The sequence below is a fragment of the Caretta caretta genome, chromosome 2 (assembly GCF_965140235.1).
Source record: "Caretta caretta isolate rCarCar2 chromosome 2, rCarCar1.hap1, whole genome shotgun sequence".
Taxonomy (NCBI): Eukaryota; Metazoa; Chordata; order Testudines; family Cheloniidae; genus Caretta; species Caretta caretta.
Genome location: NC_134207.1, coordinates 170,875,671 through 170,947,759, shown reverse-complemented (window position 1 = coordinate 170,947,759; position 72,089 = coordinate 170,875,671). Strand labels below are relative to the sequence as shown.

Here is a 72,089-nt window from a genome sequence, read left to right as displayed (position 1 = left end):
ATCATTTTGTGTATGAATTTCCACACAGCTCAAGAGGTGTTCAGGTGTAGGGCCCCGTTACCTAGGTAAGAACACATTGCTTTGGATGTGATATTTGGATCTGGCTGTTGGTTTGAACATTTCTTTAGATTGGACATGATAGTCTACAAGAGCAGCAGGTAAGTGCTGTCCCATACAGTTGAATTGCTGTGTAGCTAAGTTTGAAGCATTGGAGATCTCAGAACTTTCATTGTGTTTGATAATAGATGCAGCATATTCATTTATCTCTGGAACCCTCTCTTTGAAGCCTTGGACACTGAGTGCATATGTTTGGTGGCTTATTTCATCTTTCAATAATATTATTTCTCATAGAAAAATGACAAGAATTCAGTGGATTTTCGAAGGCAAAAATGGTTGCTTTGGCACTTAATACCTGTTGATTTTCAATGGAGTTTAAGAGCCTAAATACCATTTGCGCTTTTTGAAAAATCTACCCCTACGGCACATTTTAGCATACATTGCCAGCCTTTGCTCAGGAGAATTCACTGATCTTAATACTGCAGGCATTTACCATATGAGAATTATGTAATAAGTGCTACACACAGCTGTTGGTGTACCTGTTTCAAAACTCCAAAGAGAATTCTGAGAAACCTTTGGATTAAATTTCAATTTTAAAATTAAACATTGTTTCCCTTTTGTAACCTGCTTGAGGAAACATTTAAAATACTTTGTGGAACAGGTACATTATCCAAAAGTAAATTCTCAGTAGAATACAGTATAAGCAATATTCTTAGTAGGTAATAAAGTAAATAAGTAGTAAATAAGTAATAAACCAAAAAAATATAGTTTTACTAGATTTATGGTAAATCTGCACTAACAAGATGTTGGAGACATGCATGAAAAGTATGACCAATGTACTTTATATAGTATAACAATGATTTATTTCAAATACATATCCTAGGGTAAGGCAAACAGCAGGGGATTTATCTCTATCAAAGCCAAAGTTTCTTTGACTAGGCAATTAAGATGAAGTTGAGAGAAAAAAATCTCATAGCTATCACACTTAAGGAGCAATCCCATTCTTGCTTCAATTTGAACACAAATTAAAAAAAAACTTAAATATTTAGGTTGCAATTGCAAACACCTTTGGTAGGAAATTAAAATTTAAGGTTCACATGGTAGAACATATTTCACCCTCTGTTAACACTGGTGTAAATTTGAACTAGCTTCTTTGACCTCAATGATGGAACAAGGTAATAGGAGGCTGAATTTGTGCTCTTGCACATTTAACAATGTGGCCACATGAACCCAATGACCATAATGTTGAGTTTACTGCTTTGGTCGATAAGCTGGGAACTGATGGTGTGAAAGAATGAAGAATACGTACCCATGTGAGATGCCTTACTATTTCCCTATATTAAGAATAGGAGTCAATATCTCAGATGCCCTTGTGGGGTAACTATTTGTTAATACTGATTCAGTGGAGTTGTACCAATAGTAAGCAGCAAATAATGTGGCTCACTGAATTCTGTTACTTTGATACCAAGTAATTGTTTTATGCTATACAGTAATAAGGCACCATTCCTTGAAGGAACTGAAGTACATGCTTCCCTTTAAGCATATGAGTAATCCCATCCCTGTTCAACAAACCACTTAAGTACATGCTTTTGAAGTTAACAGGACTTGAATTTGCTTAAACTTAAGCACTTGCTGCACTGGGGCCTAGTTGTCTTGACCAACATCCAGTCTTGACCAACATCCACTCTGAGTAACCTGTTTGTCAACCCTCTCACACAGAGTCAGCTGTTTGTCAACCAATCTATCAAATGAATCAGCAGGGAATAAAAGATGCTCTTGTTTTAGTGATGAATAACATCACTAACAGTTGGCTGAGAGACCTAGTGCAAATTAAGCAACATTACTATGCAAGTTGCATAGCTTCTGCCAGAAACCGGTATTATACATGCATTACCGATTCTGTTTTTTCCCAATCCTAACCTCAGGAACATATGCTAGCAAGTAGAGCCTCATACCAGCAAAAAGCTGTAATTTTCAGAATGTAGACAGTGACTACTCAAAGATGTACCATTCAGCTTCTTCAGTACATCAGTAACATTTTAATATGCTAAAAACAACTGCCAGGAGGACAAGCAACTGCTCTTGTCTCCATGTGTGTTTGTAGTGGGATTAAAAGGAAGTGCATTTTCCCATCCTCTCCTTGGCTTTGGCCTTATCTTCATAATGTATTGGATTTCAGTGGGTTTTGGATTAGCTTCTAGCTGTTGGCTTGTGGCCTTACCAGAAAAAGGAAGCTCCTTACTGGTGAGCTTCTTGGACTCCGAGCCTAGTACCAGTAGGTGGAGCAGCAGCACCTGACAGGAGAGAGTCTTCCCTCTGTGCCTCCTTTTCAGCAACATCTGCCCCTTCATAGGGGGTGAAAAATGGCTCAGAATTCACAATGAAAAAAGATATGTTGTTATAGATGGAACTCTCGTAATGTATTGGTGTGTTCTGGTAATAGCTGAAATGTCTCATTTAAAAATACCACTTGTAGTAGACAAGTGGAATCATTGTGGTTTAGTTTTCATATACTAATTCTTGACACTGCTCTTGGGAATTTTCTTAGTGTATCCTTATTTTTTCATACGAGGCCTTTGATTAACCTACTGATGCCTTGAACTGCAGCATAGAATAGAATTTAGGAATGAAAATCTCTTCCTGGTGCCACTGAATATACAAAAAATTGACAATGAATTAAGGAACTTTTGTTCATAAACTAAACACCATGTGTAGTTATTTAACACTAAAGATCCATTCAGAATATGTTGCTTCAGAGATGGGTACTATATCAGTAATTTACTAGATGGTACCACAATGAGACAACTTTCTGGATCTACCTGGAATTTTCACTATACATGAGAAAATCTCCATTCTCACAGTACATATGCATTCTTTTATCATTTTAAGGTATGACTTGTGTACTAGCCTACACCACTTACAAAGTTTAGGCAGTTCAACTGTCTTTCCTTCAACAGAAGAGGTGAATCATAAGTCAGGGAACTGAATTGACTGCATATTTCATACACTAACATAGAAGAGCTATTAAATGGTCACATAAAGCATCTCAAAATGAATTTAGAGATTTCTCTGTCTCACAGTGGTTTACAATAGTAAAAGGAGCAGAGTTTCTCTCATGGGCCATATTGTGCCATCAATTTTTAAGCCGAACTCTTCACTGATTTCAGCAGAGAATTCTGCTTTAAAACTGATGACATGATTTGACCTCAAAACCGATGGCATAATTTACGTCACTGTCTTAAGAAGAGGGATAATCCATCCCCAGTCTGCCAGTTAATTTTGATAGTGTGGAAAGTTTTTTAAAAATGTAAAGCTTATTATTATTATTTATTATTAATCTGAAATGAGATTTTAAAGTGTTTTTAGATTTAGTTTAGAAGTAAATTGTTTTGGTGCAGAAAATTAACCTCAACCTTGAAATTAAAAAAATCTCTGCTGTACATTGGAATAATCTTATAATGAAATTACTTTAAATAACAGACGTATCAGAGCATAAGCTTTCATGGGTGAATACCCACTTTGTCGGATGCATTCACCCATGAAAGCTTATGCTCCAATACGTGTGTTAGTCTATAAGGTGCCACAGGACTCTTTGCCGCTTTTACAGATCCAGAATAACACGGCTACCCCTCTGATACTTTTAAATAAGTTAATGTCTGTAGAGCTCTTTGGAAATATAAAGCCCTTTGTGAACTATTATTATTTCAGGGTATGCCTTTTCTATAGGCCCATTCCTGAAGTTTTGGCACAGCCAATCCTAACTGTGGCAAAGCTCCCATTGAAGTCAATGAGAGCTTTTTATGTAAAGCCTTCAAGCTTGCATTAGGACCAAATCTAAGACTAGAACAGGGCCCTCAATTCCCATTGCATTCAAACTTCACAATTTACCTTACAAACATATGTAGTTTAGCTTTACTTATCTGAACCTCAGTTACTATATCAGAAACCTCCTATGATCTAAAAGATGGTTGCTTTCCCTGAATATGTCTGGGCACATGACCTTCTTTCAGATAACAGGGAGAGTGTCCTATAAATGCTGCAACACCAGAGGCGCTAGAATTGAAAGATGAAGTTCTGCTTGATGTGAGCTGAGGAGTACTGCAGACGTATCCTTCATAACCTCAGCACTCCAAAGCACCTATAAACAGAAGAACCACTCCCAAGTGCTTAGGAGCAGCACGCACGGAGTGTGTAGAAGCATCCCTCCAGCCCCAATGATTCTCTTATCCAGCAGCCCTCCATATTAATCTGACAGGCCTTTGGAAAACTGGTCATGTGGTTCATGAATGCAGATTTTAAAGAATGCTTTCCCTGATCACCATAAACCCCGATTATCAGAAGGTTTTGCATTTCCCCAGAGCCTTTGGGTAATGAAATTGCACTGCCTAAAGTAATCATTTCACCCACTGAAATGCAGAAACCCTTGGGATGGCACATGATAGTTGTTTAACAGGGTATGGCAATACTGCACAACAGTTAACAATATGAAGAGAAGTGTCCCACTGTTAATGGAATGATATTTTTCTACAGTGCTTGTTGGCTTGGCAATAAATTTAGCTCACTCATTAGATTCTTGACCTACTTTTGAACATCTTTCTTGTAGTTGTGTTTAGAAGTAATACACTGTATGCAAACCAACCCTTAAAAAGGTATAAGAATAAGAATATGAGTTCTCAGAATAAGAACATGAGTTCTTCTTTATCGTCTGAACCACTTCAGAATGGTACCAATATTGATAGGTTTTCAGAATTTATCTAGAAATAAGTCACAAGGCCAAATTCATCACTGGTGTAACACCACTGAAGGGTTGAATATGCGACCCACTACACAGATAAGAGAATGGGCCATCTTCTTGGTCTATGACTTTATTGCAGATTTGCACCTCCGTTAATGATATTAAGATGCTCCTCACTGAGAGGGAGGACCTTGTGATTAAGGTACTGAGTGAGACTCGGAAAATATGAGTGCAATTCCTGGCTCTTCCACAGACTTCCTGGTTGATATTGGGTGAGTTACTTACAGTTGGATTCTCAGAATGACTCAATGACATGGGCGCACAAGTCTCATTCAAAGCTCCTTCATCACTTTGGTGCTTTTGAAAATTTCATTCAGTCTGTCTTGTGCTTTGTTCCCCAATTGTACAATAGGGATAATAATCCCTTTCTCCCATTCTTTGTCTTGTTTATTTAGGTTAGAAGGTGTCTAGTGTAGAGAGATCTCTCTTACTATGTGTTTGTAAGCACAATGGGGCCCTGAGCTTGACAGGGTCTTTTAAATGCAACCATAAAACAAATAATACAAATTAGCCCAGTGCACTTGTAACTCACTAGAAAGAGACAGGCTGAAGTAGTATATTCAGTACCTGTACATGGGTATATACAGTTAATCTAATCTAATTATAATGATACTGTGTCTACGTGATCAGTTAGTGCATTTGCGAGGATTGATTACATTTATTGAAAGGTTCTGCAAAAGAACTCTGAAGTAATATGATGTTGTTTTGAATGTTAGGATAAAAAAAAATCTCAATCAATTGCTTTAGCTTTGAGACCAGCTTTTAGCAAAAGCCAATAAGCCAATTAGAAAGGCTTATATAAATCAATGGAAAACAAAACAAAACCTGTGTGATAACCCTCAAGAAACTAGCTAATTCTTAGGTATTCTCCCCCTTAAGGGCTAGCCATTTATCTGGGCTTCTGGAGAGGCCAATAGGGTCTCTCTGTATAAAAATCAGGCCCGGAGTGTTATTGACATTGTTATTGGAACGCTAATATACCTGCCGCTGCAGTAAATATGACTGGTTAGTATCAAGAAATTGGTCTGGTTTCTGAAAGATCAATGAGGAGTAGTTTATCTTTTGTCACTGGGGAATTTATGATTATGCCTTAATCTTATTAGAGCTCTTGAGAAAATCAAATAAAGTCTTATTATAGCAGTGCAGTTGCACGAAGATAGTGTAGCTTAAGGTTTTGTTGGCACGTCCACAATAAATCCTTTATTCCAAGGGGATATAGCTCTGCTGTAAAAACTGGCTCTGAGCTAAATCTTGGCAAAGATAATGTATCAGCTAGATTATTTCTAAATAACATTTCAAACAGAATGTTTTAGTGTGTGAATTATAGGATTAAACAAAACATATTTTTACCAGTTTGATACCTATTTATGCTCCTATTAATCAAAAGTGCTTTTGTCTTGTTTAAGTAAAATTCTGTTTCTCAAGCACATAACTCCACTGGGAGCTCAAAAGCAATAAAGCAGGTACTTTTACAGGATAGTCAAGCTCAAGACAGTCTTGAACACCTATACCTTGAGAATAAAATCCTGCCCCACTGGAGTGTAAGGGAGCTCTGTCATTGACTTCAATGAGGCTTGGAATTCACCCTGAATGTGTGTGAGGCTATTTAATGATTATTTTTAACTCTATCTGTGCTGTGGCTTTTACTGATGACTCCCATTAATTACTGGGGATAAAGCAATGGCCCACTTGCATGCAAGTGATGCAATTGTTCAGAGAGAGCCTGATAGGATTCCGTTTAAATTTAGTGGCAAATCTCCCATTGACTTCAATAGGAAGAGGACCAGCGGCATAGTATTTTAAAAAACAATACTAGCTAGTGAATAGATATGATCTTAAGCCAGGAAGTTTTCCAAAGTTTGGGAATGCTTGAAGTTAGGAGTTTGGTTTGGACCCATTTCTCATTATCGAGTGATCTTGTGGAATAATAGTGCAGCATCAGGCTATCTCCTGCCACCTAGCTATTGTTTGGAGTAAAGAAGACTGGGGAAAGTAGAAGGGATTCTAAGTTATTGTATGAAAAGGGGGGGAAAAACATGCAGAGGGAAAAAGATGGACATGCCCAAATATTTTCCAATAGCTGTTGGCAACAACTCCAAAATTATTTCAGTGTTCCAGAAAGAAAAAGGATTGTGAAGAAGAGAAGACAATGAAGAATTATATTCTGTAGAATGGAAGACAATCTGGGAATTATATTAAAAATGCCTTCCTGGAGATAACACTAAATTTAAGACTCTGTAGTCAATATCCTCGATGACTTTCAGTGTCATGAAGATGCAGTATTTCCATTGGATGCTGGCAGTCAGGAAAAAAAACATAGTCCCAATTAGCTAAAACAACACACATGATTCAAGATGATACTCCTTGGAAACTCACAAATTCAGTTCATTAACTCCAGCAGTTTCAGAATAACAGGAGAAGCTTGGAGAGATTTTTTTCAAAGGAACAAATGGCAATTAGGTGTCTGGCTCCCACTGACTTTCAGTGGGAGCTGGATGCATGATTGCCATTTTTGCTTTTCAATATCTCCCCCTTGGTTAGGGGGAGAACAAGAAACAACAATTCAGATACTTTTCTGAACTTTCTGAAATACGTGTGTTTCTGTAACTGGTCTGAAGATCTCCTGGGGACAGGCTTTTTGGTACTTGTCCTTTCGGGTTTGGAACTATCTCAAGAACAGCCCTTTTTGAGTAGTTTCACCAATTCCACTTCTAGAACCAGGAAACACAGTGAATTATGGGAGAGAAGGGGAAAAAGAGAATTGAACTATGTTTTAGCTTTCTAAAAGGCTTGTTCAAGGAGTGGTTGGAGATATGTGTTTGGTGCAGATTATTTTTTTCCGAAGAAGTTATCTAGACCTGCTAGTATGGTGCTTTATTATTCAGCACCTATGGACCCTGGTCATGGACCAGGATCTCTTTGTGGTAGGTTTTGTGCAAACAGAATGAAAAGACCTGCCCCCAAGGATCCTACAATCTAAGAGCATGTGCTGTTGTTCAGCACTGTGAACAAACCAAACCATGAAACTACAGACCTAAGATGTAGTTCAGCACCATTTATATAAACTTTTCAGGGACATCCAAAAATCTTTAGATAAAAGGTATGTTTAGATTGGCTACTGGCTAGCTCCTGGAGGATGTTGCCCACCCGTAAAAGGCCCATGCTCCAATTAGTAGACTCTGTTTAGAACTAGTCTGCCTACATCTTTACTGTGGTAAGGGCTGGAACATGGAATGCAGCTTCCTCTGTCATGCCACATGGCTTGGATGGTCTCTTCGCTGCACTCCCAAGGTTGGAAGCTGGAGTTCAGTCTTCCCCTCAGTGCTGACCTGACATGGCTAAACTGACTGGTGGTTCTTCACTGCTATACAGATTTGAGGAAACTAAAGTGCAATGAAAAGTCCAAATTATACCAGAAGTCAGTTTTGTGTAAAAGACTTTAATTACATGGCTGTTGCTGTGTGTAAAATACCAGAAACCAACATGAAGAGAATATGTATTTAAAAGTGTAAGAGTGTATGTGCATGCACACACAGAGTCTGTAACAGTCTGGTAATTACTGTGGTATTAGAGATCTTATCGAACCAAGTTTAGATGATGTTTTAAATGCATGGTTGGTTTTCATGACAGAACCAGATGGGCACTGCTCCTAGCTTGGCTGCTTGTGTGGAACATGCTAGGGGCCCCATCTGTGTACCTTTCTATTCAGGGAAGTACAAAACCTGCTCCCTCACTGCACCCTTTGGTTGTACATCACTTTAGAGGTGGCAGAAGGATGCAGAGCCATGGCTGCACCTCCACTTTGCAGTGGCATGTGGAGAACAGACTCCATCATCCTAAAAGCACAATCCCTCCTGAAGTAACCACTGTCCTCAGTATAGGCCAGCATCTAAATGCCATGGTTTGGCCCATAGTCAGTTGTAAAACAGACCTGCAGCATAAAGAAAGCTCTCTAGCAAGCAGGAAGGAAATGCTTTGTTTTGATGGGTTTTTTTTCCCCCTTAAGGGTCCTTTATATCAGAAGTAAATGGCAGTGAAATATGCTCTCATTTTAATAATATTCTGTCTACCAGTTTGCTCAGGGAATGTAGTTCTGCAATATGCTGATTGAATCATGTATACTCATTGATTGTACAATTGTTTCCAAAAATCGTTTTCTGTATTAGCAAGAGCTTTTGATCACCTCATACATGCTCACCTTTGACAGGTACGCTGGGCTGGCCTTACCATGAGGCAAATTGAGGTTGCCGGCTCAGGTGCCAGACTGTGGGGGGGTGCCACTAGGACCCAGAGTGTCTGCTGTGGTGCATATGTATTCTCTCTGCTCTAGACACACAGAGATGGTGGAGTGCTGTGCTGGAGGAAGGAGGGCACAAGAGACATAACAGGCAGGCAGGAGAAAAGGTGAGAGGGAATAATAGAAAACAGCAGGAGCTGCAGGGAGAGAGAGGAGAAGGAGCCTCTTATGTACCTCTCTAGCACCCCCAGGAACCTGGACTGATTTAACACCAGCTTCTCAGGGAACTTCCTGTTTCCTGCTGCTTCCCTGAACCCACTTGAGGATAACGGTCAGTCCACTGAAGTAGTAGGAGCCAGTTAGGCCCTTAAGATTCTGATATCTTCCCTCACTCAGGCCCTGCTACCAGCCTGCTTATTTGTCCCCTTCAATTGAGTGTTGAGAGCCACTATAGCTGGCGCAGAATAGCAGTCATGAGTGAAAGATGAAAACGCCCCTCTGGGGCAGCATTCAGAAAAAGAAAGAAAGCAAAGGAAGCTTTTCTATCTAAGCAGGAAGGAGCTCTTCTGAGATACATAGACACAAGTGTTCTCAGTGAGCCTTCCGGCCCTAGTGAGGATGTGCATGGTGGGGAGATGCCTGATCTTCCAGTTAGTCAGAGTGCAGGTGACCTGGCAGCTACTGCAGCATCCATATTTCCATCTCAAATGGATGTAACCAGGCACATTCCTGAAGAATAGTGTAGATCAGAGAAGAGTGTGGTGGAGGCGCAAGAAACAGCTGCTGCTGAGTTTAGTTCCTTAAGTCTAGATGATCCAGGACTGTGGACCCACTTGAGCAGTAGCCTGAGTGACTTCCTTGTACTGCATGGGCCACAGCAAGTGAAAAACTTCATATTCCCCAAAGACAATGAAAATAGAAGTTTCCATCCAACACATTACTGGTGTGAAATCCCCAATGGTGAAAAAGTAGAGAGGCCATGGCTTATGTACTCAAAAACTCAGAATGCTGCATACTGTTTTTGTTGCAAACTCTTCCCGTCTAATGTTCCAGCCACATTGGGTTCTACAGCAACAAAGGACTGGGAAAATCTGCTAGAAATCTGGCATGCCATGAGAAGGCAGCAAATCACCAGAGAGTGTTCCATAGATGGAAAGAGCTTGAGATGAGACTAAGGTTAAAGGCCACCATAGATGATCCACATCAAGAGAAGATTACATCAGTGTCTCTTTACTGGCAAAATGTTCCGAAAAGGCTCATTGCCATTGTGAGAACGCTTGCTACCCAAAACCTAGCACTGCATGGCATTTCAGATCAGCTGTACATGCCAAACAATGGAAACTTCCTTAAAACTGTGGAGCTGATGGCTGAGTTTGATTCTGTATTCCCAGGAGCATCTAAGAAGAGTCACCACCCAAGAAATGTACACACACCACTACTTTGGAAAAACCATTCAAAATGAGATCATACTGTTACTGGCAACAAAAGTCACAGAAGATTGTGGCAGATCTGAAGTCAGCAAGATATTATTCTGTTATTCTGGACTGCACACCTGACATCAGTCGTACAGAACAAATGACTTTACTGGTGCATTTTGTAACAACAACAGAACCTAGTAAAAATGTCCCTACAACGGTGACTGTCAGAGAGCATTTTCTAGAATTCATTGACATTGATGATACTACAGGAGCTGGTATGACAAATGTGCTTCTTAAAAAGCTGGAAGATACGGGAATTGCAATAGATGACATGAGAGGTCAGGGCTATGATAATGGTGCCAACATGAGAGGAAAATACACAGGAGTGCAGACATGGATCTGAGAGTTTAAACCCTCGAGTTTTTTTTTTTTTTGTCCCACGCAGTTTTCATTCATTGAACGTGGTGGTCAGTGATGCAGCATCAGCTTCTAGTGAGGCTGCTGAATTTTTTAATGTAATTCAAACCATCTATGTATTTTTCTCTGCATCAACTCATTGATGGCAAATTTTGAAGCAACATCTGGGAACATCCTCTCTGACACTGAAACTACTGAGTGCAACATGATGGGAAAGTCAAGTGGAGGTGATAAAGCCTATCAAACCCCAAACTGGGAAGATAGATGTTGCCACTGTGGAGGATACTGCTATGACAGGAACTGTTCATGGGAGAACAGTGGCAGAGGGAAATGGAAACACCAGAAACATACATAACTTCAAATTTCTGTGTGGCTTAGTGTTGTGACATGACAAACTGTTTGAAATAAATGGTGTAAGCAAGAGACTCCAAGGTGTTGACCTTGATATATCTGGAGCAATGGAACAACTGGACAAAGCAATCATCCCTACAGTCTTACTGGTCAGATGAAGGATTTCAAAACATTCTGAAGAGTGCACAGAAGTTGGCAAAGGAGCTTCACACTGAAACTATTTTCCCACCCATTCAAGAATAGGAGTCACCGAAGAAGATGACATTTTAATTACAAGGCACAGGATAATCCCATAAGAGACCCCAAACAACAATTCAAAGTTGAATTCTTTAACCAGGTGTTAGATTGTGCAATACGGTCAGTTGAAGAACGTTTCATGCAGCTCAAGGAACACAGGTATATTTGGGATGTTGTATGATATTCCAAAACTCCTCACTATACCTGAAGAAGACCTACACCAGCAATGCAGGGCACTAGAGACAGTGTTGACCAATGATGACATGCGCGATATTGATGTGAGTGATTTAGGTGATGAACTGAAAGACCTTTCAAGATGCATTTCAGCAGGATCAACTCCAAAGGCTGTTCTTATTTGTGCACATATATTCCAGATGACCATCGTCTTTCCAAATGCTTTTGTTGCTCTGCGCATACTTCTTCTAACCATTCCTGTAACAGTTGCCAGTGGAGAACACAGCTTCTCCAAGCTGCAGTTAATAAAAACACATCTACGCTCCACAATGACTCAGGAGAGGCTGGTCGGCCTTGCAACCATCTCAGTGGAGCATGAGCTGGCCCAGACTGTGGACCTTCAGCAGGAAGCAGTTCAAATCTTTGCAAGCAAGAAGACACGGAAAGCAACACTTTGATTATTCAAACAGATAAAAATGCCAGTGTTTACTATGCAGACAAGAAAAGTTGCATTTGCTGTTCAGGCATTTGAAAGTTGTTACTTAAAATTTTTCAACAGGGCATTTTAAGTTGTTAGTTCTCCTTTATTTGGGTACGTAGCAGAGCAGTACTGTGAGAGGAGTAGAACAGGAAGAAGGCAGAATTGAGACCTTTCAAAGTTTTGGCCCAAGTGATGGGGCATGGGGACGTCATTTGAGCTCCCTGCCTCAGGTGCCAAAATGTTGTGGGCCAGCCCTTTAGGTACATCATTTGAGGAGACAAGAACTACTAATCAAATCTTATTTATTTTTTTAAATCGTAAAATAAAGGATGAAAACCCTAAGGAACAGTATGAAAGTTATTCAATAAAAGTGAGATTGATATATGTAGTCAAATTCGTCATTTTCACACATTAAAATTAAAATAAGGAATTTTATCTTTATTTTTAGACTAAATCAAAAATGTCATCACGAGATGGACTATGGTTGCTGTTAGCAGAATAATTTTAAAACCTGTGTAATTTTTGGGGGGGTTGGGGGGGAGATGAAAGGTTTATACTGTTTCATAAAAAAATACCTTATCCACCCAGTATTCCTTTAAAATGAAGGTGCAGAGTAACATTTTCAAAATTAAATTAAAAAAATTCTCTTGAACTAGAGCATTACCCAGAAATAGCACACAGGTTCCCACAGTAGCTGTGAATGGAACTCAGAAGTTTATCACTGATTACATAATGTTGCACTAGTTTGGCAAGGAAAGCCCCTGTTATTTCATAGAGAGAAAATCTGAAGAGTCTCAGAAAGCAATTGCTGTATCACATCCCCCTCCAGCATCTGTACTGCTCTTATCCTTAACAGGTTCACATGGTGTTTCAGTTTTGTATCACTGTTACAACAGTTGTGATGCATTTTTATTAAACCTTGTCTACTGTCATGCAAAGCAAAACAAAACAAAGTAATATGTATATAACAATAATATAATTTCATTAATGGAACAATTTCCATTAAAGGAGCACAAAATGCTCTCCAATATTAATTACTAATTAACAGCTCCCCTGTGTGTATCACAGTCCTCGTTTTACAGCAGGGAAATGGGGCATCAAGAGGCTAAGGGGCTTTCTTAAGGTGATATAGGAAGTTTGTGCCAGAACAAGAGAGAGAACTCATCTCTCCTGACTCCTAGTCTTGAGCCTTTACCATAAGATTCCCTTTCCTGTCTAATACACTAGGTAGAACCTCCCTTTGTGCATTGTTGACTGCCGCTATATTGTCTCAAGTTTTAAAAGCAATATACAATTAATTAAAAATGTATTCCATGAACTGCTCAGTGAGAGTGGGTAGGGTCTTGAATTACCGTGCTGTTTTACCAAATGAGGGTCAGTGGGGAAAACAAGGATGCCAGTCAAATATTAACTTGTTCATAGATTCATATATTTTAAGTCCAGAAGGGTTTCATTAAGATCTAGTCTGACCTCCAGCATAGCGCAGGCCCGAGCATTCTCTCGATCAATGACAGGGATACAAATCTGACACCTCAGCAGTGTAGGTTTCTGCATATGTTATTGAATGCTCATTCTTCTTCAAGCGCTTGTTCATGCCCATTCCCCATTAGGTGTGCACGCACCACGTGCACGAGCATCAGAAACTTTTCCCCTTAGCGCCTCCCGTTGGGGGGCCCCCTGAGTGGTGCCACAGTGCAGTGCATTTATACTCCTGCCACCTTACCCCCTCCAGTTCCTTCTTACCATTCGTGGGGGCGTTGGAACAACCTTTCTCTCTCTTGTATGAGAGCAGTCCCTTAGCCTTTCTCATAGATAGCTGTTATCAGTTAGCATACCTTTGGTGTGGACACTTAAGCAATTAGGTCAGTGGTCCCCAACCTTTCTGTGGGAATAGCATATTCCTATTCCCAGAAGACTGTGGTGGGTGCCGGACACTCTGCCGCCAAAATGCCGCTGAGAAGTGACAGTGGCAAGAAGCGTCACCGCCGAAATGCCGCCAAGAAACGGCAACGATTCTCAGCAGCATTTCGGCGGGCGGTTCTCCGGCAGCTGCGCTCAGCAGCGGCATTTTGGCAGCACAGTGTCCTGCGGGTGCACACAACTGCCCTGGCATTGAGGACCCCTGGATTAGGTGCTTGAAGGTTTCCAGCACCCGCCCTGGGCCGCAGGGATGCCTCAGGCCCACGGGTTTAAGGCTTGTGCCACGTGCCGCAAGCCTATGCCAGTTAGTGACCCTCACGGCTCATGTCTACGTTAACTGGGGGAAGAGCATCAAACTGAGGGGTATAAGATTTGCAAGGCATTCAAGCCAAGAACAAAGAAAGAAAGAAAGACTTTCATTTGAAGCACTTGATGATGGAAGCTGCATTGCAGCCACTGGGCCCAGAGTGCCCGACGTCTGCTCTGGCTTCCTCAATGCGTAGTGCCCTGGAGCCGTCAAGGGTGCCGTCGAGGGGTAAGCCGGCAGTGGTGTGCCGTTCAAGGACACCCTCCTGGCATCACTCCCGGAGTTGGTCCCAGTCGAGCTCTGCGTCTGTAGACTTAGCGGATCTTAAACATAAAAAAGAAGCTTACAAGAAGTGGAAGGTTGGACATATGACCAGGGAAGAGTATAAAAATATTGCTAGGGCATGTAGGAATGTTATCAGGAGGGCCAAATCGCACCTGGAGCTGCAGCTAGCCAGAGATGTCAAGAGTAACAAGAAGGGTTTCTTCAGGTATGTTGGCAACAAGAAGAAAGCCAAGGAATGTGTGGGCCCCTTACTGAATGAGGGAGGCAAACTAGTGACAGAGGATGTGGAAAAAGCTAATGTACTCAATGCTTTTTTTGCCTCTGTTTTCACTAACAAGGTCAGCTCCCAGACTGCTACGCTGGGCATCACAAAATGGGGAAGAGATGGCCAGCCCTCTGTGGAGATAGAGGTGGTTAGGGACTTTTTAGAAAAGCTGGACGTGCACAAGTCCATGGGGCCGGACGAGTTGCATCCGAGAGTGCTGAAGGAACTGGCGGCTGTGATTGCAGAGCCATTGGCCATTATCTTTGAAAACTCGTGGCGAACCGGGGAAGTCCCGGATGACTGGAAAAAGGCTAATGTAGTGCCAATCTTTAAAAAAGGGAAGAAGGAGGATCCTGGGAACTACAGGCCAGTCAGCCTCACTTCAGTCCCTGGAAAAATCATGGAGCAGGTCCTCAAAGAATCAATCCTGAAGCACTTACATGAGAGGAAAGTGATCAGGAACAGCCAGCATGGATTCACCAAGGGAAGGTCATGCCTGACTAATCTAATCGCCTTCTATGATGAGATTACTGTTTCTGTGGATGAAGGGAAAGCAGTGGATGTATTGTTTCTTGACTTTAGCAAAGCTTTTGACACGGTCTCCCACAGTATTCTTGTCAGCAAGTTAAGGAAGTATGGGCTGGATGAATGCACTACAAGGTGGGTAGAAAGCTGGCTAGATTGTCGGGCTCAACGGGTAGTGATCAATGGCTCCATGTCTAGTTGGCAGCCGGTATCAAGTGGTGTGCCCCAAGGGTCGGTCCTGGGGCCGGTTTTGTTCAATATCTTCATAAATGATCTGGAGGATGGTGTGGATTGCACTCTCAGCAAATTTGCGGATGATACTAAACTGGGAGGAGTGGTAGATACGCTGGAGGGGAGGGATAGGATACAGAAGGACCTAGACAAATTGGAGGATTGGGCCAAAAGAAATCTGATGAGGTTCAATAAGGATAAGTGCAGGGTCCTGCACTTAGGACGGAAGAACCCAATGCACAGCTACAGACTAGGGACCGAATGTCTAGGCAGCAGTTCTGCGGAAAAGGACCTAGGGGTGACAGTGGACGAGAAGCTGGATATGAGTCAGCAGTGTGCCCTTGTTGCCAAGAAGGCCAATGGCATTTTGGGATGTATAAGTAGGGGCATAGCGAGCAGATCGAGGGACGTGATCGTTCCCCTCTATTCGACATTGGTGAGGCCTCATCTGGAGTACTGTGTCCAGTTTTGGGCCCCACACTTCAAGAAGGATGTGGATAAATTGGAGAGAGTCCAGCGAAGGGCAACAAAAATGATTAGGGGTCTGGAACATATGAGTTATGAGGAGAGGCTGAGGGAGCTGGGATTGTTTAGCCTGCAGAAGAGAAGAATGAGGGGGGATTTGATAGCTGTTTTCAACTACCTGAAAGGGGGTTCCAAAGAGGATGGCTCTAGACTGTTCTCAATGGTATCAGATGACAGAACGAGGAGTAATGGTCTCAAGTTACAGTGGGGGAGGTTTAGATTGGATATTAGGAAAAACTTTTTCACTAAGAGGGTAGTGAAACACTGGAATGCGTTACCTAGGGAGGTGGTAGAATCTCCTTCCTTAGAGGTTTTTAAGGTCAGGCTTGACAAAGCCCTGGCTGGGATGATTTAACTGGGAATTGGTCCTGCTTTGAGCAGGGGGTTGGACTAGATGACCTTCTGGGGTCCCTTCCAACCCTTATATTCTATGATTCTATGATTCTATGACTCCCAGTTACTTGCAGCTCAGAAGGAAGTTGCAGTACCGGGAGTGGGTCGACGTGAGGAATTAACGGAAGAGGCACGATGCTCTCTGGCACCGATTAGAAACCGGCACTGGGAGGAGTCAAGACGGCCCTCGCTGGAGGACTCCTGCAGATACTGATCCCGGTACTGGGAACGCCGGTGCCAGTCCCAGTCCTGATCCAGATCCCGGTCCCAGGGATATCGGTACCGGTCCCTCTCCCATTCGGTTAGGAGCCGCCCATCAACCTCCCACCAGCACAGATTGTTGGCACTGCCGTGGCCTTCGTGGTTGGCATCACTGCAGTCCGGCGCCGACTTCGGCCGTTACAGTTACTCTCACTGTGCTCCAGACAGCAGGGACCCTCAGACGTGTTGGCACCCACAATGGGGGCCGCCAGGTCATTGGCCTTTCTGGACTCCTTGGGCCTATCAGCAGCACCAAGGGGCCCTGTCCAAGCTACTTGGTGCTGCGGTCCCAGTCCCCACACCAACGCCCGACGGTGCCGGAAGCTACAGTATCCAGGCCTCCAGGATAAACCGGAGAGACCAGCACTGAGTTCGGTGCTGTCCCAAGGTCTGCTGCCCTGGCCCGAGCTGGAGGCCCCTCTCATGGGAGAAGGGGAGCAGGAGGACCAGCCAGAGGGGGTTGAGCAGCTGCTAACCTCATCATCCCCAGATGAGGCGGTGGTGGGTACAGCGGTGTCCGGCCCTCCAGCCATAAACCACAGAGCCCACCAGAAGCTACTGCATAGGGTCGCCAAGAACTTGGGGTTGCAGGCCGAGGAGACGGTTGAGCAGGAGGACGCCATGGTGGACATTTTGAGCCCTGAAGGTCCATATAGAATAGCACTCCCGCTCATTAAGACCATCCAATCGAATTATAAGACTGCATGGCAGACCCTGGCCTCCAGCGCTCCAACAGCCAAAGGTGTGGAGTGCAAATACTTTGCCCCATCAAAGGGCTACGAATTCTTGTTCTGCCCCCCAAGTCCATGCTCCCTGGTGATCTCGGTACTGAACGAAAGGGAACGCCATGGACAACAGGTCCAGGCCCCTAAGGCCAAGGAGGCAAAATGCCTGGACGTTTTTGGCAGAAAGGTGTACTCATCAGGGGCCTTCAGTTGAGGATTGTGAACCAGCAGGCCATCCTCAACAGGCATAATTTTAACTCCTGGGCAGTGGTGGGGAAGTTTAAGGACAACCTCCTGCAAGGTTCCCAACAGGAGTTTATGGCCCTGGTGGACGAGGGCAAGGCAATAGCTAAGACCTCTCTCTAGGCCTCCCTGGATTCAGCAGACGCGGCAGCCAGAACAGTTGTGTCAGGCGTGGTCATGAAGCACTCGGCGTGGCTCCAGGAGTCAGGCCTGCTGCTTGAGGTCCAGAGTACGCTTCAGGACCTCCCCTTTGAAGGGTCCGGGTTCTTTTCGGACCAGACAGACACGAGGCTGCATAGCCTCAAGGACTCAAGGGCTACACTTAAGTCGCTGGGTATGCACACCCCAGTGATGCAGAGGAAGCCCTTTATGCTGCAGCCTCCCCCTCAGCAACAGTACCAGCCTTGTCATAGGCATGAGCCTGACCGTAGGCGAGGCGGGGATAACAGACGACGGCGCAATAATAACAATAATGCGCCGGGTCATAACCAAGGTCAGCACAAATCCCAGCCAGGCACTAACCCAGGCTTTTGAAGGTGTGCTTGAGGACAGCATACCAGACCAGTCACCGGATCCGTCCTTTTGTTTCCTGAACCGCCTATCCCGTTTGTCCCATGCATGGTCCAGCATTACGTCGGGCCGTTGGGTCTTATGCACGGTATGGAACGCGTACTCTCTGCAATTCTCTTCCCTTCCTCCCTCCCACCCCTCTTCCCCATCTCTCTTCAGGGATCCTTTTCTCGAGCATCTCCTAGAGAAGGAGGTTCACATGCTGCTAGAGGTGGGGGCGGTAGAGGCGGTGCCGCACGGCCTAAAGGGGAAAGGTTTCTACTCCTGGTACTTCCTCATCCCCAAGGCCAAAGGGGGCCTTCGTCCCATTTGAGACCTGCGTGGGCTCAACGAGTTCCTGGTCAAGGCCTGGTTCCGCATGGTCTCTCTGGGTACCATCATCCCTTCCCTGGATCCGGGGGGCTGGTACGCTGCCCTCGACATGAAGGACGCGTACTTTCACATCTCCATCGAACCAGCACATCGGCGGTTCCTGTGGTTCACTGTGGGCCAAGAACATTACCAGTTTGTGGTTCTCCCATTCGGTCTAGCCGTGGTCCCACGGGTGTTCATGAAATGCATGGTGGCGGTGGCAGCCTTCTTACAGAGGCAGAGGATCCAGGTTTACCCGTACCTCGACGGCTGGCTCCTGGCGGGTCGATCTGAAGCGGAAGTGCAGGGCCACATGGAGGTGGCCCTGAGATTGTTCCACGAGCTGGGGCTCCTGGTCAACATCCCCAAGTCCACTCTCGTGCCCACGCAGAGAGTGGAATTCATAGGGGCGGTCCTGGACGCAGTGCAGGCCAGGACAAGCCTTCCAGTATCCCAATTCCAGGCTATCCAGCAAGCGGTGACCTCCCTGTGCCAGTTTCCAATGACAACGGCCAGGTGCTGCCTGCAGCTGCTGGGCCACATGGCAGCATGCATGCAAGTGGTCAGGCATGCCAGACTGAGACTCAGGACTCTGCAGGTGTGGCTCACTCGGGTGTACCACCCAGGCAGGGACCCCCTGGATTTGGTAGTGACAGCCCCAAGGGATGTGCTGGACTCCCTGCTGTGGTGGCAGTCCCAGCCTGTGGTTTGCGAAGACATCCCCTTTGCCACCCCACAACCAGACCTGATGCTGGTGACGGACGTGTCAGACCGCGGATGGACGGGGGGGCTCACCTGGGGGACCTCAGGGCTTGTGGTCTGGAGCAGAGTGGTCACTTCATATCAATGTGAAGGAATTCAGGGCAGTTCGTCTAGCCTGCCTGACCTTTCACGCCACTCTGAGTGGTCACAGTGTGACAGTTCTGACAGACAACACTACTGCCATGTTTTATATAAACAGGCAGGGCGGGGCCCGTTCCTCGCTGCTCTATCATGAAGCTCTCCTCCTCTGGGACTTTTGTGTAGCCCATGGCATTCACCTCAAGGCGTCATATCTCCTGGGGATGCGAAACGAGCTGGTGGACTACCTCAGCAGGTCATATCGCATGCACGAGTGGACGCTCAGAGCGGACGTCATGCTTTCGCTCTTCTGTAGGTGGGGGGTGTCCCCGGGTAGACCTATTTGCCACCAGGGTCAATGCCCAGTGCCCGTGGTTCTGCTCATTCCAGGGCCACAGCCTGGGCTCAGTCGCAGATGCATTTGCGATCCCGTGGGGAGGGGGCTTGTGTATGCTTTTCCCCCACTCCGCTTGGTACACAAGGTCCTGCTCAAGGTACGCAGGGACAGGGCGGTGGCGGTCCTTCACCGGGACCTCATTATGCAGGACGGCTTCTCCACCCTGACCTGCAATCACTACACCTGATGGTGTGGAAGCACTGTGGCTAAATACCTTGGAGAGCCATTGCTCCTTTCTTGTGCAGCTGATCCTGCTTGGTAGTAGGAAGCCCTCTACCAGGGCTACCTATGTGGCCAAGTGGAAAAGGTTCTCGTGTTGGTGTGAGCCCCGACAGGTGCAGCCGTGCCAGGCCCCAGTGCAAGCCATCATAGAGTACCTCGTGCACCTCAAGCAGCAGGGGCTGGCCCCATCCTCACTCAGAGTACACCTGGTGGTCATCTCCGCCTTCCATCCGGGGTTTTCGGGGGGCTTGGTGTTTTCCCAACCAGTGGTGGGACAGTTCCTTAAAGGATTGGAGAGGATGTTTCCACACTCACGTCCCCCCATTCCCTCCTTGGAACCTTATCTTGGTCCTCTCTAAGCTCATGGGACCCCCTTTTGAGCCCCTCGCTACCTGCTCCCTCGTCCACCTTTCCTGGAAGGTGGCATTTCTGGCGGCCGTTACTTTGGCCAGAAGGGTGTCTGAGCTGAGGGCTCTCACCTCTGAGCCACCGTATACAAAGATAAGGTGCAGCTCCAACCACACCCCAAGTTCCTCTCTAAGGTGCTCTCGCAATTCCATTTGGGCCAGGACATTTGTCTGCTGGTGTTTTTTCCAAAACCACATACGGACCCGAGTCACCGCAGCCTACACACCCTGGATGTCCATAGAGCATTAGCGTTCTATTTGGAGCACACCAAGCCCTTTCGTAAATACATGCAGCTGTTCGTGGCCGTAGCCAAGAGGATGAAAGGCCTCCCGGTGTTGGTGCAACGGATCTCGTCTTGGATTACAAGCTGCATCCGGGTGTGCTATGAGCGTGCAGGTGTTCCGGCCCCGGCGCTCACGGCCCACTCACCAGGGCGCAAGCGACTTCCATGTCTTTCCTGGCACAGGTCCCAATCCAGGAGATCTGCAGAGCAGCCACCTGGTCCTCAGTGCACACCTTCATGACCCACTACGCGGTCAACCAGCAGGCCAGAGAGGATGCGGCAGTTGGCAGAGTGGTCCTCCAATCAGTTGTTCCGTGACTCGTACCCTCCTCCAGAGGTAAGCTTGTGATTCACCTAATGTGGAATGGACGTGAACAAGCACTCAAAGAAGAAAAACGGTTACTTACCTTTTCGTAACAGTTGTTCTTTGAGATGTGGTGTTCACGTCCGTTCCACCACCCACCCTCCTACCCCTCTGTCGGAGTCGCTGGCAAGAAGGAACCGGAGGGGGTCAGGCGGCAGGGGTATATATGCATAGCTCAGTGGCGCCACTCAGAAGGCCCCCCGCCGGCCCGACAGAGCCGCTAAGGGAAAAAGTTTCCGACACTCGTGCATGCGCCGTGCGCACACCTAATGTAGAATGGATGTGAACAACAGTTACAAGAAGGTAAGTAACTGTTTTTTATGTATTCATTTAGCTTTATAGGGGGGAAAATACCACCAGACACTGAGAATGCATAGTTCTCATCTCAGAGAAAAGATCATACTAGGTCTTTGAGTGGAACATTTGCTGGTGGGGAATATGGGAAGAAAAAACACATGCTACACCAAGCAGCATGATAGCACACAAATTTATCCTCCTTTCTATCCATCCATTTTACGTTTAACAACTTCCTGTGTCATTTATTCCCTTTTTCTTGTCATTGGAGTTTTAAATAATATGTTAAAATTGGATACTGCCAATTGACTCTGGATCAATTTAATTAAGGCTTCATATTGAATACAACAGAGGATATTTAAATGATTTGGAGACATAGCTCAGTTCTCATGATTTATGCTTTTCTTTATACCAGTTATCCAAGATGAATTGCCAAAGAAAATGGAATACAGGTTTCATGTCAGATATGATGATGAAAATATATTTTTTTTACTCTTGCAGTGTAGAACAATGGATTAGTTGGGGAATAATGTGACCTATCATGGAGTCATGCTGACATGTTTGAGCTCCATCATATGGGTGCCTGTTTTACTAGCTATCCACTTTTATTTCCCACTGAACTTCAAATTAATTGCAAGATAGTTAATAAAAGGTGGCTAAATGTCTTTTAAAACAAAGGAGGGAGAATAGGTTATCAGGTGATTCCTGCACTGATCCCAATTGAGTGGCTTCTACATTGTCCGTTTACCAACCGAAAGGCCCCAGAAAGGATTTTGAAAGAGGAGATCCCTTTTATAACATCTGATAGAGGTTGTTTTTTTCAACTGATTTTATTTTTACAGTCATCCTGGATTACCGCTATTTTCTCTAATTCATAGAGATAAGAGTTACCATAAAGAAGATTGCACCCATGTGACTTTTTCCTCCAACTCCCCTGTTCCCTGTTGAATTGTGACACACAATTTCCACTATATGAACTGAATTGAACATTAAGAGCTGTTCTTGGTTAAATTGAGTTGCCTGATTCGTAAAAGCCATTCTTTCAGTTTCTCATATGGATTAATACTGTTTGTTTTGGCTTAGTGTGAACTGCTGTACTGCTTCTACTATAAAAAAGACAGACTGAGTTGAGCTTTATCAGATAATTGAAGTTTTTAGTAAGGACTAATTTTCAGAGGTGTGCCCCAAATCCACATGTTCTAATGTTTTGGTCAAAGGCATTTTCACAGGATTAGTCTCAACAAAAGAATAAAATTTTGGAGGTGTAAAATGTTGAGCCTTTACAGGATGTACTGGATAGATGCTAGAATCACTCTCGGCTGATGACATTTTACTTTTCTTTGGAATCAGTGGAAATGTCCCTCGCTCATAAAATACTTAGTTTAAATTCTTTAGATTGTCCAGTCTCAGGGGTTTTAGGTTGGAAAAGAGTTTGGGAGTGTTTATTCATTCATTTATTCCTGTTCGGCATTTGAAATTTATTCACTTGTGTCTGCTTACTCCCATGGTTCAGAGGCTTATTAAAGCACTTAGGAAGCTCTTTACTCTCTAATAAACAGAAACTCTTGGTGAGTGGTTGCTTCAATGGATACGCTAAAAATCGGACTCTCTGGACTTCAGTGGGGCTATGTGTGGGAATATCTATAGACCAGTGTGAAGAAAGCGTTCACAATCTGGTCCTAAACTATTAGAACTGCCTTAGGGTCCAATTTTGTTCCATTGCTAGCTCCACTAAAGAAGGTGAGAAAATCCTGGAAAAGTGTATAAATTAGCCAGTTGGGTTAGTGCAATCTATCACACTGAACTGGCCATTTAGGACTGATTATTTTATTTACTGTGTGTGGCTCTCTCTGACTTTTAGCAAAGTAATATGCAACACTTGTTTTTTTGTTTTTGCTTAAACAAGTAACTCCTACTTCAAATGTAAAATACTGCAACCACATTAGTAGGTGGAACATTTAGGTTTTTGCCCAATTTGAAGATATTGTACCCTTTAGAGGGCCTTGCTTTGGTTTTTGCTTTATTGCAGTTACACTATTAAAAGTATTGGATCTCTATGGACCTTAGTGTATTATTTCTATTTATCAAGTTGTCGTGTATGGTTTGCATTCAGGCAAGGCAGTTGTATTGCATTTCTCTTTGGATTAAATTGGATGCACACATCACACATTGTCTTTAATAGGAGCTGCATATTGTTGCTTTTCCTTTTAAGGGTGGGGCTTCAGGAAATCAATCTTGATGTTGCAATAGATATGATAACAGAGTCCATAAAAAAAAACTGGCTGTTTATTGCATATGCAGCTCAGTACATGAATGTTATTTATATGTATTGCTGAAGCACTCAATGGCCCTAATTGGAATAAGACCCCTGTTGTGCTGATTATTGTACAAATACCTAGGAAGACATTATCCCTGCCCTAAATAGCTGACAGTCTAAAAGGAGCGTAAAATTTTAGACACAAGTCAATGATACTAATAACAGATGTGTGGATAGATGCTTCTGTAGCTTAAATGAAGTAACTTTTTCATTCAAAATGACTACCTCAGAGACTGTGGCCCTGGCAAATAACTGGCATATCTGATCCTGAGTCCTGTGACAATACACATAGCCAATGCAAACCACTCAACCTCTAAACTTCAGGAATGTTCCTAGTTGTTTATATGGGACATCGACTCATCTGATTCCCAGGAGACTCCTAAACCTGCTCATACATGACTGATTTGCCAGATTATTGTCAGTACAACTCACTACTGTGTCTTGCTGCATTTGACTCATTTACACTAACAGAGGCTGAAAACAAATACGTACACAAGTGAGCCATGGATAAAAGTTATCTGTGACAGGAATGGCTTCAGAATACATGGAGAGGAGATGATTTCCTTCAAGGTACAAGCAAATGTCCCCCCCCATATACTCTTTAATTTGACCTCTTCCATCACAGAATCTGTAGTACACCTATTATCAATAGCACAAGAATTAATGAAACCTGTGACTGGTTCCCAGGGTTAGTGATGTCTCATAACTGTTGGCCAGTACAACAGCAAGAATTAGCTTAGATTTGTTGAAATCAGCTGACTGCTACAGTCTTTATCAAGGTACTGTTTAATTAGATTCTGCTCTATTAATGTGATGCGTGAGGTTTGTTTGCACAGGACGAAGATACTGAAGTCCTATTGAAGCGGCCGTAAAGAAGTTAGGATTTATTCAATTTGCATTAGGGTATAACTGGATGTGTGTTGTCACATGATCTCACATAACCTATGCAATATTTGTCATGTTTGTGCTATATCTGTGGATAACTTTCCCCCAGTTGTGCCATCAATCTGACTTAGCTCGGGAGGGGTCACTCTAACTGGAGCTCCCTCTTGCAGCAGGCCACAGCACAGCTAGTATACCAACCTCAGTTTCCCCTCTCAGGTAAGAACTCTATCTCTGGCTCTCTTGCTTCAATGATACCCTTCTTTGGAGCCGATTTATTATTGAAACCATTGTGCAAATCAGTCCTTAACAAAAGTCCCCAATATAGCCCATTTATCACCTCAGTGCATATAGTCCTTAAAGTCCCATGACATGACACCACATGCCAGCACATTCCACCACACCTAAGTCCTCCTCTGTCCCTCTGCCTCAACAGTCCCCCTAGCCCTTTCAGCTGGAGTACAGCCCCAGTCTTCCTAGTTGGAACCCCACAGCTGCTCTGGTGAGAGTTCACCCTCCCGGGGAGCATCCCTCATTCCCCTGGCCCCTCTTACTCTTTCCCTGTGTCCAGCTCTGGGGTGTGGAGCTAACAGCAGGTAAGCTCCTCCACTGCTCTCCTACCTGCAGCCTTCTCTCACCCTTGGCTTTGGCCTCCAGCTTAGAGCCAGCAGACAACTCCCACTGCTGCTGCTGCTCCTCCTTCAGCCCTCCAGCTCTGGCTCTCTGGCTTGGGGGTGGGGGGGGGAGGGGTCTTGGTGCTCTCCTGCCATCGGCCTTCCCCTAGATAACTCCTTCTGGTGCTGACTGCTCTCACCTGCCTCATCTCCTGATGCACTCTCTCAGACAGCTCTGTCTCACTGGGTCCCCACTCTCAGCTTCTCCTTGGTCCTTTATAGCCTGCAACTGCTGCCCTGCCCTCTTAATTAGCCAAACAGGAGAACCTATTCAGGAACAGGGTAGCTGGACTTTTTCATTTAGTGGGATCAGCCACCCTATGACAGGCCTCTTAACCCTTGGTTTCTCTGTTGAGACTGGCAGTGGGGCATTGTAATGCTGGATTATATGAGCTGAGACACTCCTCCATTAAGATCTGATTGACTTCATATAGGCCAGCAAACTGAGCATACCTACAGTATGAGTAACAATGAGATTTATTACCTTTGGGCATTTTCCTGCTCCCTTAAAGTAAAGCTGATGCTCCTGAATTTCAAGGACCAGCATTAAGTCCCAGAGAATACTGACTGCTATTGGCTGTAGCGTCACATTGTCTAAATTGCATGAATAATCAACGTTTTTTATTCTTTACCATTATTATCTTCGCGGAAAGCTGCTCATTTGGTTTTAAAATCTCTTTGGGGACAACACTGAAATGGAGACACCATCTGTCGGAGACCAGCCCTGCAAATGGAGTGCCACAATCAGAGAGCATTAAATACTGAGGAGATAATTGCCTTGAATGTCACTGACTTCCATGTTGAAAGTAGCAGAATCCAGAACTAAATGAGGATCCAATCACAGCAATTGTTTTCGTTTCTGCTACTTGTTCTTTGCTGTCTGCCCCTCGGAAAGGAGATGAGTGTAACCAAATCAGCAATTCATATCAGAAGAGAGATGAGCTCCATTGTGCCTCACCATACACATGGATAAAGAGGGAAGAGGTGGTACTGCACCCACGTGCCAGGGCCAGGCACAGGCACAGCCCCAGTGTGCAAGGAGTAGGGGAGATTAGCACACCATTGAAGGGATGGACAGGAAGAGGATAGGAGTGGGTAAGGCCATAGTCTGTACGAGCTCAGTCAATGGAATAGTGGCAGGGAAGAGTGTGTGCTGTAGCCTGGAAAATGGCAGGGGCTGGTCTGGCCCATGTTCAGATGAGCCTGTCTCAGGCACAATGCCTGGTAGTGGAACCTCTTCCTTGCACTTTCCCTGCTGAACATGCTTAATAATGTGAAGATACAACTTTGCACTGAAGTATCCTATAAAGCAGATTAAATTTTTCTAGACATGGGAACAGATCCTCAGTTGATGTAACTTGGTATAACTCTATTTGGAGTCAGTGGCACTCCACTGACTTACACAATACACAGATACGTTTTTAGAGGCAAATAAACAAGGATTTTGAGTTTGTTGTGGCAACGGGAGAGCTCATCTTTGGAATGATCACTGAAATTTTCTCTGAGGGATAATGCTGCCGTATGCCAGTACTTGTAGGTTTTTTACCTGTAAATCAATAACAGGAGAAAACAGATATGGGAAAGATACTACAGGTCACTTATATGTTTTACAGTGGAAAATGCTGACAAAAATGCGGCACTAGTTCTCTCATTTTATTTTTGTATCCATTTTACGCACAGAATTTCCAGGCCAGTACTTCCCTATCTTCCAGAAGTGCTCTGAGGAGAAATCCATTGCAGAGTATAAGACACTGAGACACAATGGCAATGAGATCCATATAAGTAGATAGAGCCATGCCGACTGAAGTCACTGGGCCTCTGTGAGTGCAGAGGCACTGGTGCGATATGGACCCTGGAGAGCAAAAGAGAAAATACTTCATTTTCACATTATATCAGTGTTTTTGAAAATCCAGAATTATCTTCCTTGAAAGAAGCTTCACAAATTTGAAAGGCCCAGGTTTTCAACAGTGACCCTTCCTGCTTCTAGTTTTGAATGCTCACCTTAAGATTCTATAAAGAGGCCTGATATTCACAGGAAGGGATCTTCTTTAAAATCACAGCCTGTGATTTCGGTGGCTGACGTGGACACGGGCTCCATTTTAACAGTAGTCTTTTTTTAATGTGAATTAGACACTTGTTGACTTCAACATTTTTAAATAGGCGTCTTCTCTATGGACTCCTCTGACAAGCCACCAATAATTTCACAAGAGGAGAGAAAGTTGTGAGTGCTCTTCTGCTCCCTGTTGCTAGGGAAACCACTCCCCAGGTGTCTGTGTGCTCAGTGTGCCTGTCTTTCATTGTAACTTTATTTCTGGCTCTGAGATATACAACCCACTGCACAGCATCTGTAATAGAGTTGGAACATGAAAATGGGCCTGAATCAAATGTCTGCAGTCGCCATGGGTAATGAAAATATAACTGAATATTTTATACTATGTTAGCCACACTACAATTAACAAAATGTACCAAAACAGCATGGATAAATTGAGTTAAGCTAACAGTGGCAATTTATCATCTTTTTGTTTTATTGAAAGTGATTCCCCCAAAATGACATCCTTACTTCAGTCACTGGTTAATTTGATTCTCCATTTAATTTGATCAGAACCTAAAGAACTAAATTATTTGTACTATCTTTTCTACGATTCAAATTTTATTAGATTGTTTTATGCATACAGAATATAAAAATAAAAAACAGATAACTAATTTATCTGCATTTAAGATACCTTTCTAGTGTATGAATACATAAAGTAACATTTCTGAAACTAAGTTCCCCTCTGCAGCAATACGTCAAGCCAAACGTAGACACACACCCTTAATATACCAAACTTAAAGACATCACTTATAATATCGACAATGAAACTTTACCTAGACACCATGACAAAATCAAAAGAGAAAAGAGGGATTTTAGTCTTTAATTCAATCATCTTTGATTGAAATGGCGAATATTGGTCTAATGTAATCACTGCTTTTGGAGAATGACCATTTCATTAATAAAGAAAGTGAAAATTCTGAATTGGTTGGAAAGAGAGAGAGCCAAAGAAAACGCTATACTATTATAAGATGACTGGATGCAATTTTTTTTATGGTAGCCTGTTGTTGTTACAGGGTTAGCAGAGCTCAGTTAATATGGCAAGAAAGTATATAGAAAAAAGAAAAGAAGTACTTGTGGCACCTTAGAGACTAACCAATTTATTTGAGCATAAGCTTTCGTGAGCTACAGCTCACTTCATCGGATGCTGTAGCTCACGAAAGCTTATGCTCAAATAAATTGGTTAGTCGCTAAGGTGTCACAAGTACTCCTTTTCTTTTTGCGAATACAGACTAACACGGTTGTTACTCTGAAAAGTATTTAGGAACACTCATTTCAATCAAAGCCATGAAATAGCTTTCACAGTATTCAAGGCCCTTTTTGCCTGTCTTCTACAGATGCACATAGAGTGAATGTATGTTCTCAGAACCTGAAGGTCTTGTCAATACTTGAGTGAGTATGTGTTCATACAATGGCTCATGCTGGAAAGTTTGGAGCATCCCTTTTCAAATCTCTGATTTCTTTCTCCTGGTCGCAAGTTTCATTCATGTAACCTGGGAACAAAAGCAGTGCTATGTGACCTATGTGAACAGTTGTATATCATGAATAACAAATATCAGAGAGTCAAAGACCTAGTCAAAAGTGTGGAGGGGCTTGTGCAGACACGTTCATACCATAATCCTACAGTGGGGTTGTTCAGTGGAGGCTGCCACCACTCTGCTGCAGAGGGCAGTGATGTGGATTGTTTGAGAGGGGCAGAAGAGCCTTAATCATGTTTCCAGTGGCCCAACTGCACCACACAAGCCTTGGCTAGGTGGACCATTGATATGACCCAGTATGGGCATTCTTATGTTCTTATCTACATGCTCCATCCTCATAATCTTCCTCATCTACATCAGTGAGCTCCCTCCTTCTCCTCTGCAGGCTTATTTTCTTCTCATTATGGACAGAGAAGGTCTGCAGAGTTTCATTTTATGCTTGTAGCACATGTGAGAGCCCCACAGATCCTCCCCTAAGAGAATCCTCCTCTAAACACACTTCAGTGGAGGGAATGGCTGCTATTTATTTTCTTGGGCCTAGTCCCATCTAGTTGCATGGAGTAATTTTTGTTTTTTAAATGAATCTTTGGCCATATCATGAGAAATCTGAAAGTTTTATTTTCACCAATAGTGGTTCATTTCCCTCCGACCGGGAGCTTCCAGCAACATTGCCACTTGCATCCCAAATAAGAACAGTGTGGGGAGGAGGAGGGGGTGGAATATGACTGAGAGGTGTCCAGTAGAGTATCCGTAATGCTTTCATTCTCAAGTGAACTGGTTATACATTCAAGTATTGTTTTTGTTGTATTTCTAGGGATGTTTGAGCAGATGAATATTTTCCTTCTTAAAGAACAATATAAGTGGGGGAGGGAGAACCATTTCAGTGAATTTTAGATGTGTGATGCACAAACAGCCTGATCCAAAACACATTGAAATTAATGGAATCTTTCCATTGACTTCAGTGAACTTTAGATTAGGCCCATAGAGCCCTGTGGAACCCACAGGGTTAAATACAATGCAGAGTTGTGGAAAGCCTTTTTTTCACTGGATCTTGGCCCCAAGTGACATTCAGGCTTTATTCCAGACACACAACGTGTCCTACCTCCACCAACAGGTTCATTGAGGTTTGCAAAGGTTTTGAGTGACTTGCACCTTGAGAGTTCTCTTCTGATTTAAACATCAGGGAAAGCATAAACCTCTTGCTGTCATTGGAGAGCTAGATTCTGCCACTCCTTAATTACCATGAGCAGCATTTTACTCCACAAGTAGCCCCACCAAAACATGGCTGGAGTAAGGGTGTCACACGCTGTCTCCTTGTATTTTGCCCACTACTAGTCTTGCATATAGGTAAGCAAATAAGCATAAAAAATGTAGACACACCCATAAAAACTCATTTGGGGCTAAGACAGTTACAGCAAAGTGTAGGAATGATCTCCTAAGACATTAGCATCTGATCTGATTAGAACGGGTTGCAAAAGGTTAAGTCTCTCAAATTTTCAAGGAAAATACTAAACAAAAATTACTTTGAAATTTCATGGAATTTTCTGAATTTTGATTAATCACAAAAATTAGTTTGAGTTTAACATCCCCTCCAGGTTTTTAATATTTCTTTTTTCAGTAGTCTCCTCTGTTTCCCTTTTGCCCCACTTTTTGGGGGGGAGAAGGAGGCAGAAGGCGAGGGTGAAAGTGGGTGTGTGTGGGGGAAATATCTGAAAATCAAAAACTGAAATGTTTTTTTATTTGGAAGACAATGAAAATGGTTGCTTAATTTCATCAAAACTTTGGAAAATGTCAAAGAAGATGTTTTTTTTTCCCCTGAACTTGTGTCTTTAAAAAAATTCATTAAAACCAACTCAAGAAAAAACAACAAAAACCAAAAAAGAACTTTGAAAACATTCTGACCAGCTGTATTTGTGATCTTTTCTGCAACTCATCCAACTACCTGAAAAGGAAAAGTATTTGTAAGACTATATTCAATGGCTACAAAGGAGCTTTAGGTAAGTCAGGGTTCTCCACTCTTTATCATTTTGGTAATAATATCCTATGTCTGATCATTAAACTGATGCATCATATAGTGACTAAAGGAGTGAAAAAATACACCGAGGAGCAGTTACCCACTGCTATAACTTCCTATTTCTTTTCTAATCGTCTGGGACCAGAGTCTACCACCATTTCCCCCAGTGATTGGCACCTTATTCCCTATTGAAATCAATGGGACTGTGGTTAGAGTGAGGCATTACTCAACATGAATGACGATGGCAGATTCTTCCTCCTTGTCATTATCACCTTGCTCCGCTGAAGTCAATGAAGGGAGGTACTTCTCACTCCTAGCAAGGGCAAAGGACCCTCAGCTTTTATAAGAGAGCTTAAAGGAGCTAGTTTTCCATTTGTAACCTCTGGTAAACAGCTTGCTGAGTGCTATGCTCGCAGTCCTGTGCAGTGAGTGACACTGACACCTCTCCATCACACTGAGCAAGGTGCTTTTTCTTAGGGTGGAAGAGCTCACCGTGTGAAACAGCATTGAGGTAGAAGGCACAGCCAGAGTTCTCCATGAAAAGATAATGCACATGGAACTGAGGACGTTCCTTCAAAAGACCATAAAAAAACCCAAACCTAACAACTTCATCTTTGCCACCGAGGAGTATTACGTTTCCCAAGGGCTAAAGTCAAACGTTTATGTTTTATTTATGCACGTGTACATTTTGACTAAAAGTGAACAGCTGGATGCTATTGCTTTTAGCTTCTGCCAGATGCCAAATGAGGTCAGTTACAGAATTGGAGCTGATTCATGTGGGATGAGCACTAGAACGTTAGTCCTCTGTACAGAGCATGTAGATTAAAGGGCCATATGCAACATTAAGAGGATTTGCTCCTGTTTCTAGTGAAGAGCTGCTGTTTCCATCGTCCAGAGTTTATGCTGGCAGTATGATGAAAGTGCAAGTGGGTGGGTGTGTTTTTGTTTTCAACTGCACGCCACGTGTAGGAGAGTCTGTGAGTTAGAGATCTAGTTGTTATTTGAATAGGATCATTACTGAAGAAAGGTCTCCAATAAAGGATTTGCTAGAATTCACAAAAATACATTAATTGTCTTGACAATATTAATAGGGGGATGTAATTCCCAGAATCTTCCCCCCCCCTGAGGATTTTTTTAATCCTTTTGTTCGTGGACACTGTTGCATATATACACATAAGGATGATTTTGCTAACTTAAATCTCAATTGGCATCTCTAAGTATAATTACCAGTGCTTGGGTGGCACTATACAAATACCAAGACTAGATAATTGCCATAAAAATGAGAGGGGAGAGGGGGAAGTTTGAGACCCACACTGGTCCCTGAGTATTTTTTTAAAGATATTCTCTGTCTTTGGAGATGTAGAGAGATCTTCTGGGAGGGTCCCATGGGAGGTCCTTGAGGTCAAACTCAGAGTCCTCATATTTTCCTCTCTAGAGGAGGAAGTCCAGCCACTCAACCCCATGGATCCATAGTATTTGCAGAGAATGGAAATCACAATCCCATGAAGTGATTTTCCTTCTGTGCTGCTCTTGCGCTGGTCCTTTCTTCAACTGACGGGACTCTCTCTATTTCACCTGCAGTTACCACTGTTCTAGGGCACTTTGCTGGTGCCTCTGTTCCTCTCAAAAGATCTTCACTCTCTACTCTTCATTCATAAGAACATTCTCACAGCTTCTTTAACATCTTCCTTATGTTTTGTAACTGTCTTGTCCAGTGCCTTGTCTTATGAATGCATGTGTTTATGATGTGATATATGCTTTAGGTTCCGTTATGGTTCAAGGAGCTTGAAATGCATTGAGAATGTTGGGTTAGAGAGGTGCACTGGAAGTCTGGTGGTGCAATGCTACCAGTGGGAGCTAGATATATTTCGTCTTTACAGTTCAAGAGAAGGCATAATGAGCCCGACTTTTAGCTCGTGTCAGTCAGTATAGCTCTAGTGAAAGCAAGTTGGCCTAATGTATGTGAAGCTGACTAATGGTGCATGTACAGTAGCCAGATATATGGCCATACGATTCATAAGAGTTAGCCCATACCACCCCATATTTTTTCATACATAAACTGCTTATTGGCCATTATGCTAACAGATGGATGTTCCTAGGGTGAATATTGCATGTCCTTGGAAAGACTACAACAGCAACCATCTCTATGTAGGTAACGTTTGTGATTGGATGTTTTCCTCCTCAATTCTCCTTCCATCACTGATTCTAATTGATGTATCATTCAATTTGTCTTAATGACATTATAATATACTGGCTGGGTCTTCAGACTCTAAGAAAAGTAATTCCCTAAACAAAATAAATATGGTCCAAAATGAAAACTATATCTGTAAGTATGTGGCAAATAAAATATACATTTCTCTTTTTCATATCTGCTCATTTTAGTACCTGATAACAATAAAAATAGACCCTTGCTGAGCTTCAGTAATCTTGTGTGTATTGGGAGACCAAGATAATTTTTTCTGCATTGTTTCAGGCTATTAATTATTAGCAAGGAAGCATGAGACAGGACTAAGGAAACAGTTCCATGGGAATTTGGTTTGCCTTTGAGTACTATTTGGCTAAACATGAAATTCATTTGATAAAGCTTGCTGAGCAAAGCTTGTCTCTTTTTATCTCCGTCTTTGTTGAATGTTTGCTTTCTCATGCTATTTTTATTTCTTTGCTCTCATTTAATGCCATCCTGCTGCCTTACCTAGTGACACAAGCTAACAACATGGCAAAAGAACTTTCTTGTCTAATTTCCATCAAACTGAATTAGGATTCAGGTTACAAATATGTAAACATTTTTACATTGGGGTAGAGGGGAGCAGGGCTTTGAGCATTCAGAACAGGGTCTAAATAATCAGATACGGTTATTAATTAGTGGTGGGCTACAAATGTAGCATGAATGTTTGAGTATATTTCACATAATCAGATATTAAGGATTGTTTCCATTTCAATGGGTTTTCTTATTTAACATTCAGATAAGACAAGCAGGGAGTTTCTTAAATAAGAAGTTGAAATACCAAAGGGCTGTTTCACCAGAATACAGTTCATTGAAAAGAGAACTTCTCTCTGCAAATTGGATGCAACAGTAGCTTACCATAAGGGAATAATTAGATGTATTGTTGTTATGATGATTGAACCAGTATGTGCCGTGTAGAGTACATTTTTCATATTTCAGAGAATGTTCTATTTGAAAAGACAGATAATGTTATCCAAAATTAATCCATGGTGCAATTCTATTGACTTCAGCAACATTACACTGGGATTGAATTTGCCGTAACTATAGCTGAGCTTGGGGCCAATATTTTCAAATTTTGATGTCTAATGTTAGCTCCTCAATCCATATTTAGGCACCTAAATAAATGGTGGTGTAATTTTCAGAAGTGCTGACATCCTACTGCTCTTATTTACTTCAATGTGGACTTCTTTTTCCTCTCTTTTGACTAATGTTATGCTAATCACATAGTATCTAATGAACAGGTTAAATCCCCCCCCCCAACCCAAAATTAAATGAAAAAGGAAATATATTGCATAAGTAACAAACCTTAGTCATTTTTAGTCTGCATTGTACTTTTCAGTAGTATAGCCCTGATTAATTCTTACCTAACAAATTTCTTTCCCACTTGTAAAGAAGCTGAGTGTGAGCCTGAATTGAAATCAAGATGGAGTGAAAATAGTCTTTTCCTGTCCTCGCTTTTAAAAGAAAATAACCCAATCTCTCTCAATTATAATTTGGCTGTTGGCCAGTTAGTTGATCCAAATATAAAATATATTTAGGCTAGCTCTGTGTAGCATAGTTAAAGAACTTTTTTAAACCCATCTTATTTGGATGCACTGATTGCATCAGGTCTTTGCTATGGATAGGACCCTAAAACCATTGTAGGAGTGAAACAGTGGGCTGCTTTTAGAAACGCAAAAAGTGGTGTACTGTTTAGAAAGATCTGTGTATTTTTGAGAGCACTTTAATCACTGAAAAATGTTTCTGGGTAAAAGAAATAAGTCTCTTTTTAAAAAAATGTTGACAGGAGTGCCCTACTTTTTTTATAATAACTGCTGCACTGACAGTCTTAAACATTTTCAGAACACTAGATGAACCATCTCTCAGTAGAACAGAGTTGTCACACATTAACAACAACATATCATTATGAAGAAAAATGCAATTTTCACCACAACTGTAACTGTCTCCACCAAGATTTGCCATTAGAAGCCTAAATTTTTGTGAAACACTCCCATTGGCACTTTACCCTATCCTTTCCAAGACAACTGCACAACATTTATTACAGTGAAGATGATGAGCAAGATTTGGCTTGGACAGTACACACGTTTAAGTCAAATATGGACTAGAAATCACTGTAAATACAGGCTGGGTTAAATATTTCACAGTATAGTTTCCTGTACCAATAGAAAACTGCTTTGCTATGCTGCCTTAAGGTACTTTCCTTTTGAAACGTTGTGTCCACACAGTTCTGCAGTTGTTGGAATGAGCTGTGCAGCATTTTGGGAACATTCTGATGGTGCAATATTCCACCACTCAGATCTATGCCTGTGATCTTTCTCATAGGGAACCAGTTGGCATTTTGGGACTTGGGATCAAACTAAAAAAACCCTATGATTACTTTCCTAGCATGCCAAAATGCATCTGTGTGTTGCAAGTGCTATTTTTGATCTGCTGTCAGGCATCATGGAGGACATGCTACTGAGCTCCATGATCATGACCATCTTTAATACAAACTGCACATATATTGGCAGTTGTGCAGCCAGATGGACTTGGCTCGGCTGCTTCATAGGGATTTGGATGTCTTAGTGACAAGGCTTCAGGGGTGGGAGAAACAGGAGGATGAAATCAAGCAGTCACTTCTGCAGGGCATTTATCTGAGTAGTGCAAAGTCTTGGGCTTGGTCAGCTAGCAGTGAGTGCTGGGACATAGCGATGCAGAACTGGGATGACCAGCAGTGGTGGCAGAATTTCAAGATGCCGATGTTAGCTTTCCTAGAGATCTACGTAGAGCTCACCCTATAGCGGCAGTGTCAGCACACCAAGATGCGAGTTCCCCTCAGCATGGAAGAGTGTGTGGCCATCACCATATGGAAGTTTCCCACACCCAATTGCTAGTAGTCAGTAGCGAGCCTGTTTGGTATTGGCAGATTAACTGTAGGGGCTGTCATCATGAAGGTTTGTGATGCTATTAAGGGAGTGCAGCAGTGCTGGGTTATAAAGCTTGGCAATGCACAGGAAATTATTGATGCCTTTCTAAGGATGAGGGTCCTGAACTGTACAGGGGCTATTGGTGGGACATGTGTGCCTATTCTTTGTCCCACTCTGCAACCCAAGCCAAAGATTTTAACAACTGGAAGGGAAATTTTTCCATTGTCCTGAAAGACCTGGATGATCACTCTGATGGGTTCACCAATGTTAATGTGGGGTGGTCTGGAAATGTCCATGACTTCAAGATCTTTAGAAACTCAGGACTATTTGCTGGAAAGAGCAAGGGATTTTTTTCTCTCCAGACCACAATGGATGTTAATGGAGTTAAGATTTCAGCTATCATTCTAGGAGACCGAGCTTACCTCTGCTTTCCTGGCTTATAAAGCCTTTAATGACACTTGCACAGGAGAAAAAAAGTGGTTTAATTCTACTCTGAGTAGCTGCAAATGGCAGTGGAGTGTGTGTTTGGAAGGATGAAGGGAAGGTGGGGTGGTGCCTCATGCCTCAGCATAAGATGACTTGTGTGATAGATACTTGCTTTGGTTTGCACATATCTGTAAGAGTAAGGGAGAGTGCCTGGATGGTGGGTGGAAGCAGGAAGTGGAGAGATTTTCGAGATGTCATGAACAGCCAGAGAGGGTGCCTCTGAAAAATGCCCCAACTGGTCAGGGAAATAAGGTCCGGGATTCATTATGTGCCTTCTTTGAGGTTTGGAGGTAGTTGTGGGTAATGTGTGCTGTAACCATTGAAATAAGTGACAGGTGATTGTGTATTGATTTTATTAGGAATTGATACAATGGAGGGAAGTTATGCTATTGATGGCTTGAGCTGCCCTTCAATGAAATTTTCAGCCCAGCTGTATCACAAAAGCTGTATTAGTTAAATAATATAGGTAACAAATTAGACTACTTGGTTTAAAAAAATTAACTAAGAGCAAAGTGGAAATTTAAGATCAATGGTACTGTGGCATGCCCAGACTAATGGGTGCTCACAAGCTCCGGTAGGTGATGCACTTGAGAACGTTCTCCTTCTCCCACTCCCAGGGATTGATTGTTGTGGGAGAAGCCTGTAATTAGGGTGATTGAAATGCGGGTCCCAATATGCTGTGTTCTCTATAGATTGCAGGATAGTAAGCGGGAGGCAGCTCAGGAAGAGGTGAGGGTTATGGAGGGAGCATGCGTGACCAATGGTTTTGGGGTTTGATGCTGCAAGGAAATAGAAATGTATAGCTTTAATTCGCCAGTGTGGATGCCATTTGGAGCACTCTGAGGGAGAAGAGGGTTAAAAGTGAAGCAGAAGGAGAGAGACTCCTAGCTCTGTCCAGCATGGTGGCAGAGAAATGCTTTGTGGGAAAAGAAAGGTGTTTAAATCCCCTGTGCCATTATATTGTAATACAACTGCATAATACTTACTGATAGAGCTTTCATCCACAGCATTTTCAGGGTGGCTGCCTGCATGATGTTTTTGTGTGGTCTCTAAAACTGTTATGCCACACAGTCCTTGGCTCCCCAGAAAAATCTCCTTTTGGTTGGACCCCATAGTATACATATGTCATGGGAGCTTTCTATGGGGTCTTGGGTGCTTGCTGTGTTGGCGGGGGTGCTTTGTGGAAAACTATCCACCACAGCATTTTTTCGTGTGGTGATTACATCATTCATAAAAATGTGATCCACTTCATTGTACGGGCAGGTAATGGCAGCACTAGCGGAAGTCCTCTTTGGTCCCTTTTCTTCAGGTAGTTCTCCTGGTGATGCTTTAGGGTGGAAAAGTTGCTTAGTGCAGGGGTTGCTGGGTGAAAGACTGGCATTGTTATGGGGAAAGAGGGCTTTTGGCGGTGGCCACTCTCCTGTCCTCTACCTTTCTCCTGTCTGCATGGTGTTTATCTCTGTGGAAACAGCACTTCAAGAGGCTAGGAATCCAGCTCCCCAGCTGCTTGACCCTGAAGCTGACAAGTCCACACTCGCTTGCCCTGGAGATGAGTGTCCTGCAGGTAGATGATGATAAATCACACTAGGGTTGAATGGAGGATGGAGAAGGGACAGTGGCAGTTTAGGGGTGGGGGAGGGAGGCAGAGCATGGGTTGTTGTTTTCCTTCACTGCTTGGGCTCCTACTGGGCCCTAACAACTCAGGACATTTGCTGCTTTCTCCATCAGTGTGAACATGGTTGGCAGTGAGTAGCTGCGGCCTCTGCCACTAAATTTCTTTGCTGATATGAGGACATGCTTCACCTTTCGTCTTCACTACCCGCCGGATCTATCGGGGATCAATTTATCGTGTCTCGTCTAGATGCGATAAATCAATTCCAAATCGACGCCTGTACTCCACCTCACCAGGAGGGGTAAGTGGAGTTGACGGGGGAGCCGCCGTGGTCGACTCACCGCCATGAGGATGGCCAGGTAAGTTGAACTAAGATACTTCTACTTCAGCTACACGAATAGCGTAGCTGAAGTTGCATATCTTAGTTCGAATTCCCCCCACTCCCCAGTGTAGCCCAGGCCTTACTTTCCTTAGTTTATTTCTAACATGGGGATAATAATGCATATCACCCTCACAGGGATGTTGTGGGAATGAGAATGACAGTGGCAACCCTTTTAAAAGTCAAGAGTTACCACAGAAAAATGTGAAACAGCACAGCAGTTTCCTATTCTGTAACGGAAACTGTTATATAGCAAAATTATGCATTATTTCAACTATTAATGTGTGACTTTAACGACAGCCAATGCAATTAATATCTGTAGAGCATCATCTATGAGCTAAGCATTGTTAGGTGTATCTCAGGCTCCAACTGAAATTGGGGGCTCCATTGTGCTAGGAGAGTATAAACACATTATTAGAAACAGTTCTTGCCTTGAAGGGCTTACAGGCTTACAGTCTAAAGAGACAAAACAGACCAAGGGTAAGAGAAAGGAAGTAATAATAACCTCATGTTACAGATGGCGAACTGTGGCACAGAGGGATTAAGTGACTTTCCCAAGGCCCTAGAAGAAGTGCATGGCAGAGCTATGGGAACTAAACCCATGTTTCTTGAGACCCCATCCAGTATGTTAAGCACAAGACCACTCTGAGTTATTCTTACAAACAGGTTTTGTAATTTTTCTATCTCTTGTCAAATGTTTTATTATAGTATTCTTTATAATATCTTTATAATGTAACTGTTTTAAGAAAAATAGTCAAATCAGGGGGGAAACATAGCTATGATCTTCTAAAGCTAAATTGTATATGGTCCTTTCTCACCTGTTGGATCAAAGAGGTATGGGGTAAATTGCAGCATACTTGTTTTAGAGACCAGTACCTGAGAAACTATACCTCTGTTGAAGTTAAACGTGTGTTTGCTTAGTTTCAGGCTTCAGAATTTCTTTTTACTTCTAAAAGATGCAGCTGTGATATTAAAAATGACAAAAATTGACATTTTGCTGTCACATCGAGTTGTCAGGCGTGTTTCTTGAGAGATTCATTACTCTATTATGCATTCTAGAAATCTGCCATAAATCTGTATAGTGCTTCAACATAATTTATTACTGTTGCTAAGCACAAAACATTATTGTATCACCTCTTGGTGGCACTTTAGTCTACTTATTTGATCTCCTAGCAGTTTAAGATATCTTTCTTTTAGGCAGTTTCCAGCAAAGAGTAGTGACAGAAAAATGCCAGCTAAAACCAAACAGATTTCCTTCTGCCATAACTACATCATTAGCAAGCATGTAATATTAATTTAGAAAGATAGTGGAGCAAGGAGGAAATAATGACTGTGTCTGAGAAGAGTATGCAGGTTAACTATTCACTGCAATATGATGGGCTTGAGACATATAAAAGTATTTTTTTTAATTAAAAACAAGTTCAAATTTGGAAGTATTTTCTATTTTGAATAGTAACTGCTATAAAAATAGGTTTCAGAGTAACAGCCGTGTTAGTCTGTATTCGCAAAAAGAAAAGGAGTACTTGTGGCACCTTAGAGACTAACCAATTTATTTGAGCATAAGCTTTCGTGAGCTACCTCACTTCATTGGATGTATACTGTGGAAAGTGTAGAAGATCTTTTTATACACACAAAGCATGAAAAAATACCTCCCCCCACCCCACTCTCCTGCTGGTAATAGCTTATCTAAAGTGATCACTCTCCTTACAATGTGTATGATAATCAAGTTGGGCCATTTCCAGCACAAATGCAGGTTTTCTCTCTCCAACCCCCCTCCCCCCCCCCCCCCCAAACCCACTCTCCTGCTGAAATGGCCCACCTTGATTATCATACACATTGTAAGGAGAGTGATCACTTTAGATAAGCTATTACCAGCAGGAGAGTGGGGTGGGGGGAGGTATTTTTTCATGCTTTGTGTGTATAAAAAGATCTTCTACACTTTCCACAGTATGCATCCAATAAAGTGAGCTGTAGCTCACGAAAGCTTATGCTCAAATAAATTGGTTAGTCCCTAAGGTGCCACAAGTACTCCTTTTCTTTTTGCTATAAAATAAGCCAGCTGCATATTATATGAAGGCTAATGGAATTAAAATCATCCTAGTAAGTCCATTTGGACTTATTTTCATATTTCGTCATGTAAAAAGCTCTCAGAATCAGGTTATCCAAAGTTATTCATATAACAAATATTAGCATTTTCTCTAAAGAGCACAAGAACTGTGCTCCTAGCTCACTGTGGAGTTGCCAAACTGCCCAGCCTGAGGTTGCTCGAATCCACTGTGCCCTAAATTGCATATCAGGAGGGGCATTTTTCAGCCACCAAGTCCTTTCTATTTTTAGTCCTCTTAAGCTCTTTAACCTGCTACTGCTTTACTTCCAAGCAATAGAATAAGCCTGACTGACGTGACCAACTTTCATGTGGCGGGGCGGGAACAAATTCCTGATAATCTGAACAATCACTGCAATAGGTGGAGATTACTGAAGCAACTATCATTTGAAAGAGAAAGGAGTTTGCAGTATGATCAGCCTTGAGGAAGTTGCTCAGCCTTCTGTTGCTGAATCTCCTCCTAAATCAATTGGAAGAGAGAGGCACAAGGGTAATAAAATTAATTCTTACCTTTCTTTCTTTTTTTTTCTTTTTCTTTTTTTGCCCCAGGTCACGCTTTTATTGGTATAGTCTGGCCTCAAAAGCGTACATGGGGCGAGGTGTGTGGACAGATAAATTACAGTTAGACAGACAGACATAGGTAGCTCTGGGTAGAATCAGACTCATCGCCACCACAGCCTAGGAAGTAAACCAACCCATTACACGCAGAAAAACTGGGCTGTGGAGGTCGCCATGGGGTTCTTGGTGGGACCCAAAGGGGGAGGGTTTGGGGAGCAGGCAGCTTCCCCAGGGATTGCCCCAGGTGGCTCATAGCCATGACTGGCTTGAGAGAGGATGGCAGGGACTGTCTATTTAGCCTGACTCTCCCCTGCCTTGGGCTGTGGCTCTAGTCCTGGAAGCTGTTGATAAGCTCGCCTTGTCAAGCAGCCTAATCAACATACCTTGGGAAATAACTCCATTTATTGATTGGGGGTTATCATTGCTAAACATATGGTGTGAGATCCAGGGCAAGAAGTAGGAAAGGCAGAAAAAACACTGAGACCAATAATAATCAGTTAAATAATAATAACAATAATAATTCTGTACACTTTGGTAGCCCTTGTCATCTCAATATCTGAAAGCATGTTTTTTTTTAAATTGCTTGATTAATTAAGGCTCTGCTGGCCTCCATTTGAGGAAGGTAGGTAACTGCAGTTCCTTTGTTATCTTTACATTTGAAGGTTTCTATCAGAGCTTGGTTAAATATTCGTAATTTTTTTTCGAAGGCTCGGCGACACCACTGTGATCATCTAGGTCTGACCTCCTATATAACACAGGCCATAGAACTTCCCCCAAATAATTCCTTTTTTCACTACAGCAGATCTTTTGGAAGAAAAATCCAATCTTGCTTTAAAAATTGCTAGTGAGGGAGAATTCCTCACAACCAATGGTTCCAATGGTTAATTGCCCTCCCTGTTAAAAAAAAATTACATCTTATTTCCAGTCTAAATTTGTTTAGCTCCAACTTACAGCCACTGGATCTTGTTATACCTTTGTCTGCGAGATTGAAGAGTGCATTATTAAATATTTGTCCCCATGTTGGTACTTACAGACTGTGATCAAATTGCCCTTTAACCTTCTTTTTGTTAAGATATTTAGATTGAGTTTTTTGAGTCTCACTCTCAGGCGTGTTCCAAACCTTTAATCGTTCTTGTGGCTCTTCTTCAAACCCTCTCCAGTTTATCAATATCCTTCTTGAATTGTGGAAACTAGAACTGGATACAGTATTCTAGCAGCAATAGCACCAGTTTGAAATACAGATGTAATATAACTGCCCTACTTCTACTATAGATTCCCCTGTTTATGTAACCAGGGATCACCATTCAATCAGGATTCGCTATTTAAAGTTATATTTTGAGACCCATTGTTTGCCATGTTACACTTCATAGTTTTTAAATCAAAATATCCTGTGGTAACAAGTCAAATGCCTTACAGAAATCTATTTCATCAACACTGTTCCCTTTATCAACCAAACTTGTAATCTTGTAAAAAAAAAATAGTTTTGACAGGATCTATTTTCCATAAACCAATGTTAATTGGCATTAATTATATTATCATCCCTTAATTCTTTATTAATTGAGTCTCATATCAGCCATTCCATTATCTTGTCTGGGTTCAATGTCAGGCTGACAGACCTATAATTGCCTAGGTCATCCCATTTACCCTTTTTAAATAGTGACATAATGTTAGCTTTCTTCCAGTCTTCTGGAACTTCCCAGATGTTCCAAGAGTTATTGATTATCAACATTAATTTTCCAGCGAGCTCCTCAGCCAGTTTTCTAAACTCTTGGGTGCAAGTTATCCAGACCTGCTAATTTAAAACATGTCTAATTTTAGTAACTGCTGTTTAACATTATCCTGAGTTACTACTGGAATGGAAAGTGTTTCTTCATCATCATCATGATATGAGTACACAATCTCTTCTTTTTTCCTTATGCAGAACTGAAATATTTTTGAACACTTCCATCTTTTCTGCTTTATTATTGACATTTCTAACATTTCCAACTACTTATAGACCAATACCATTGTTAGGCTTCTTTATGTTCTAATATACTTCAAAAACCCTTCTTATTGGCCTTAACTCTGCTATCCATAGATTTCTCCTTGTGTCCTTTAGCTTCCCTATCAGGTTGCCTTCACTTCCCCTCTAAATGACAGTGTGTGTGGCGGGGGGGGGGGGCATTAACTAGTACAACCTTCTTTCTTGATTGTGGCTTTTTAGGCATCTAGTAACCTCTTCTCAAAAGAATTTCCAATTATTATTCATATTTTTTCTGTTTAAATTCTACCTCCCAACTAATTTGGCTCATAATTGTTTCCCACTTAATGAATATGGTCCCTTTAAAATACTAGTGTATAGATTACAGGTTTTGGTCTTTTTTCAGTTTGCGAGTAACAAATATGATCAAGTCCTGATCACTTGCACCTAAGCTATCATTAAGTTTTAGTTCTGTGATAAACTTTACTTATCTGGCAAGATGAGGTCTAAAACAAAATTTTCAATGTTGGATGCCCACTTCTTGAATGAGGAAATTGTCATCTCTAATATCTAGAAATTCAGAGGGTGTTTCTAGTGCTGGCAGCATGAGACCTCCGGCATATGTCACTCAGACTGAAGACTCCCCATGCTCATGAAGCTTTTTTTCTTACACATTATAGGTATGTGCTTAAGGAGCCAGTCATCCTGCTCCCTAGTGTGATTTGGCGCTCTGCAGCAGGCATCAACTAATACTTTGTCTTTTTGGCTTTCTCTGTTAGGACATTGATCCATAAACATTCAAGATAATTTTCTTCTCAGTGGTCAGTGACTCGGAAGCAGGTAATGCCATCTTTGACATAGAGCTCCACTCCCTCCTCCTCTTGTGCCTACTCAATCCTTCCTAAATAGATTAAACCATAGATTTTAACATTCCAGTCATGCAAATCATCCCATCAGGTTTCAATAATACCAACTAGTTTGAATTTATGCTAATCAATTCCAATTCCACTTGTTTGTTACCCAGGCACCTAGCACTGGTGTACAGGCAATTAAATAATTTATTGTCGTCATGTCCTCTGGTTTCTTGATTATCTTTGTTCTCAATATCTCAATTTTGTGTTAAATGAGTGCTCACAGCTTCCCTCTTTTTACCCTCCCCTTTTGATATTTATTTCATGCCTTTCTGACTACCCTAGCCAGGCTGTCCCTGAAAAGATTGTTTCTCCATCTACTGAGATGGAGGCCATCCACACTGTACAGCCCCCTCTCTCCAAAGAAGGTGAACCAATGTTCCACAAAACAAGAACTTCCACGTACACTATTTACCTACCCAGTGGCTCACTTCCAGAATCTTTTGCTCTCTGAAAAGATCACTTGGTTATTCCTTTTCTTCAGTAACATTCTGAGTTAGACCGTAATATGTGAAATATCCTACAATATAATGCTATTAATACCAGTGGATCCTTGCCCATCAACTTCAGAATCCCAATCATTCTTTGAGTGATTCAAATTTGGGGAAAAAATCAGAAAAAACTTTGACAGATTCCTCTCCCCCAAGTTTTTTGTTAAATTTTGCAAAGTTGGATAAAATTTTGAATAAAAACCAAGCAAAACAAAAAACAAGGGAAAAAATCTCCAAAAATTTTGTTTCCTGCTCTTTTTCCAAGGTATCTAGAAATATGTCTATTGGCATTCCAAAAGAAAGGTCTAAGTGCTTTATGGAGAAAAGGAATTTAAAGTGTGGTGACGTTCTAGAATAGAGCTGGGAGAAATGTTTCATCTCAAAGTCTCGTCTCCTCCCCTACCCCCGCCCCGAGAACTGTAGATTTGTATCAACTAAAAGATTTCACAAATACATGTAGAATTCCCTGAATTGTTCTGGTTTTAAAAAAAAAAATCTGAAAAAAATCAAAATTTTGTTCTGACATTTTCTAAATGTAACCTTTTGATTTTTCAGTATGAAATGACTTATCAGTTGGATATGTACTTCAACTGTATTAACAACAAATAAAAGATGAAAAAAGCTCAAATTAAATGGATTTTTTTCAGATCAAATGAAGCATTTTGTTCTATTTCAAACAATGTTTTCTACCCTTCAGTTCACCAAAAAATTCAAAATAAAATTGTTTTGGGTCAACCTGAAATGACTTGTATTTTTTTTTGTTTGTTTGTTTGTTTTTCTTTGTACAGCCACTGAACTGAAAAATCAATTATTCACACAGCTCTGTTATAAAGGTATGGAGGAGATTGAAAATATTTGTGCAAAATACACAGACACGCTACCGGATAACATTAGAAAAGAAAAAAGGTAGGTATTAAAAATACATCCATTCCCAAAGCATACACACTCTTGTCAGCTAGAGAGTGAAACACTGCTGAAAAAAGCATAAAGTCATTAAAGATTTGACAAAGTAGTAGTACAAAGTGCAACTGTTTTCACAGAACACAGATATTATCATTTTCCCTCTCTTTCTTAAAGGAAAATAGCAATACTAAATCTAATTTTGCTTATTTATTAGTACTGCAGTATTGCCTAGACCAGTAGCTCGTTGTGCTACCCACTATACAAACACAGAACAAAAAAAAAAAATCTCTGACCCAAAGAGCTTACAAGCAAATTCCCTGCTAATGTAATTTCATTAACTTAACTGGAGCTACACCAGCACAGAATTTGGCTCAATAAGCTACTATTGAACTTTTCTGTTTTTCATATTCCATAGTAGATGCTAACCACTCACCACAGAAATTTTACATCTTAATTACATCATTATTTATTATCTGATAGGTCCCAATTTGGTGCTATACAAGACACATAAATAGGCACAGTCTTTTTGCACTGATTAGCTAATGATCAAACAGTAAGACAACAATTGGATAAAAATACTGTGTGAAGTCTAGAGGTCTGAGACTACATTTTTGGTGGTAGGTTTCAGAGTAACAGCCGTGTTAGTCTGTATTCGCAAAAAGAAAAGGAGTACTTGTGGCACCTTAGAGACTAACCAATTTATTTGAGCATGAGCTAAGTGAGCTGTAGCTCACGAAAGCTCATGCTCAAATAAATTGGTTAGTCTCTAAGGTGCCACAAGTACTCCTTTTATTTTTGGTGGTAGTTTTAAACTGAGAGGGGGATAGGGCTTCATGGATGAAGTGAATTTTGGGGGTCCCATAACAGGCTGGCACAGTCTCCATTTCAGATTTGCTAATCTAATTTATTCCATAATTTCAAATGTACCACAGCTATAACAGGAGTGTTTTTCTCCTCTGATCTTTTCAGCTCAAAACAATAGTGTCACAGCTGTCATTTAAAAACTGTTCTGCCACATCTCTCCATTTGCCAGTTCTCTTGCGATGTAGTACTCCTGGGGGGAATTCTGTGCCAAAAACTTGAATTCTGAACTAAAAAAAAAATTAAAAATTCTGTGCACAGTATTTTCAATTTATGCATATTTTATTTGTGAAAATAATGTAATATAATCACACTAGTTTCAATTAATTTGGTAATTTATTGAAACTACAATACAATGGATGGAGAATGGGAGTGGGGAGCATTGAAGGAAATGCCTACACTCTCTTTTTGTCTAATAATAATGTAGCTAGGTTTGACTCTTTGTTTCAAGAAATTGGTCACTAAATATATGCAGCCATATGTTCAGTTTTACATCATAGGCAATGGAAAAGCAAGTGAGGGCTGGGGAATCAAACTCACAATTTTTATTGGCTACTGACCGTCTCAGAAAGGTCAGTAGTAAACAGTTCGTGGAGCATATTTCAATAGGGAAATTTTTCAGTAAAAAAATGTAAACCAGTTCTAATCACTAAAGCACCATAAGCATTTGTAAGTCCATACTGTTGTTTAGAATAAGTCTCCTTTACAACACTCTGGCAATATAAAGGAGCCTTAAAACTTTTATATCTGTTTTATGATCACTAAGAATGGGAACCATTCAGCAACAACAATGGGAACAATTAAGCAAGCAGGCTGCTACATTATTCTCTGCCTGAAGGGACAGAGCCTTTCACACCCTTACCCCCAAACACCCTGAAGTCCTGCCCCTCCACCCCAGGTGCATTGAATAGTGAATCAGAGGGACAGAGTCTCTCTCCTTCACTTGCTCACATCCCCCTCCCCGTGCTGATTTACATCTCCACCAGCTGCTCCAGGCTGCTGGGGAGGAGCGAGTGACCACTCTTGCAGCTTCTCTTTGCTTCCCCTGAGAAGTCATTTTTCTGTGGGGAAGCAAAGAAATCTGCAGATAACGTGAATTTTGCATCAAATAATTAAATCAGGTTTTCTAAAATAAAAATATTGCTCAATATATTAATTAAAAATTCTGAAGAAATACTGCTTAATTTAAATAAGTTGGCTCATTTTTAAAGGTATGGAATAAGCCTAAATTCTCCCTTTGTATCAACATCCAGAGTGTTTTATCACACTGGATTAGCATCCCCATTTTCAGTTAAAAGAAAGTATACACTGTTTAATAGAGGTGTTGCATAAATCAAATACAGTCTTGGTATTTCTAACAATTGAGCCTGAGTGAGCCTATCTAGATTTGCTTGGACAGTGACCAATGAAAACAGATGCAGCTCAGATAGACCCCCAATTCTATAAAGTACTTAAGCACATGTATAACTTTATGTGACCACTCCTACTGAAGTCAATGGAGCTATTTACTTTCTTCTTCATGTGTATAAGTTCTTTTCAGAATAAGGGCCATGGAGCCCTTATTATCACCTGTTGCTATTCCTACACATTTGACCTGTTAGCTTTGATACATCAGTCAATGTTTAAACCAGCTGGCCTCACCCAGTTTGTCAAAATATCTTCATTTTTAGTCTCTGAGGGGAAAATGAGCAAATAAAAATGAAACATTGAATAGGAGTTTTTCAGTGAGTTGAAGTAACAGCTTGGAAAATCATGATGAAAGTGAAACCAAGCTTCCAGAAACTTATCAAAGAACCACAGAGAGTGTTAACTGGAAGACTTCATATTACAGAATATCAATCCAGCCACAAATACCAAGAGAGAACAATGGTGGAGTGTACAACACAGAAGAGCTAAGAGGTGAATTCTCTAAAGGTCTGTTAAGATCCCTATTGCCAAGGAGAAATAATGACAGAGGACTAGCTGCACACTACTGTTTGAGAGGTTGTAGGTTTTAAGGATTTAATGGGACCATTAGGTACCTAGGTACCAACTGTGCTCCCACGTATTTTTTTTTTTTACACCTTTCTGCCTCTCAAGTTTGGTAAAACCTGCATCCTGATGAAGACAGGATTATCAGTGAGCCAACCTCTGTTATGTAGGTGGGTGGCCAAGTGGTTATAAGGATGGTAGAGAATGTTAAAAGTATTTTTCCTTCAGGGTTTTCCTTTAACCTTCCCATATCACAGGGAGTCCTTCCAGCTGAGTTTGAGACAGACTGTGAGTAGTTTGGGTCCATGGCTAGAGGAATACCCTTAAAGACTATTCTGAACTATAAGTAGCCTGAATCCAGTTCTGAGAGAACAGTTGTCCAACAGCATAAAATCTACAGCTACATTTGTTTTGGATCAGAATACATGTTCAGATATGCCTGCTAAAAGGAAACATGATATTTGAAGGAAAAATGTATTCATAGGAAAAAATGTTAATATCATCAAACTTGCCTAAGAATTGAGTGTGCTACCAGCACATAACAATACTGCTAGGCAACTGAATGCAGGAGACATTAACTGTACGTTACTTTATTCTTACCAAAAGTCTTTAGTGATGATAATTAAGAAGTCAAAACAGGCTTTCAACTAATCAACTGAACAAAAGCTTTAATGAATATGTTTCGTGACCACTATGGTGCATTATTAATCTGAGTCACAACAGATACTCTATTAATAGGAAATGACATTTAATTCTCAGTCAAAGCCATCTTTGCCAGATGTAGCAGATTATTTGCAGGCTGATGTGATATATCAACTGCTATGTCTGGAAAACTTATTGACTGATTTCAAATTAAAATAAAACTTAGCATAGAGCTTGGTCAGTGATTTGGGTTACATAAAAACCAGCAGATATTATTCTGATGTTCATGATATTCTTTAGACAATTAAATCATCTACCTTCTTTACAGCCCTATTGATTTGACTGCTTTGTGGATGTAAATATCAAATATTGCCCATATTCACGTAATTACTCCACATTAGCAAGGATATCCATAATAACGTTGTATTATAGGTGGGACTGGTAGTTCCATTTATTATGAGGGTTGACCGACAGGTCCCATTGTAAGATCCTGTTTTCTGTTGCTTATAATTTTGTCAGAATTTTAACTATCTAGGCTAAAATTTTCCCTGGAAAGTGTCTGCCACTGGCTGAATTTTTTGGGGATTTTTTTTAATTATTTATTTTTTATATACAATATAAGAGGTGCATCAGTCCTGTAAGTGCAGAGTGTTATTGTCAGCTAGTATCCCTGTACTTTACATTATATCAGGAGCAGAAAAAATGAGACGATGGGAAGCAGAGGGGTTGGTAGGTACTTAACCCAGGAGGTGTAGCTTTTTCCTTTGTTGCAGTTTTTAACAGCTAGGGTAGGATTCTGAAAAGCACTCCTAATTGGCCTAACGCTGAAAATCCTACCTCCTGTTTGTTTTTAAAATGTTTACCTCAAAATAATGTGTTTGTTTTGTATCAATGACATTTAAATTTTGAAGGGACTGAGCGATCTTATATGGAAAGATGAAAAGAAGTGATTATAGCTTGGCTGAACAATGATTGAGGGAACCGAGAGAGGTGAGATAAATCTCGGCAGGTGTTTGCAGTCTCTGTGAACATCCAGGAGACAGATTCTACCACCCTTACGAACATGGAGTTGTGGCTTCCCCCAGGAGTAGCATTATTGATTTCAGAGTTACTGCATGTGAAGTAAGGTGCTATTCAGCATGGGAGAGGCTACCACAATCTGGCCCCAGGAAAGGAGAAGATTTCTAAGGCTGGTAGACAGGGAGACTGTCAAGGTTCCTCCCCCACTCTGAACTCTAGGGTACAGATGTGGGGACCTGCATGAAAAACCTCCTAAGCTTATCTTTACCAGCTTAGGTCAAAACTTCCCCAAGGTACAAAATATTACACCCGTTATCCTTGGAATGGCCGCTACCACCACCAAACTAATACTGGTTACTGGGGAAGAGCTGTTTGGACGCGTCCTTCCCCCCAAAATACTTCCCAAAACCTTGCACCCCACTTCCTGGACAAGGTTTGGTAAAAAGCCTCACCAATTTGCCTAGGTGACTACAGACCCAGACCCTTGGATCTTAAGGGCAATGAACAATCCTCCCAACACTTGCACCCCCCCTTTCCTGGGAAATGTTGGATAAAAAGCCTCACCAATTTGCATAGGTGACCACAGACCCAAACCCTTGGATCTGAGAACAATGAAAAAGCATTCAGTTTTTACAAGAAGACTTTTAATAAAAAATAGAAGTAAATAGAAATAAAGAAATCCCCCCTGTAAAATCAGGATGGTAGATATCTTACAGGGTAATTAGATTCAAAAACATAGAGAACCCCTCTAGGCAAAACCTTAAGTTACAAAAAAGATGCACAGACAGAAATAGTTATTCTATTCAGCACAATTCTTTTCTCAGCCATTTAAAGAAATCATAATCTAACACATACCTAGCTAGATTACTTACTAAAAGTTCTAAGACTCCATTCCTGGTCTATCCCTGGCAGAAACCAGCATACAGACAGACACAGACCCTTTGTTTCTCTCCCTCCTCCCAGCTTTTGAAAGTATCTTGTCTCCTCATTGGTCATTTTGGTCAGGTGCCAGCGAGGTTACCTTTAGCTTCTTAACCCTTTACAGGTGAGAGGAGCTTTCCCCTGGCCAGGAGGGATTTCAAAGGGGTTTACCCTTCCCTTTATATTTATGACAGAGACAAGCAGGAGTAGCAGGACAAAATCAAGCTAAAGATAATTTAGGTACAAGATTAGGAAATATTTCCAAATGAGAAGATTGTGGTGGGGTAGAAGTCTCACCGTTTGCGTCATTAAAAACTTGGCTGGACAAATCATTTGAGAATATACTTCACAGAAGGAAAATGAATTGCATGATCTAACAGGTCTTTCCTAGATCTAATTTATCTGAGTCTCTCATGCTAAGCAAAGGAATTTTAAATTAATCTTTTTTTCGCCTTGCAATTATCCGTATTCATTTTACTTATGCTAATTTATCTCCATCTATCACAGCTTCCAATTGAAGAATAATATTACTGATGGATGCCCACAAACTCTCTAAGTGGTAGATTAGCAGTCCTCTGGTTAATACCTTGCAGTTCATTGCTGCAGGATGAATACATATATTTTTAGTGCTGCAGAGATGAAGTTGAAATGACTGAAAACCTTCCCCCTTTGACCAATTAAGTTAGTTATTTCCAGCATTTCTTCGGTTTATCTTGGAAGGCTCTTGAGACGTAATAATAGGTTTCAATAGAAGGAGTCATTATCACTGTGATACAAATGAAAATACCATACTTTTAAAACAGGACATCAAATTATTTCTAGTTTAGCAAAATGATCTCTAAAGCTGTTGTGATGGCTGATGCCTGTGCAAAACTCTGGGAATTTGAAAGGGTCCATTTTATAATGGACATGAATTATTCAGCCCCTGGGATTAGTCAGGTATACAGCGCAGAATGTCACAAAATAGCTTTTCAAACTAAAATGGGTGTTACTGGTGAATTTGCCTCTAGGATATGTATCTTCATCAGCATTTATTGTAAACATCATCTGAATGATAAGACTTGAATCACTACAGTCAAATGTATTTTGTATAAGTTTGATTTTCATGTTCACATAACCAGCCAAATGCCAAGGCAAAAAGCAAGCTATGTGTTTGAGGTGATGCAAAACAAGACTGCTGATCAAATTTTGGGGGATAGGTTGTTTTGTTTGTCTACCTTTCTTGGTCTTTCTTTAGATGTGTTCTTCCTCCTTTTCCCACCATAGCCATTTTCAGTGCATCACTCAATCCTGTCTAGTTATTGTAAGCCTAATTTTTGACTCCCCATTTTGGAGGCTGGTTAAAGAAACACAGTGTAGCTTGTTAAGAAGAGAGGAGAGGGGTGAAAGGAGAAAAGCAGATTGAAGGCAGGCTGACTGGGGGTAATCCTTTAGGCAGATCCTCAGCTGAGCTCTGACAATTTACACCATTTGAGGACCTACCCCTTCATGTCTTGTCTTGTCAAAACAAAAGGGGAGAAAAAGCCTTATACTAACTTATTATTATTTACAAGCCCATAGCACATAGGAGCCCCAGTCATGGACCAGGATCTCCTCCTGCTAAGTAGTTTATGCTCACAGAACAAAAAGACAGCCCCAAAGAGCTTACACTGAGGAGAAAATGAGTAAGGGAGGAAGGGTGAAACTGTGATCACCTTACTTGAAGTCAATTGGATTTCTCCTGTGAGCAAGGTGATTACATTTGGGCCCTAAAAATCTATTTCCCCTTGCGTTGGGGGGGGGGAGCGAGAGAGAGTGTGTGTGTGTGTGTGTGAGAGAGAGAGAGAGAGAGAGAATCATTTCCCAGCGCTGGGAGTTGATGTAGATTCATCATCATAATGAAGGCTCAGTGAAATATTTTAAGGAGGTTATTCATCCCCACACAGAAATGAATGTGGGACCAGATCTTGGTATGATAGCAGTCAGCATAGCTCCCCTGAAGTCAATAGAGTTGCACTGACCTACACCACCTGAGGATGACACTCCAAGAAGTTGCTCAACTGACAGTTCTGAATATTGAAGTTATCTCCCTACCCCCTAAAAGAGGCTTAGCACGGGACTGCTGCAGTACATATTTTTTCTCCACACTATTCCACTGATATGTGCTTCAACCCTGATCTGAATGGAGTATCTTTAGGGATGAGATAACAGGTCTGTATGGATGGCACATCCAGTCCTTGGCCTCTTTGCTGATATGGCCATCAAGGACACCAGTCAAAGTGATGGCTTTTAGGATGTGTCCAACAAAACCACCAAGGCTGATGAAAATTATACAGAATCCAGCTCCAGTCCTCACCTGTCTTGCCCTCACCTCTCTCTTCTGCTCCATGGTACACTCACCTGTGCTTTTATATGTCTTGGGGACAAACATCTTTACAATGCACCCTCTGTAGTCAAGCAAGATAACATTCCCAATCCCTATCCTTTCTTTTCTCATCCCATTTTTCGACTTCTCCCCCATACCTAGTCATGACTCTCTTCCCCATTGCTCCCCTCCATTTTCAGTGTCTTCAGTCCCTTGTCCTCCCAAAACCTGTTTCTCTTTCCCCACTTGAATTGTCTCTTTTCTCCATTGAGCCCTCTCCACACACAGAGACTGCTGTCTCTCCGCATCCCATCCCACAGTCCTGGCTGTTTTCCTCTAGCTAAGTGAGACATTGATGCTACTACTGCTGAAAGTTTGGAGGTGAGCAATCAAGACAACTAGTTCTGGCTTAGTCCTGCCATCTGCTCTCAAGTGGGAACAGCTGTCACCGTGGCATGTAGCGGGTGGAAGAGGATTTGTGCTGGAAGCCTTCCTGACTCCCTGCAACCCCAATAATATGTGAGGCTTTAGCAGGGTTGCAGGAGAGTGATGGGCATTCTAAATGAAGAAATATGATGTGATACTTGGCAGGAGACTTCCTGATAAATGAAATATGAACCAATGGCTTTAGTGAATTTAGGTATTAGTCTATTGAGCCTTACCTGATGTTTATTATTATTATTATTAATTCAGAACATTTATATAGCCACCTAATATAAGTGTCACTTTACAAGCATACATAACATGTTCCTTTCCTCAGAGACATCCCACATCCAATGTTCTTATTTTTCAAAGTCCCCTGATCACCTTAAAGATGATTGAATAATTAAAGATGTGAAGAGAAGAGGCCATAAACGATGGATGTTAAGGATGGATTTGATGGAGAAGGACAATGGTAAATGTGGAGGGCCCAGTATGCCAATAGCATTACTAAACCACTTGTTATTTATTCATGAAGACGATCCTTTCAATTGAGTGAAATACCCACTCAGACTGGATATATCTGATATGGGCTGATTTCCAGAGCCACAAAGGGCAGATAGGCACTTAACTTCCATTAATGAGTTTTGGGTGCTTAACTGCCCTTCTGTGCCTTTTGGAATATCCCCCATCACGGTTATTAGAGAATGCTCACAATGTTGATATTTATATTATCGTAATTAGGCCTGAGCATTGATTGGAATGAACAGGGAAGTTCATGGCTCTGCTGTTGCACATTTTCAGCACTACATGGTTTTACTTTTAGAAAGTTTTGTTCACAACCAGGCTAGAAACACTAAAGAAAAACCCCAAACACATGATCAAAGACGACGAAATAATGAAAAAGGGTGTGTGTGATGAGGGGAATTTTTTAGCAACCACCCCGGTGCCCAAGCCACTTCCAGTGATTGGACTGGAATATTGATGATTTTGTTTATTGCCAAGAGTAGCACCTGTTGTAAGGCCTTTGCACCAGCCTTAGCAGAACAAAGGCAAAGCTGGCAGGGAGGGGTGATTGCGAGGAGTGGGCCTGACTGCATCCTCCCTGATATGCTGGGTAAGCATCTGTGAAAAAACAAAGTTGATCTATATTTGACTTCTGAGGGGGGGGGTGTGAGGGTCCAAGAGACTGTAAACTTTGCAAAAACACATCTGCATAACTAACAGCTTAAAAGTGCTTGTTTACTGGTTTTTGTTTGATGGACATGTCAATGTAATTGTAGCAGTTACGAACATATAAGGGGTAGAGGGTACTGAGGAATTTTGATTTGCCCTTTTGGATATTGAATCATAGATTTTAAGGTCAGAAGGTACCATTATGATCATCTAGTCTGACCTCCTGCACAACGCAGGCCACAGAATCTTACCCACCAACTCCTGTAACAAACCCCTAACTTATGTCTGAGCTACTGAAGTCCTCAAATTGTGGTTTAAAGACTTCAAGGTGCAGAGAATCCTCCAGCAAGTGACCCGTGCCCCACACTGCAGAGGAAGGCAAAAAAAACCCAGGGCCTCTGCCAATCTGCCCTGGCAGAAAATTCCTTCCCGACCTCAAATATGGCGATCAGCTAAACCCTGAGCATGTGAGCAGGACTCACCAGTCAGACACCCAGGAAAGAATTCTCTGTGATAACTCAGATCCCACCCCATCTAACATCCTATCACAGGCCATTGGGCATATCTACCATTAATAGTCGAAGATCAATTAATCTCTTGGAATCCCCAGCAACAAGCAGATAGCTGGCCACTTGAACCTGGTCATTTGACCACTCCAGACCTGAGTAACTATTGTTTGGGAGAGCTCTCTAGCCCGTTGTGTTTGTATGTGCTTGAGACTAAATAAAGCCGAGACTTTGAGTAAAAGCATTCTGGTGAGAGTGCTGGGGACTAATAAAGTGAGTGCTTTAAGTAAAAGCACTTTATATGGTGTGATTTGTGCCAACCACATAGCAGATGGAGGTGCTGCATCTTCCTTGGTTGATTTCCTGATACCACCTCGCAGACAGCTTTGGATTTAGGGAACCCTATGTGCACCTTGTCCCTTCTAGGAATAGCGGCCATAACTGTGGCCATTCCCACAAGCTCTGTAGCTTTCTCCAGGTTGATATGAAAGCATTAAAGACTGCTGGAAGTGACTTGTATGAAATACAATCCATTTCCCTTGGTGCTAGAAGTGCACAAGACTCTTTAAATGATGTTTACTTGTTTCCTTAAGGCAAAACTAGACAGTCATGCATCTTTATGTGCTGCTTTTCTTGTGAGATGAAGAAACTAAACCAGGATCAAAGACTCTCTTAGGGCATCTTGAGGAAAGGCCTTAATTCAGCAGCCCCGCTCCTATTCAGCAAAGCAGGTAGGTATATAACTTTACTGAACAGGGATGGACTTAAGCATAGGCCTAAATGCTTTCCTGAATTGATGCTTTACAGCCAGTGTGTGAGTTTAATGTTTCTACATTACCATGCTGAGTTGTCTTTCTTTTTCAACAGGTGTGTATTAGAATGAAAGAAATAGACCCACACAAACTTGCGGTCACTTGGGAAGTTAGAACTCAGTGCCTCTAGACACCTCTTTTTTTCATCTTGTATTTATTTCTCCCTCTTCTTTATAAATTGATAAGCCTTAAGTAGGTCAGGTGGCTGAGGAAACCAGCTGCAGCGATCTGTACACTATGATTTACTTAATCAGCTGAACACTGCAAGCCTACTTGGGCAGCCTTGCATGAAGCATTGTAGAGATGAAAAAGGGTATCAGACTAGAAACGAGGTTATCAGAGGTCATACAGGGAGCACTCCAGGGTCTGCAATTAAGCCCACTATTCAGTGCTTTGTGTCTCAGCTTTTATAGTTATCTAGATGTGTTCTACAAAGCCTCTTTATTTGGAGTGTAATTTATGGTCTCTGCTGTGTTTACAACTGCAACCATCTGTAGCTGTGATTCCTACTTCTATTTATGTCAAATGATTCCTCACCAACTTCGCTACATTTTCAACTGTGCTAAATATAACTTTGCCCAATTGTACACTGCTTAAATAAATTCGAAATTGTACAGTTCTCCACTCTGCAAAACCATCAGTGACAATTTATGAGCAGACAGCCCTTCTCTTTAAGAACGTTACTATTTATCTGGCTACTCTAGAGATGATTTGAGTTCAACTGTAACTATTTGGTTACCTTAAAACACTTACTCTGGTAGACTTTATAAATTACCAGCTTCACTCATAACTCATTGTTAATGTATTAGTCTTTAGCATAGAGACTTGCAAAAAACCCTTCTTCTGTAGATAGATTAATTTTGAAAGACTTTATTAATTATTATGTGTTGTAGTAGTGCCTAAGAGTCAGAGTGATGGACTAGGCCCCCATTATGTTAGGCACCGTTGTCATGGGGTACACTCACCACTGGGGTGCCTCCTTGTTGCTCATCTGGAGATTAGCTTTTAACTGGTCTGACACCCCTCTATCAGTTGCTCACCCCAGGGTCTCTTTCTCTCTCTCCAGACTCAGGTTACTCCCTCTTTGTGGCATGGCCCTTCAGCCAGCTCAGTGTCATTTTTCCTTTAAGGGGTATCAAAATCCCGCTGTATGAACTATCTCATGCAATCTACCAATCCACTGCCCCAATTGTGCCACTTCCCTGGTGGCTGGTAGGGGAACCTGGGCCCGCCCCCAACTCCAGCTTCCAGTCCAGGAACCCTATGTCTATCAACCATGGTCTATGCAATCCCAGACCCTGTTGCTGTTTCTTTGGGATCCTTCCTACCTTTCTTCTCTAGCTCTGGCCCCCTCTGGGTTACCACTGGAGCTTCGTCTGCTCCCTGTGGCTATTTCACCCCCTCTTAGATTCTTGCCAGTGTCTGTATTCCCAGGCAGGATCCCAAGGCTTACTCTTTTCCAGATCCCATCCTTGTCTCTTCTTTAAGGAGTGACTTCCTGCATCCCCTTTTCATTCATCGCTTCCTGGTTTTATACCAACTCAGCTGGCCCCAGCCTAACTGGGTTTCAACATCATTTAGAGCTATCAGCCCTGACTTCCCTTCAGATGCAGCCTATCATGGGCTTAGATGGTCCTTTCTGTGTAGTCAGGCTTTGGGTGGGGTAGACACTTAACATAGCTGTGAAGACACAGAACAAAAAAATGGTCCATGCCACAAAGAGACTACAATCTTGGTAAGAAAATCTCATGGTAAGCTGGGCATAAGCAAATAACATGTTTAGTATGGCCAAATGTAAATGTATATCTCTAGGAACAAAAAGAAAAGGAGTACTTGTGGCACCTTAGAGACTAACCAATTTATTTGAGCATAAGCTTTCGTGAGCTACAGCTCACTTCATCGGATGCGTACTGTGGAAAGTACAGAAGATCTTTTTATACACACAAACCATGAAAAAATGGGTGTTTACCACTACAAAAGGTTTTCTCTCCCTCCTCCGTACTCTCCTGCTGGTAATAGCTTATCTAAAGTGATCACTCTCCTTACATTGCGTATGATAATCAAGGTGGGCCATTTCCAGCACAAATCCAGGTTTTCTCTTCCCTCCCCCCTTTCTAAAAGAAAAAGGGGCGGGAGAAGAAAACCTGGATTTGTGCTGGAAATGGCCCACCTTGATTATCATACGCAATGTAAGGAGAGTGATCACTTTAGATAAGCTATTACCAGCAGGAGAGTGCGGAGGAGGGAGAGAAAACCTTTTGTAGTGGTAAACACCCATTTTTTCATGGTTTGTGTGTATAAAAAGATCTTCTGTGTTTTCCACAGTATGCATCCGATGAAGTGAGCTGTAGCTCACGAAAGCTTATGCTCAAATAAATTGGTTAGTCTCTAAGGTGCCACAAGTACTCCTTTTCTTTTTGCGAATACAGACTAACATGGCTGTTACTCTGAAACCTCTAGGAACAAAGAATTTAGGCCATACTTACAGGATGGGGGTCTCTATCCTAAGAAGCAGTGACTTTGAAAAGACTTGGGGGTCCTGGTCAATAATCATAAACAGGATCTTGACTAGGAGCATAGATGATATTTTACCTCTGCATTTAGCACTGGTGTCACTGATGCCAGAATACTGTGTCCAGTTCTGGTGTCCACAATTCAAGAAGGATGTTGAAAAATTGGAGAGGGTTCTGAGAAAAGTCACAAGAATGATTAAAGGATTGAAAAACATGCCTTATGGTGATAGACTTAAGCAGCTTAGTCTGTTTTAACAAAGAGAAGGTTTAGGGGTGATCTGATCTCAGTCTGTAAGTACCTACTTGAGAAAAAAATATTTAATAATGAACTCTTCAATCGAGCAGACAAAGGTATAACAAGATCCAATGACTGGAAGTTGAAATTAGACAAATTCAGATAGGAAATAAGGTATACATTTTTAACAGTGAGAGTAATTAACTGTTGGAACAATTTACCAAGGATTGTGGTAGATGAGCTATCACTCCCAATTTTAAATCAAGATTTTTTTTTCTGAAAGATATACAGTAGTAAAAAAATGAATTATTTTGAGTAAGTGCTATGACCTGTGTTATTCAGGAAGTCAGATTATATGATCACTGTGGTCTCTCTTGACCCTAGAATGTATGAATCTAAGGATAAAATGAGACAACAGGTATTTACACACAGACTTGAGGAGCGGACACTAGGAAATAATGAGGCAATATTGGTCAACATGATAACACTAGCTTGGCACAGCAGCTGCCTAACTGTTGACAAGGTTTTTATAGGCATTTGTATTACACCATTGGTGTACATGGGGTTTTACCCATATAAAAATTAAGGTCATTGCCCAGAAGATCTTACAATTTTAAGACTCAGTCTAACAATGCAGTCAAGTCACTTGATTGGACTGAGCCCTAAATTAGATAGAGAACTCAACAATGCTACTTTGAGCAATAGAGAAGAGTGAAAGGAGATTTTAGCACCCCCCAGAAAAGAAAAATGTGGCAATCATTTGTCAGTCACTATTGCCTCTTTGAGTGATATAAGTCTTGGCTGTGTTTTATTATTGTGAAGACTGGGGTTATTGCTATGCAAAAAATTTTGGTCTACATGCTTTGTACAAATATTATGAATATATTTTCACTACAGTCAGCCCAAATCTCTGATATTTCTGCTTTGTGTAAATGGCTACCCTGTTATGCCATCCACAGCTAGGGTACCTATAGCACCAGCATAGTCAAATACATTAAGACCCCAGTTCAACAAAGTACATTAGCATGTGGGTATCTTTAGAAATGTGAGTAATCCCAGTGACTTCAAAAATACATTTGGAAGAGTTGCAGAGTAACGGTGCCTTGTTCTGTATCTGAGGACAATGCCTGTTGTAGCCTCTACTAGGGCAGTGCTTCTGGACACCATTCCAAACTCACAGGAGAGCCTAAAAAAACCACGGTCTGTTACTCTTTCTCTGAGTGATTTAAATGCTGTCCAGTTCTTTGAAGGACATTAGTGGAAATATAACAAGAGCAGTAAAATTTACATCCCACGACATAGGGAATCTGAGTGGGGAATGGAAACACAATGAGAAAAATATAAGATGTGTACTGATACTAATCTGTGTCCTTTGTTATAGGGCGAGTGGAAATAGAATTTTAGGAAGGCAGCTGAGATGCTTGAACTAGATTCCTAGTATTTCACATTACACCTATATGGGTGAATGCTTTATATTTAAGATGGTACTTACACCTTAGCTATGTCATCTGTGTCCACTTTTAGACTTTCCTTGGAACTGTGAATTTTCAACAGTTTACCGGACATGGTGGGCCAAATATACTTGTAAATTGTTTGGGAATTTCCATAAAACCAGTGTGGGGTGATGTGTAATCCTGGCCCACCCATCCCTGTCTTCAGACCTTCAAGTCCCTTCCTCGCTAAATGATGATGTGTAGAGAACCCTCCGTTGGCTTTAGAGGATGTCATGGAAGTGGTTGATTTTTGCCTCTTCTTCTTGAGAGTGGGGGAGATCTGTCCATAATCCAACACAAGCGTTTCAAGGTTTAATAATGGCCAAAATGACACATTTTTTCGAGTTCAAATCCAAAATGGCATCTACGATTCCATGGGTTCCACAGAACAAACCTAATAGCTGTCACGTCAACTGAAAAATTATGAGAAACTCCCAAGATGGAACAAAGAAAGTTTAGATTTTAACCTGAGAGTTTCAAACACAACAACCCGAACAAGTTTCACAAGCCATCCATTGTCACAGTTGTACTCTACATGAGCAGCTAAAAATGTAATTGGAAGGGGGTGCAATGATACTTTTGTATTCATAATCTGTTCATCCAAAGGTCCAATTATGAATCTAATACATTTCCATTTTTTCCATAGTGGTAGTTTAGAAATATTTACTCTGTGCAACCTTAACTACATTCCATATATAATAAAAAAGTATTGTCATATATTGTATGTATACACAGTAGAGATATGCCACAAGGGTGAAGCTCATCTGTTCTGGAAATAGAGCATTCACAGAAGCTGCTGTAAGACTGTGAAATGAACTTCCCCAAGAATTAAGGACCATCACAAACCTTCATCACCTTCCACTCCAAGTGCAAGACACATTTCCTTGACCTTGCTTTCTCTGATATGAACACATAGTATTTAAAAAACATACCAAAACAAAATGCTACATTGAACACACTGTTCCCCTCCCCTTCTCCCATCCCATGCCCAGGGAGAGGTTAGGAGAAAAAACAAACCCCATGTGACAGATGTTAGTCATGTCACTTAGTGTTACTGGAAGGCACTTGGATACTACAGCCATGAGGATGGTTTAAGAACATATATAGAGTAGAAGAGGTGCACAAAGTAAAACAAAATTCCTCTTCCTCTCCCCTTCAAGAAAACAGAGAGCACTGAGAGCCTAAATGTCCCCTCAGTTATATCCATGGAATTCCACTGTTTCAAATTCTGTGCTGTCTTACACTCTGCAGCTCCTTTGAAATTAATATGGCTGCATGAGTGTTGCAAAGAATGTATCCATCTATAATGAATCTATGCAATTTCAACTAGTTGAAATAAAAACTGAAATTTACATTTTCTAACGTATTGCTCGTTTATGCTTCAAGCAAGCAAAAACCAATTCACAAGAGAGAGAACTAGACCCTGATCTTGCAACTGGCCTTATATATGTCAACTCCTCAGCTTCCATGGAACCCTATTTTCTTGAATGCAGTTTGAGAACAGAGAATTGCCTGTGTGGAGTCAGTTGCAGGATTGAGGCGTTGGTCCTTAAAGTAGCAGCATAAGAGTTTCAGCTAAGAAATGCTTATTTACCTGCTGGAGCTGAATCAAGAAGCTCTGAAATGCCTGCTGCTGATTCAGTGAGAATGAGTTTTATTTCTCACCAGGCCTGCTGTAAACACAGTGGAAAAATTACATTTCACACCAATGCCTTATGTGGATTTAGAAAACCCCTTGCTCCCCGCCCCTTCTATTTTTGTGATAATTTCATACGAACGCATCCTTCAATTGTATTAAAAGTAAGACCCTAAAACTGATCTTAATGAAAAGGGTGGGGGAAGGGGAATCTCACTCTTACTTTATTTATAGCTTCATGCTCAGAGATCAGAAGACGACATCCATTATTTGTTCAAATCATATTAAAGACAAGAGTGACGGCAATAGAACATCTTGCCATAAAACTACAGAAAAGCTGCTGCTGCTTTTCTCTTTCCTTTGAAGTCAGAGGGAGTTGCTCAGTATCCTGCAGCAGGAAAACTGGGAGGTTAAGGATTTCAGACCTGATGCTTGACCAATAAGCACCAACCTCTCTGTTATACCTTCTTTTTCTCTCCCCCATGCCCACTCCAGCCCACATAAGATATTTGATCTAACTAGTTCAAGTAACAATCGCAGTGAAGCCGCGCAAGGGGCAGCATATGGTAGCCATTCACGTATACACTCAGCATCCTGGACAGGATTGTACAGCCTGTCCTTTCACAACTTCACTCCTACAGTACCACCCAGAATCCTGGTTAATTACCTGCAGAGCTACTGGGCCCAAGCGAATTAGATGAAAGCTAGCTTGGGGATGTCTACAAGTGCTGCACTTACACCTCTGATCGCAGTGTAGACCTACCTTATGGGGGGTGTAGTGGGCATATGGGAGAGAGGAAGGTGGGACAGGTGCTTATTGGTCAAGAATCAGGTTGCAACCACACCCTGAGATTGAAATATAAACACACCCTTAAGATCAACCTCCAAAGGTTACCGGTGTGTATTTAAGGCTAAATCCTGCTTTGACTTTAGGCAGTAGTTCTGATGAAATTCAGTGGAGCTATCTGCCTGAATAATAGAAGCAATATCTGGCCCTTGCTGCGTGTATAGTTAGACCTTGAAAGATGGAGGTACATGATATCTTAAGGTTTATGTGTTTGTTCTGTTTTTCAATATTTCTTGCAAATTAACTGGATTATATCAGCAATGAAGTAACACTTGATCCTTTTGAAAAACAGTAACACTCTTTATTTTGAGATGAAAGGAAGCTTCATGTGTGTTTATATTTCACATTTACACTCAGCACAAAAGGACAACTGGGAAGTTAAAAAGTTTAACATGTTATCTTTTACAAATGTATCAAATTGTTAGTGTTAATTACCCATCAAAAATAGTAAAATCTGTTTTAAAAGCGAAGAGCACAGTATTTGCATAAGTTTCCAATTAGAGGCTTTTTTCTTTTTTCTTCTTTTTTTTTTTTTACAAATACAAACTAAAAATATGCATTGTAGAGGGGATTACCAATAATATTTTTAATTTAAAATTTAGCTTTCCAACAGTGACCTAAAATAGTTGCTCACAATTTAAATCATTTCTTTAAAAAAATCATTGTGTGACTTTGAGTCACTTTGATCTCCAAGGACTCAAATCTGGTTTAGGTTACTAGCTCAAGTAATTAGACAATCTTAGCTTGCTCCCAAGTGGACACTAACACTGCTATACTCTTTAGCAAATACTTTGTTCAAATGAAGGTCGGTTTAAATGCTCATGGAAACTGAATCATTTTACAAATTTCCCATGAGTGTTAACTTAAAACCTGGCCTGATAAATATTTCCAAAGAGATCAGTTATTCTAAATTATCAGTTTATTAAAGGATGCAAATAATTTAAGTCTAAAAATATTTTTTCATATTCTTACCATTCTGTTTAGAGAGATCATTGAAATAACAATTTCACCTTCTGATGGACAAGACCGCTTCCCCTGAAATTCAATAGGAACTATACATGTGCCTCCACGAACGGAATGTAATGATACAAATTGGTCTTGATTCCATAAAACCTGACAATATCCTTTGTGGAAAACTTAATCTGGACCTGAATATCTGAAAGTCAAATTAATTGAATTTGCATTTCTCAGCACTTAACGCATGAAATGCAATAACTGAGAAATTTTCAGTCCATCCAAATCTGGGATATAGACTCATCGGAGTGGAAGGGATCTGGAGTGCTCATCTAGTCCAGTCCCCTGCACTCATGGCAGAACTAAGTATTATGTAGATGATCCCTGACAGTTGTTTGTCTAACCTGCTCTTAAAAACCTACAATGATAGAGATTGCATAACCTCCCTGGGCAATTTATTCCAGTGCTTAACCATCCTGACAGTTAAGAAGTTTTTCCTAATGTTCAACCTAAACCACCCTTGCTGCAATTTAAGCCCATTTATTCTTGTCTTGTAAATACTGGAAATCTTATGAGAAAATGTGTTATCAGTCCAACTTCTTGATCAAAGATTTTTTTTTAAGCTTCCAATGTGCATCTGAGCATATCTGAACCAAGCCTCTGAACTCTCTGAGGCTCATCCATCATGCTCTGTCATACAGCATTGTAATATGACTGTAGCATGCCGGAGGGAACATGTGTGCCAGTATAGGAGATTGCAAATATAAGAATGCAATCTGTTTTGAAAAATCTCCTGCCCTTTGTGTTTATTACATTCTCAAGGAAGGAATTACCCTGAAGAATTGTATTTGTATTTATTACATTCTCAAGGAAGGAATTACCCTGAAGAATTAGTTTGGTTTTACAACCTGATTCTTTTAAAATTTCCCAAGCGTAGAGTTAGCCACAGCATCTCAGCTAAATGCCAACTTACTGCAGTTTCAGTTAATTATATTGTTCTCCATCTCTTGAAATCATTGTGCAATAGCACTGGAGATGTTCAGATCTCTAGCTACACAAACATCATAAACAATCCACTCAAGGTCTCTCCCCGCATCTCACCAAAAGCACAGAGACTCAACTCCTGCCATGACCATATCATCGGGGTGGCCAAACTTGCTGACCCTCCAAGTCACATATGACAATCTTCAGAAGTTCGAGAGCCAGGGCACACCTGCCAGGACTCGGGGCTTCAGCCCCTTTCCTGCTGAAGCCTCAAGCCCCAGCAGGTGTGCCCCACAGGGCTGGAGTTCCGAGACCCCCATCCCCATTGGGAAGAAGCCCCTACCCCACCAGCCTGCTTGAAAGCAGAGGTCCCAAGCTCACCTCCCCCAGTCTGGTAGGTAGAGAACGTGGGGAGAGGGCAGAGGGCTCCGTGAGCTGCACTTTAAGGAGCTGCATGTGGCTCGTAAGCCACAGTTTGGCCATCCTTGCCATACCTGTTTCACAGTCCTGTACCTTTGTGGGCCTTCCATCCTCACTCCTACTGCTACATCACAGACAGAATACCTGGGTGTTACTATGTGTTATAAGCTAATGAGGCATGCAAGTCATTTCCAATTATACCACTACATTATGTATTCTACAGTCCACTTACTTTAGAGAAAGGTGAGTTTGGAAGCATTTTGGAGCACTTTAGGCATTTTTAAGAGTTCATTATTCATTATTAGTGGCCAAAAATATTAAGTATGTAATTAAAAATTTCAAAAGAAATTACAGGGTTTTTTTTTTGTCCTAAGAATTTTTTTTCATTTGGGTGAGGAACCCCACTCCGCATGCAGGCACGTATTTTCTTCACTATTTTTACTTTTTTCTTGTTTTATCCACTGAAAAAGTAAAACAGCAACTGTGTATGTGTGTGGGGGGGGGGAGGGAATCCACTAATCTGACTCTTCTCCAGGACTGAATGGAGTCTTTCAGTCTCCAACCACTGTAATTTTCAGTTAGAAATTCAGCATTTGGGGACAGGAAGCATTCATTTCATTTGTGGTTTTTTTATAGTAGTTGTTTGAAACTGTTCAGAGTTTTAGAAATTAGAAGTATTCCTGGATAAAATGGATTAGTAGGCAGAGTACAGATAAAATGGTCAAAGGTATGTGTTGCGCCTATGTGTAATAATAACAACATCACTTAGCATTTATATAGCTATCATAGAATCCTGGAGAAAACACTTAATTACCTTACAAATTGATCTGCACAGTTTTAGATTTTTATGGATCCCTGGCTCAAATACTAATCACTTTTATGGTAAGAAAATGCCTAAGCAAAGTTTCAGTTTACAAAACTGAAGCAAGAGCATTCAGCTTGAAAGTATCATCTATTTGGTTTGTATTATCCACAAACTGGCCCAGTCCTTTCTTATTATCCTTCTGTGAATAGCTGGATGCTTTTCCCAAAGGTGTATTTTTTCTGCTTACATCACTGAGTTTACATGTCAGCAGTAATCGCAACATCCAATCTAATCTCATTTAAACTCTTAAAGTGCTGTTGTTTGATCATGTGTGTATTCCTGTTCCATTCCCATTCTCCCTGGTCATGGACATCTAAAATGATTCCTCCATGTGGTGTTGATCTGCTTCCCTATTAAGTCCTTATTTACCCAGTATTGTATATAGTAACCTTTGGGATTCTGTGGAACTTTAAGCAAATCTTATGTGACCTAGTTATAGTATGTGTTGTTGATAACATGTAGGGACTGAAGTCATTGCTGGCTACACACTTCTAAAGCACAGCTGGTGGTGTCAGTTTGTTCCCTAGTACAGAGGTGTTCACATCATAGAACTCACAACAAAAATTAACATAAATTGGTACTCTGTATTGTGACATTGTTGTGATCCCCAGAATTTGCAGACTTGGGGGGGGGGGGGCAAAGGATGTAAGTGACTTGCCCTAGATCACACACCAAATTAGTGGCAGAGGCAAAACTTTTACCTGTCTAAAATCTAGCTCAGCTTTTGTTTAAAGTTTCAACAAACATAACGTATAGCACACATGGTTCATGTGTTCCCAGCCAGACCATCCTCTTAGCAGCAAGCAGTCATACCTAGAAGGTACAGGAGTAATTATGACTAATCAATTTAGCAAATTAGAGACACCCAGCCAAGAATGTTAAAAATCAAGTAAATCTAATGCATGATTTTTTTTTATTTATTTATTTTTTAAGATAAGCATGATTGTGTAATGAGAGGCCTGGACTTCACATGCTCCATGGCCATCTTGTGTTTGGACTTGGCATAACCCACAGCCATTTTGTATGCTCAGTCACCCTAAGTTTGAAACAAAACTATAGAGTCAAGAGAATTTGGCTTTGGCTTTGGCTTAGGCTTAGCCAGCTAGAGAAGTATCAGATGTAGCATTACTAACAGGGACAGATACAGTAAAATCACAGGTTCATGGGAATAGAAGGTCCATATTCGCAATAGAATATGCAAGCTAACCTTGAGTTTCTGAAAGTTTCTTACTAGTGTCTGTGTGAGTTTTTGTTAAAAGTTGCTTTTGCTGATAAGTAGAAATTAAAAGGTTTTGCTGTTGCTAGGAAAATGGTTTTAGCTCACTGGGGTTTATGCTTGGTGAAATTTATTTTATAGTCATGCTTCAATTAAAATAATTGGTGAAGGCATAAATAAGAGAAACCCTCATTTCAGCTATATAATGAGGGTCAAAAGACAAGCTCTTTGGAACTTAACTCTGGAACACAGCTCAAGACCAGAGCTGCCAGAACTCTTAATCCCTGCAGGACCATACTGTGGAGCCCCAGATCAGTCATGATCCTGACTGGTCATCAAAAGAAGTCTGTCTGCTTTATTGGGAGTGTTGAGCATTAGATGCTTGGCATGTATATTCGGCTGATGAATTGTTAATTTCTAATAAATACATGTACATGTTTAAGGACACTGTGTGAAGGCTCTTTCACTGGGAAAAGATTCCACTAACCCACAGAGGGGCATTGCAACCCAGCGCCCAGGGAGGGTAGGTGGTGGGAGCCCTAAATTGTGCAGGGAACAGTTGTGTCCTGATGCCATTGTGAGTCTAGCTATGTGCTGACTGATTCCTGGTATCTATTATCTGAGTCTGAGTTTTCCTGACTCTTTTATGAATGTCAGCTGATGGAAGTATCTGCCTAAAGAAGGGGATAGGATGAAGTTTCGCTTCTTTTCTCAGAATGGACTGGAATTATCTAAAGATATAGCTGATAATTATCCATCAGTGCATGGATCTGATGATGCTCTAATATAAGAGAGAAATCCATCACTGAACTATGCCTGAATTGAATTGAGCCCTATATGTCTGTAATTGAAAACGAAGCTAGATCCAAATCCCCATCTAATCTCACCAGGTGTTTCACTGATAAAACATTTTGTAAATAAATTCAAAACTGCATAACCCTTAACATGGAACCCATTGCCCCAGGAGGTCATTGAGGCTAAGGATTTAACAAGATTCAAAACAGGATGCAATATTTGTAGGGATATGAAGAATAGAGTTTCCTGCTTTAATGAAAACAAAAAATTGGTAAGGGTTATTAAACTTTGTGCTTTATGGCTTAAGCCAAACTCTATCTATCAGGGAACAGAAGTAACCTATGCAGGGAACAGATTATCCCACATCTGCCCACTGTGGGATTCTTACACTTTCCTCTGAATCATCTGGTGCTGGCCACTGTTGGTGCTAGCATACTGGACTAGAGGGACCTTGGGTCTGATCCAGTGTGACAGTTCCTATGTTTCTAACTATGTTTATAACCCAGCAGGGTAGATTACTTTCCATCCTTTCAGGGATCCTAAAGGTAGATACCAGGCAGTTTACTGTGTGAAATCTCTGTCTGATTATACTAAAAAATCCTTCAATGTTCAATGCTGCCATGCTGTTTTTCATAGGAATAGAGATTTGCCTCTTTTCCTCTCCTATAATACTGTGGAGCACACTGTCTGCTGGTTAGTTACCAGTCTCCGTTACAAAGATAATGCATTTTAGTGGTGTGTGTACATTCCCACACACCCCATTACTATTCTTTTGGGATGGAGAGTATATATCGACACATAGACTCTAATCTCCCTTGCAGTGATAACTCGATTGAAGTCAGTAAGGATCAGAGCTTCAAAAGAGCTCAGCTCCCATTTGGGCATCAAAGCAGGTGGTGAAATTTCTAAAAAGAGTCCAGCACCTTGGAGTCTGGTCCTTATTTAGGTGCCTACATTTGAACTCAGCTCTTTTGCAAATCGGGGTCCAGTTTTGGATGCTGAACACTTGAAAATCTGTTCTAGGGTGATACTACTGGTAGAAACAGAGTATGTGAGATCAGAATCAGGCCCATGGTTTGTAAAGAACTGTGGATTCCTTCAGAATGAAAGACGTTATAGAACTATAAAAAATAATATTTGATGTGGCCTTTAATGTAGACAGCAATTTATTGCATGCTTCTGAAAGATATATGCTGTTTCTGCATGTGCAGTTCCCACTAGAATTTAGGAGAGTTACACAGAGGTATCCAAAAGATAATGAAGTGAAGTCGTTTGTATGAAATTGACTCCTCAGGTCACTGTGTCCAGTGTAGCAATTGCAGAGCAGTAACTAAACAGTTAATCCATCACACTTTCAGCAACAGTTTTCAAACTGTCAGCGTATCGAATACAGTCACTGTGACAGCCTGTGCCTTTCTACCCCACCATTTCTAACAATCTGCTTTCTAAATTGTTCTCAGGGAGCTACTCTGTCCACTAGACTGCCTTGTTTACAAGGCTATCAACCAGCTGTGATGTATTAATTGAGAGCACGATGTTAGGCTTCGCTGCCTGTGATTTCCAAAATAACAAATCTGTGGTCTGTAAGAGAACAGACTCCCTTTTCCATTGCCCTCCTGAGAGGAAAACTAGATTGTCACATGTAACATTATTGATGCCTTTGCCTGTTGGAACTATACGCAAGGTTCCAGTGAGAGAGAAACAAAACAATTAATGCGGCGTCAAATGGATCTGGGTATCTAATGGCAAGATACAGTAACAGAGTGGCAAAAGTTCCATAATCAAGCAGAAAGACTAATTGTTGGAAGGCATCATTGGGGGCATGCATTTATTTAATAGAATAAACAAAGTCTTGGACTTTACTCAATTTTCACTCAGTCCTTTCTCAAGCAAAACTCTCATTGACTTAAATGGGAATTGTGGGTGCTCAGCACCTCTCAAGATTTGGCCAGTGGCAGCTTTGGTTAGTAAGGACTGAGTAGAAATTAAATTGAATGAGGACTTCAGGATTTGAGCCCGAAGGTACCAATTTAATGGCTAGTGGTTTTGTTATGTCTTAATGTTGCCTGTAAGATCTTTATATTTGCGTTTGCCACATCTCAGGGTGGAAGCAAACATTTTAAGAATTTCACAGATCAGAGATAAAATGGCACAAAATCAACCATATATATTATTTTATGTTTCTCATAATTTGATGGGGTTTTTTTTCCAGCTTTGCCTTCAGCAGTTCAGTTTCTGACAAAACAGTTGTTGCTTGCTCACATTACTTGTTCTTTGATTGCCATATCACTGTCCACACTCAGAAGAAACATTGCATCACTGCCTTTCCTGTGCCCTTGGCGTGGATCTGGAGGCTTACTTAGAACCAGGCCTCCACAGAACAGAGAGCATGAGCAGAGGGTCCCGTTGAGGAGCAATGACTTTTTGGTCTTCTTTAAAAACAATATTCTAATAAACATGGAAGCCTAAAATGTCCCATGTGTGTGACTGCTAAAGACCCAACCTCTTAAATCCTCTTAAATCCTGGATTCTGTAGGCAATCCAATGGAGTTAAGGAAACAACAGATAGAACCTGTCCTTTGAATGGCTGAGAGTGTGAGAGGAGGAGTTTCCAAATAAATGCTTCTCTTTGTCCTTATCATTCTTTCCATCCTTTCCGTGCAGGTGATGGAACCAAAGAACCATCGTTCAGAGAGGACTGAGTTGAGAACTGCACACATCTGACAGAAGGTATCAGAGGAACCTGGGGCTGTAGTAATGGAGCTGAAATTTAGATACAGCAATGGCAATACCTATCACTTTATTCTTTGCCATTTTGCTTCTGGTAGGTGCATCATAATTATGTTGGGGTGCAATATTTATTTCTAGGATAACACTAAATTATTATTTTTTCTATACCGATTTAAGGCAGTGGTAAAAATCACTGCAGCTTTTCTTTTGCAGCTGATATTTTTCAGGGTGAATAGAGTTAAGACAATGCTGAGTACATCTGAAAATCTTATACTTAAAGGGCATCTTCATTTCCAAGAACAGATGTCCACAGATGACATTACTTTAAACACTGAAGCAGGAAAAGCATTCATTTGCCATTTGGACCTACTGATTGCAACCGAAAAAGAACATAGTCCACATTATATAAAAGGCAAAAAGTATAAAATAAGGCATTGTACTGTGAAATGCATCAAGTGACAATTACATCCTCCGCACTTGATCATTTTATTCAAAGCTACTGGGCATGTGTAATAAAGTAATTGTTACCAAGAGAGTGAACAGAGAGCTGCCAAATTAATTAGAAACCATTAAGAAAATATTCAGAAATAGTTTAGCTATCTAAGAACACAATCTTGCAAGGTGCTGAGTCTAGATTCAGCAAAGTACTTAAGCATGTGCTTAAATGTAAGCATGTGTGTAGTCCTATTGATTTCAAGGGAACTACATACTTAGTTGAAATTAAGCATATGCTCACATTCTTTGCTGCATCGGGACCAGAATTCTCTGGATTGAGCCATTACGTTGCTAGTGTGTGAGTAGGAACAGAAAAATAGGACCAATATGTGATTACAATTCTAGAATTAGATATTCTGCATTCAATTAAATAGTGTACTGTACACAGCATGCCTCTGTAACTTGTCATTGGAAAACAATTTATGCATCACTGTTATTCTGAGTATCATTTCTTAATTTACTCTGTCAAAGGGTAGCTGATTCTGTGAAGGTGTCAGGAGCCCAGCCTCTCTCTGACAGGCTCAACTGGGGGAATGAGCCAACTCAGCTCCACCTGGGAGTTATTAACTCATTGAGTAACTGGGAGGTAGTTAATTAGGCTAGGAAGCAGCTGGGCATGATAAAAGGCTACAGATCTCAGTTAGAGGGAGAATTCTGAGAAGAACGGAA

General features: G+C 41.4%; 1 long non-coding RNA gene across 1 annotated transcript; it reads left to right on the top strand.

Annotated features, from left to right (window-relative positions):
* The first annotated feature begins 41,080 nt into the window (after positions 1-41,080).
* LOC142070854 (uncharacterized) lies at positions 41,081-71,013 on the top strand. Its single transcript, XR_012666773.1, has 4 exons — positions 41,081-41,231; positions 44,039-44,099; positions 45,450-45,567; positions 70,860-71,013. It is a non-coding gene; the product is annotated as an uncharacterized LOC142070854 (long non-coding RNA).
* The last annotated feature ends 1,076 nt before the right edge of the window (positions 71,014-72,089 follow it).